General features: G+C 38.1%; 1 protein-coding gene across 1 annotated transcript; it reads left to right on the top strand.

Moving 5' to 3' along the window:
- The first annotated feature begins 3422 nt into the window (after positions 1-3422).
- On the top strand, positions 3423-48461 carry LOC145984297 (uncharacterized). The gene is made up of 2 exons (XM_083117940.1): positions 3423-3762; positions 41153-48461. Exon 2 carries the CDS (start codon positions 41163-41165, stop codon positions 43632-43634), a length of 2472 nt encoding a protein of 823 aa, XP_082974066.1. The 5' UTR covers positions 3423-3762; positions 41153-41162; the 3' UTR covers positions 43635-48461.
- Positions 48462-63336: the final 14875 nt, after the last annotated feature.

The raw sequence follows: 63336 nt of genomic DNA, 5'->3' as shown, positions 1-63336 counted from the left end.
CTTAATTTTTTATTATTATTATTATTATTATTATTATTTTACGTTTAGCTTACTGCTCCATAAGTTTATAATCATCTCATATGTATTCTCATATTGACAAGGGTTAGGTGGCAGAGCAGCCCTTGGCTGAACCTCGCCCGCTGAATAAAGAAAATTTATTATTATTATTATTATTATCTATTTATTTATTTTGTTTTACTTCGCGTTTTGTGCAGGGTTGGCATGTTTAAAACACTTTGTTTTAAACGTTTAAAACACACGGCTTTGTTTTTTTACAAATGTTTTAAACGTTTAAAACAATGTGTTTTAAACATGTTTATTTTAGAAGTGTTTAAAACACATTTTGGTACTTGATATTTTATAGTCTGTGATATATATTTGTTTGGCAACCCTGTCTTTTCATTGAATCAGTGTCAATTAATCCGTACTTTACGGGTCTAACTTATCGCACAACACTTGAGCAACCTTATGTTCTGACATCACGGGAGAGAGCTTTTTAATTTTGGCCGAGTCTGCTGCCACGCACGTGTCAGCAGTAAGAATAAGCGTCAAATTTGCTCCTGCCACGTAATACGTCTGCTAAGAGGATGTTACAAATCTTAAGAACAAATGAAGAGTGGGAATCAATGTACAGGTAATTTAGAACCTTTTTCTTAGAAAGCATTTAGTTATATTATTTTAATGCTAACAGAACCTAACCTAACTACGAGAGCATTTAGGTTTATTATTAGAAGAATGCTAAGGGACCTAATCTTAAAACATTTTTGTGTAATTAATCGCTAAAACTTCACAGTATGTGTTACGGACGTAATTGCATACATAGCATGATGAAATCACGATAAAACAGTCTGATGCCACGCGCATGTCTCTTTTGGGTTACAGCAGAAAAATAACGTGGCAGCAGACACTACCTTTAATTTTGGCTAAATGCCTACGTTGTTAGGTTAGGCAGGCTAGCTATGTATGCACAATGTAGCAAAACTGTTGTGCGACAAGAAGGGCCCGTGCTTTACTGTAGAAATCGAAACTTCTCAGTCCTTTGTTTCGTACAGTCCTGTACGTTTGAGACTGGTGGAAGTATCTGAATACAAAATGCGTGATTTTGATCATGACGTGTTTTTTTTTCTTCCTCTTGCGATATGATTCATTGGTTTGTATAACTGAATGAAGCGCAGACGCTTACTTTTGGTAACACAATTTTGTACTTTGGATAGATAAATTGATCTGGAGAATCTATTATGGCACTGCAGGTTGTTTTCTCCTATATAAACTGTTCAGGGAGCAGGAAATATTTCACCCTTATTTTTCCACGACGAAGATAGTAATTCTATAATATTTAGTTTCTTGAAATTTAGATGAATATGAATCCTAACCTACTTCAGCAGTGGCGGAAAAGGTGGCTATTATTCCCCTACTTTTGTCCCTGCAGTAGAAGAGGTGTGCGGGATCCCGAAAAGTCGGTACCGGGATCGGGGGGGGGGGGGAATCCCGTCCCGATCCCGACTTTTCGGGGTCCCAAGCAGTAGGGAAATACAGAATGGTCATTTTAAAAAGTCGTCAATTCTCGACATTTTCTTCTGTAAATGTATGTCTGGAACCTATCGGAAATTGTTAGTTTTTGTACCAGAAGTGCAAAAACAAACACCTAAGATGAAAATTACGTGTAGAATTCGAGATTTTAAGAGCTTCGGGAAATTTCGAACATATCCCGTCCCTAAAATTTCCCGACTTTGTCGTGAAATTGAGAATTTTTCCCGTCTCGAATGTCTGTATTTAAAGAATTTCCCGTCCCGACCCAAAAAATTCTGTCCCGCACACCCCTTCCCTGAAGTATGGTAAACATTATCTCCAAAGGGATATAAACTGTTCTTGCAGCCGCTGTACTTCAGTAATATAGTTTCATAAAAATTAGTATTTTTTCTAGGGGGTGTGCGAGACAGAATTTTTTTGGTCGGGACGGGAATTTTTTTAAATCCCGACATTCGGGACCGGAAATAGTCGCTATTTCCCGACAAAGTCGGGAAATTTTCTGAACGGGAAATGATCGAATTTCCCGAAGCTCTAAAAATCTCGAATTCTACACGTAATTTTCATCTTAAGTGCTTGTTTTTGCACTTCTGGTACAAAAACTAACTGCCCGGGAACCCGAAAAATCGGGAATTTTTTTTCCAGATCCCGGTCCCGACTCTTCGGGATCACGCACACCCCTATTTTTTTCTTTAACGACTTCAACTATAATTTACTGGGAAAAGGTTGACTTTCTTTTGTTTAAAAAATGTTTTTTTAACTCATGTTTAAAACTATGTTTAAAACAAAAAAAACTTTTTTTTTAAAAAAAAACAGTTTGTTTTGTTCTTTTTTAAAAAAACACAAATTTTGCCAACCCTGGTTTTGTGCCTCTTGGCTAATTTGGGAAGATGAATATGAGTGATGAAATGATGAATGGACATTCCGAGCCGGATTCGAACCCGCGTCGCAGCGCGATGTGCTAACCACTCAGTCACAGGGTTCGGCAGAAGAGCATGTGTTTGCATTATTCTAATAATAAAAATAATAACCAATAAATCTTACGAGCTGTGTAAGGAAGAGAACACAGACACAGCCACGTGTTTGCATTTGTATTTCTCTTATATTACGTCGCCCATCTGTCATTTATGGCTTATGACGACAACGAGGATGAAGATTAAACTGATGAAAGAACACAAAAGCACCCAGTCATAGGACGGGACGCGAGAATTTTTATTACAAACAGCTAAGCCATATCTTAAAATTTCGACCAATAGCTAGCCAATAAACTAGCTCGGTGGTGCAGCATTCGTTCGTCGTATTCTCGGCTGCATGACTATGGAACGATAAAAATATTGTTATTCATGTAATAAAGCATCGAAGAAGTGGAAGAGAAATTTACATGTCGAATGAACACACGTCTTTAGTTGTCGGTGATTGTTTTCAAAATATTTGTGCTTTTTGATATGCACTTAAGAAATAACCGTAAATGTTATGCAGGTGGCAGCGATTGGAGCGCGTGAGAAGCAGTTGCCCCCACTTTTTGCTACTTTTGCTTTCGCACTATGTTAAACATTATGTATTAATGGGAAAGCAAACTGTCCTTGCCTACACCCCCTCCAGTTTTGATACCTTGCTCCCGTAGTTTTAGAACCCAGCGCCACCATTGTCCTGTATTTTCCCTACAGGCACAAATTTGTATTTCATTAAGGGGTAGGTGTGAGCAAGCTTATTGAAAAGTTAATCCTGAAGAACAAATACATTTTGCTGGTTGGCGGAGGAATGTCAATTTCAGGACAAGTCAAGCATCAATACACTGTATAAAACACACCTTAAAGGCTGCCATGAGATCGACCAAACTGATATGGACATCAATTTGTCCTGCACCGTAGATAACAAAAGCCACTATACGCTGATGTAGACCTTAGAAACAAAAAGTACGAACAGTACTTTTCGAGTAAAACAAATACAACTTTTTAATTTTTCTTTTCATCTCACATAATCTTGCGCAGAATAATATCCCAGCAAAGTTAACAAACTAATACAGACTTATAATATCTGAGAGGTATGGATTAATTGCGAAATCTGAAGTTTTGAGATTTTGTTTATGGTGAAAAAAGCGGTCGACAAGTGCTGCGAATGCACAATCCAACTTGTATGTAAAGTAAAAGTATTTCGAAGAGTATAACCAAAAGTACGGGAAGAGGGCCGACTGAATGGAAGATTGTGATGCTGTTTTAGATTAAACAGTGACATGTAAGTGGTAACTTTTATTTACATTTTTTGGGGTACTAGTTTACTATCCTTCGGACAGATTCTACAGAAGAAACTATTTACCGTAATAAGTTCCTATAGTATTGTCTAACATTGGGAAGTTGTGTTTTGTGTGAAATTCAGGTAAGTTTTCCGTATCCTGGAAACGGATTTCTTCAAATTTAAAAGTTTGGGGCTCATTTGGGGCAGGTGACTCAGGCCAATTTCTAACATGCCTTTTAGCGGTTGGGGGCGGTATGTATATTACCCCAGGGGCGGAGCCCGGAATCTGTGGGAAATTTCGACTCTAAAATTTCAAACGAAAATAGTGAAGAATTGCAATTACTTTGATAAAAAAACACGTCAATACACCTTAAGGAATATTGCGCGAAGCTGATACGTACGTACGAATGTCAAAAATTGACGAAACTAAGAATTTATAGGTGTCCGAAGGATAGTTTTTACCACGAGTAATTCTTTTGGGTCCTTTCTTCCATTACGGAACATACAATATGGCGCGCACAGCTGTGGATTATCGCGCGTCGTGCTTGTGTTTTGTCGATTTGGAGTGGGTACGCAGTGTTGCAACCTTCTTAACCGAAAAATACCTACTTTTGTGTTCATTATGTCATCACAAACCATTTACGGATAGCCCCAAAACCATTCACGATAGCCCCACGAACCATTTCTGGCAAGGTTAGGTTGGGTTAGATTAGGTAAGCATATTTTTAAAAAAAATTTAAAAAATTGGTAAAAAAGGCACGCTTGGAAACACTGGCGAGACTGCATGACTTTTGACGCTCGCGCCATCTGCAGGTACATAATGGAAACAACGGCATAATGTTGTCACTTTGCACAAAATGCAAGTTTATTATATATATCAATAGTGCTTATTTCTTGTTGTGCAGCATTCTACGGTTAGAAAATACCTCCACGAACTTTCAAAATACTACAGAAACTCATTTCCGTAAGTAGTTTCTTCTGTAAGAATGAAGAAATGTGTCTTGGATATAACAGACACTTACCCAGCCATGTACTTCATGGGGTTTCTTCGATGTAATCAAGGCATCCTGGATTCGATATCCGGTGAAGGCACATAGTGGTTCAGATCCCACTTTAAACTTCAGGTCCAGTCCGGATTAGCCTATCTGTGCATAAAATGGCCTTAAAACAACAATTTAATGCTGTACTTCACATGCATGGTGTGTGATGGGGTGTTTCGTTGCTAAATGTGATGTCGTTGTTAGTTTACGCAGGTCAGGTTTAAGGCTCGTAGTACTAATAAAACATCCCTTAATCCTTTCGTAGGTATGTGTCATGGATCAAATTTAAAGCTCCTGGTATAAAAGTAATGCCCTTAAATGTTTTTAAACACCTGATCACGTAATATCTGGTTTCGTGACCCCCCTCCTGCTTTTAGGGCCTCTCATGAAACTTGTTTTTCATGTGCCACTCCAAAAACACCTCCTCATGTACTCTACATTTCGAATCTTAATTTCTTTGGTTACTTTTAACGGTGGTAATTAGTTTCTCCAGCTTCGAACTTCAGTATTCTAATGCAGTTTCTAATACTCCTATAAAACTTGCAAAACATCATGAAAGATTCGGAACTGTTACCGACGTGATTGTTACTCTAAATTACAGTGCCTTGAATAACGTAGTGTGGAAAACGACCCAAGAAACTGGTTCCCCAGACGGATGACATAGATGGCAGTGCGATCAATGTCGGTGCTAATTTTCTTATGAAAGTAATGCGGCTTTGTTAGTTTTTGGAATATATTATGTAGATTTGTTTGTCTTGAAAGACGGTTCGTGAATTGATGGAAACAGTTATATTTGTGGAGTGATTTGCAGTCACGAAATGACATTTATTTGGAAAGAAAAGTAAAATAAAATTAATAAATAAATAGCATGCGTAACACAAGAAGAAACATCGCAAAGTGATTCCGGACGTCAGGTGTTGGATTGTGTACTAGAGTTTTATTTTTCTATGTTATTAGAATATAAATAGTATCCAGAGAGATATTTCATACCGAGGCAACAAACCACAAGTGTCGCTTGGAAGCGAGCAGTCCATAATCAATGCAGCCTTTCGAACCGTAGGGACACAAGCTCTGACTGCACCGTTTCCTCAAGGAGATTTTACACCAAAGCGACACGCGACAAACGATACGAGGATTTCACATCAAAGTGACACGGGTCCTTCGGTCCAAGGCAACTTTCACACCGAAGTGACACATGTTGCTTGGAAACGAGCTAATCAAGAGCAACATTTCACATCGTAGCGGCATGACGGGAAGCACAGGCCAGCGTTCGGTTGGTGAAATCCTCAAGCGATAAGTGTCGCGTGCCCCTTGTCGCTTTGGTGCACAATCTCCCTAAAGCAAGACACTCATAGCATCGCGCATGCACGAACAACAAACCACGGCAACATGTTGCAAGCTATTGAGGAAATGGCCCAGTTTGAGCCACGCACAAGCGACAAAGCGACATGTGTGACTTACTGTGTCACCTAGATCTGTTGTTGTAATGTGCGGTTTTTCGTGTCGCCTATCTGTTGTTCGTACAATTAGCAGCGAACGCTTGCCAATAGACTGAAGGCACTATGTCGCTTGTCACTTAGTTGGGAACTCCCTCTGTAGCTCGTCGCTTCGGTCTGAGCACCCTTCCTTTAGTAACAAGTAGCACGCGAATACGCCATATGAACGTGTCGTTTGCTGTTTGGACCCTCATGTGCAATGAATGCTATTTTACAGTCTGGAAGTGTGTGTCACTAGAGTGACAGTGTGAACATCATGGGTTGTCGCTTGTCCCATTGGTTTGAAAGTTTCCTTACACTCATGTTGATGGCACTAAGAAAGTTTTGTGGTTTTCCCCTTGTCGTTTCATGCAATCATCATCGCCACGATTAGTTTAAAGCGGAAGAAAAGAGACAGTAAATATCCAAAATACAAATGCTTCATTGTGTATATCTTTAAAAGAAATGATGATGATAATAATAATGAACCTAATTCATAAACAAAAATTTAGTTGCCAAGAGCATTCCACGTGTATTTTTTCTCCCATGTTATTAACAAAACTATGACGATAACAGGATGTGGTCGACTGTCTAGAATGTTCGTTAATATCTTCGCAACCAATGTACCAAATATCATAGCAATTATCACATTCATATAAATGCTTCATGTAAAGAATCAGACGTTGCAGCGAAAACTCCATTTACTTCCATTATAAGCAGACTAATACCAAGCACCGGGTTCAACACCAGCACCTCTAGCGGATCATTTTCGAGTGTAACCAGGCAGAGCGCGCAGAACTGTGCCATTTTCCACACTACGTTATTCAAGGTGCTGTACTCTAAATAAAGAATGAAATTCAACCTTGGCGAAAGTAATTACCATAGTGTGGATTACGGTAAAGTGCATTTTAGTGGTGAAAAAAAAAGATGTAAAAATTACCTCATGCAAGCATCTGTGTTTCCCATTGACAAGGCATTCTTCATTCATAGAAGAAAGAGAAGGTATCGCAGAATTGTGGAAGTGAAAGTATTATTAAGCTATGAATGTAAATTTGAAGCTTCCTGACAGTAATTAGCAGTGTTTGTACTTTTGGAAAGTCCTATTCATCAAAAAAAAGAAGGTGTAAAAGGTACATTACACAAACATCTTCATTTCCCATCAACTAGGCATTCCTCATATTGCTGCTGCTTTTTGCACACGAAGCTTGAAGGGATGTCATACATGACACCATCACCATCATGATCAGATGTTGAAAGCATTACGGACATTATCTGAATACTCAGAGTCCTTAACATGCAAGGACACGTGTATGAGTAATAATTCCCCAGGTAATTTTGAAATTTGGTTGGAGCGATTTTACAATACCGGGAATTTCTCCATTTTGTTTGAAATTCGGCATACTCACTAAATTAGGGCTCCTAATCACGAATCTGAAGTTAAAATTTGGCGCTCACGTGTCAAACTTGCAAAATAAGAGGGTCAGTCATTGCAAGCGACAATGCACATTGCTCATTATTTATCGGAAGATTTTCCGTTTCGAATACTTAAAGAACGAAATATATATATTCCTGATATTACTAAGACCCTAAAATTTAACTATGTTCCCTAACCTAACCACACACCAATGGTTCGTGGGGCTAGCGCCAAAGGTCCGTGGGGCTAGCCATAATTCAGGAATTTCTATAAGTGAGCGCCAAATTTTAAGTGCAGATTCGTGATTAGGAGACCAAAATTAGTAAGTATCCGAAATTTCAAACAAATTGGAGAAATTCCCTGTATTGTTAAATTATACCATTTGGTTTTCTATTATTTCAATGAATTCCTGAGTCCTCCCTTGGCCCAAGTTCCTTTTGTTTTATTGTGATTCCATCACGTTACAAATGCAATTTTTAACATGGTTCAATTTCAATTTACTTCTGTTAACACATACTATGGAGTTTTAGTGATTCCTTGAAGATTTTGTTCATTACATGCTTTCGTAGTTAGGTTAGGCAGTTTGGTAACGGCTATTTTAGCGATAGGACCCCATACTATCTTGAGTATAGTTACCAGAAAATTGCACGTTGAATTGATGTAAATATAGTCGGCACTTTCCTTTGCAATTTAAGTTGGTGAAAGTTATTTTCTTGGCATGAAAAATGTCAATTACTAAAAAGAGTTGCACAGTCTGAATGGTCCTTAGACGCACATGCGCAAATCATATAAATTTTGAAATATATTATGTAACTCCTGCAGACTAGTTTCTAAAGAAAAGTTGCTCATCACTATTCCGTGAATTTTAGTGCCCATTGGAATTTAAAATCCACCAGGTTTAGTGACTTCTCACTAAAGTTTGCAATTATGTAGTGCCGACCTTTAGGAGTCCCCCTAGACATGCCTCGTATATGCTGCACTCTGGTGCTGAATGAAAGAAGTATTGTCGCTTGCATCAGGGTTCGCACCACCATGTGTTTGCACAGCGCAGTGAATAATTTTGGGGTATAGTGGCCAACAGCCCCTTAGCTGTCACTTTGATGCAACACGCACAACAATTGTGTTCAACGCAATCCGTGGAACACCAAGGGAGTCAGTATTACAAACTATCTAAAAAAAGTTACCAGACTTAAAATATGTTGTCAGAGTAAATTGTGTGTATATACTCGAACATCAAAAAAGTATTTTTTCGAAAAAAAATATATATGTGTGTGTGTGTGTGTGTGCGTGCGTGCGCGCGCACGCGTGCATTTAATATGTACATAATTTAAAACATACACATCAGTGTTCACGTGCTCATGCGAAAATTATCACGTGACGTGCCTGCTGGTGGGACCTTGAATCAGCTGTGAGACTATGCTAGTTTTGCTTGCAGAGCATAGAAACACTACCTGAGAAAATTTCACCCAATATGCTCTCATAGGTTTCAGTTTTGTATTTCAATATCGTCTTTTTCAATTGCGTAATACAATAAAAATGTTCAAACCTAATAAAATTACTTTTAATCAGTGAAGGTATTATTTGCCTTGTTATTTAATGCCTTAAAAATTATGATTTGGATTTACGAAGCAGTTTTGCTCATGGGTAAAATTTTCCCAACACATGTCCTTATGTCCTAGTGGAAAACGTGCATCCTGCTAGGTTAAACTGATCCATCTAACCTAACTACGAAAAAGCATTAGGGACTATTTGGCTATTGGAAACTACACAATAGTTCACCGTATGGTAAAGAGACCAATTCAGGAAACCCTTTCACACCCCACACATGTTACCTAAATGTCAGGAGCAGTCTGTAACTAAGTTTATGATAAACCAAAGGCTGGTTACGTGAAAAGTGCTATAGAAGAATTGAAAAACCATTCTCAAGCAAACATGCAGTAAGTAAGGACTGAAACTCTGAAGTATGTATTAAAACATAATTAGAAATTGAACCATGTAAAAGATGTGTACACACAATGATGGAACCGCAGTTAAACAAAAGGAACTTGGGCCTAATGCTGCCATATATGTTACTTTGGAATGGCAGCAGTAATGTTTGAAGATTTCAGAAACCAGTATGCTAGTTGCATATAATCTTGCATATTTGTTTGCAACTATTTTTGGTTTTGACTAAATGTGTAAAATTCAATGTAGAAGTTTTGAAGTATCAAAATGTAATAATGTGTGCTGTCATTTATTGAACTTTCTGGTAGAACATTTCTCTTGTCACTTTTGTCTTGCATGTTGTCACAAACTGGATGTTGACAATTGAATTTGCTAAATACGTTTCTTAATGCTGCCATATATGATTGTCCCTGGAATGGCAGCAGTAATCTCTGAAGATTTCACAAACGAGAATGTTCATTACAAATAATCTTGCTTTTTTTGTTTGCTGCTATTTTTTTTAATAAATGCATGGAGTATAATGTAGAAGTTATTTTTTTAATGAAGAACAAACAAGTGGCCTAGGTTCTGATTGTGTAATTGTGATATCTACGTAAATTGAACTTCACATGTGTATCTTTACATGCTAAACAGATTTTCTGATTACTTTCCTTGTTTTTTGTGCAGAATGATACTTTTCATCCTGCTCATGCATGCTTAACCCATTCCCTGTGGCGACGTTGAATGGAAGTGCGACCAAAAGAAATCATCGATTTGGTCTAGGAATTAATTCGTGCACGTGGACAAGAGATGGCGTAACGAGCGTATCGTCCCACAGTTCCATGTATCCACACATGCGTTGAAAACTCCTGTCATCGCGCATCGTTCATAGTATAGGGCAGTTGATTGACGCGTCAACAACAGCATTTTGTAGTCAACTGAACATGGCGCAGTTCGTGCCAGATAAACTGTTTTTGCGGAGTGTTCTGCTTCATTACTTTAACATGCAGAAAAGTGCTACCGAAAGTCATCGTATTTTGGTGGAAGTGTATGGTGACCATGCGCTAGCTGAGCGAACGTGTCAGAAGTGGTTTGCACGGTTTAGAAGTGGTGATTTCGGCCTGGAAGATCAAGAGCAACCTGGACAGCCAAAAAAATTTGAAGACTAAGAATTGAGAGCATGGCTCGATCAGGATTCATGTCAAACGCAGGAAGAAATTGCAGAAGCATTAGGCGTTGATCAAACAACAGTTTCCAAACGCCTCAAAGCCATGGGAATGATTCAAAAGATGTCACATTGGGTTCCACATGAATTGAAAGACGAAAAACCATTTGCGAATTGCTGCTCCAAAGACAGAAAAGAAAGGGGTTTTTGCATCGCATTGTTACTGGCGATGAGAAGTGGATCCATTACGAGAACCCGAAATGAAAAAAGGCCTGGGTGAAGCCAGGTGAACCAGGTCCATCACAACCGAAATGAGATATTCACTGTGCAAAGGTTATGCTGTGCATATGGTGGGATATGAAAGGTGTGATGTACTATGAGCTGCTGCAACCGGGTGAAACTATTAATGGAGAATGTTATCGATGACAATTAATGCATTTGAAGCAAGCTCTGGCCAGGAAACGACCAGAATGGGAGAACAGACATGATAAACTTATTTTTCAACATGATAACGCTTGCCCACATGTCGCAAAACCGGTCAAAACCTATTTAGAAAATGTCGGATGGGAAGTTTTGCCCCACCCGCCATATTCACCAGACGTTGCTCCTTCGGACTACTACTTGTTCGATTGCATGAATAATGATTTGATTGGACTGCGGTTCACTTCTTCAGAAGATATCGAAATATGGGTCTCTGACTGGATTGCTTCAAAGGATGAGGACTTCTTTTGCCACGGAATCCGTAACTTGCCTGACAGATGGGCGAAAGTGGTGGCTCGTGATAGACAATATTTTTCTTAAGGTATTTATGTATTTTGTGTTTGAACTACAGCTTCAATGTGTGCGTAACAACCTCACAAATTAATTCCTAGACCAAATATATAGATGCAACCACAAATTCGAGTCATTTTAAATAAGCAAAAAGTAAGTATAAAAAGTCTTGCCGCAAGATGAAGCTAAGGAAAACAATCTATGTATAGAATCTGCTGCAAATAAACATTCCGTATTAGGTTAGGTCAAATGTAAGGTTCTCCCTGCATGCAGCACCATGTCTTGGTCATGTGATCGGCACCATGCTCCACCTGCGTTTACCCTCCAGGGTTGCTCCCAAGTACACATTGTTTTGAGGCTGGGTGAGTCCCAAAGCCACTTTATGCAAGATCTAGGCTGGTAAAATTCCGATCTCAGAACACCCACCCCATAAATCGAACTCAGGTCTCCCGCATGGCAGTCAGACACCCTACTAACTAGACCACCTCGACTCTAATTCCATATTGCAAATAAATATTTTTCAGGAACTGACAAAGCATGAACAATGGATTTTTTGATGGCCAGTAGCTCACATAGACTATTAATAGCATGAAAAGTGGTGTCTATAAAAATTAGTTGCCACAATACAAGAACAGTTAATTTTTAAATACCGCCAAAAAGGCCAATTTTAAAGAGTCTATATATAGTTCCACCGCAGTTAGTGGGTTAAGTGAGTATCATAGGCATGTCATTTTTGTGCTCCCAGACTTTAATTACACTTGTTCATTTATATGGTGTTATTTTTTTGATACATTTGAAGTAGGTTAGGTCATTGTCTTAGTATTTCAAGAATTTCCTTCAATCTCCTTCTTGTGTTAGGCTTGATTCACATCTATCCTCAAGCAATGCTGAGATCGCCCTCCGCTCACGGTCCAGTCAAATATTGTTTGTGGCGAATACTATCATATTATTTGTTAAGCTTCAATTTTGCATATACTACTGCTACCCAATAGCAAAATTCTCAAAATACAATATTGAAGCGCACGAAGTTTTGGAAGCTGCTACCTTAATATTATTTCGCCCAGCCCAATATACTACCCTGAACTACGTGGATCCATTTTTGGTTTGCTCCAGGAGACAAAGAACTCAAATCGCCGAGTGCATGCAATCCGGGTTAACGCAATCTTTTTGAGAAGTGGGGGAATCGTCTAGTTCCCCCTCCCAAGAAAATTACGTACGCCCCAAAACAACCCAGATAAATTATCACTTTCACCCTAGATTATACTACGTCAACGGCCATTTTGCAAAACAGTAATATCTTAGTCTACTCTTTGATTGATCAAAAATTGTACTCAATTTTAACAAGGTTTTATTCATGAACAGTTTAACTTTGTAAAAAAAAATAAGAACAGCGACTTGATCAGTACAATACGTTCAGTATCTTAATTTTCCGGAATATAACAATTCAATGAAAATATACGGAGTCCATAATGTTCACACTTTAAAGTTAAGCGGACCTCAAATACTACTTTTTTTTTTTTTACTTATCCCTTACTTTGTCATTTACTTATTTTTAGTTCCCATTTAAATAACCTACAATAAACAACAACGAACTCTTCCCAAATTTAATTTACATATACACGCATTCAATCCCCTTCCCAATTCTTCATTCAAATATTAAAACAAATAAATATAAATAGATACACCCATTTGAAACACGTCCCAACAATCGTGCAAACACTACTTGAGATGGTGCCGAAACAAGTCACTGATAGAATTATTTTTATAAAAAAAAATACACGTAATAATCCAGCCGGTTTGCGGAGGGGAGAGACAAAAAAAAATATAATTTAACACTACTTAATTTATTTTTGTAATAAGGAATTCAATACAAGTTGCTCGTCAATTTAGAAGTATTAATCTCTGTTACTAAACAAGTCGTGTACCCGAGTTACAAAAATGAATTTGACAAAAGCCCCATACTGACCTCCTTCCTTCCCCGTTACGCTACATGGCAGAATCCAGATGGCTTGGAAGATATGGCAACTCAAACGTATAACGTCAGTTAAAATGCCATGCCAAATACGCAACGAAGGGGAGGTAAAAGGTCGGGCACCTGTTGCACGCACTACTTGATATACCTGTCGTCTCTCCGCTCCGGTTGGTGTCTAATCCTGGTCTGTCCTTGGTATCGAGTGTATCGGAACTGTATTCAGTCTGTGTCTCTTTTTCCCAGTTCCCAAGCTGTTCAGACGACGGGTATATTTTACGCATGCGCGAGTGACGTGCTGAGACAGCGAGCGCCCTCTACCGAGAATGCTGCGCAAGTTGATACATTACGTAACCATCAGTGACTTATTTGGCACGTGGCATATTTCACTCTTGTATGTCAAGAGAAGAGAGTGACTGTGGTGGAATGATATTTATATAATATATATATCAACCGTCACATGTTGAATGATCCTTAAATAGAAGCATTCACACCTAGCAGTCCGGTCACGGTCAAGTGGAAAGAATATTTGACTGGAGCGTGAGCTTGACTGGACCAATGCTTGATCACTGATGTGAACGTGTGCAGCACTCAACCCACAGTTCAGTAGCAGTCTTCAACCCCGTTGCAGAGGATACATAACCCAATTTTGTGCATAGAAGATGAGCTACCAGAAGTCAAAAATCTATTGGGACAGAGAGAAAGAGGAGTGTAGATAAAATTGATTGATGGGGGCAATAAGCAAACAATACCAAAATATGTTCTTCTCAATTCTGTTTGTCAAACAACAGTCAAAGTATTCGCTTTCTTGAACCTGGAAAAAAGAAACAAATGTAAGAAAAAATGTTACTGAAACAACCAAATTACAATTACATTCAATGAAAAGATTTCAATGAGGGACTAACCACAAATATGATCCATGTGTACTATTTGTTACTTGTTATGACATTTTTCCAAGCTGTCACATCAATTAAAATCCTTAAGTTAAGAAGCAAGTTTTCTCGAATATCCAAATTTTCAATTTTTGTGTGTGTACAAAGATGGAGGAGGTGTTCTTCAACCCTCTGCCAAGAGTAAAAGAACATTCTTGATATCTAGCTCTGAATCAAGATTAACAACGAACTTGTTCTTCGTTAACGAAAACGATACAACATTATTGCTTTTTTAAGTCTAGGGACACACGATGTGTGTAACAATCGGGTTTTTTAAATTAGGCTTATGACCTGAAGTACATGTGTTGTGTCTATTCTGTCAAATAAAATAAATGATGAAAATGTCGATATGAAACAATGAGTTCAAAAAATTTCATGTCAAACCTAGGCAGACAAAGTAGTGTTTACTATTGTTGACAGTTTTGCACATTGTAGCTGCAAATAAACATTTGTCACTTTCAAATAAATTTATAACATCAATAAACAGTATTATATTTATAATAGCCAACCTCCATGGCTGAGTGGTAGCACAGCGTGCTACAATGCCAGGTGTCCCGGGTTCAAATCCCAACCTTGGCATGGATGTTCTTTATCAATTTCATCATATCACCACTCGTTCTCATTCTCATGATTAGCCAAAACTGGAAGAAAATTGAAGTAAAATGAACCAAATCAATCTATCTCTGCTTTGCAATTATTTTTCTTCTTTGTTATTTTTCTTCAAATGCCAATGCTGTAACAGCCAAGTCCGCAAGATCTTTATCCCAGAAAAGTTGGGTGTACACTGTAAGAAACCAACACCAGACTGACGATGATCGTACCTTGACCGGAACGAAGCTTGATGCATAGTGTGGATACTCTCTGGCTGTGAGCAGACCGTGACCTGAGCATAGATGTGAATCAAGTCTTAAAAAGACACTGCAGGCTGAAGTGACTTACGACTGTAGTCATTTGCACATCCTACTCTTCATGACACAATATCAATAAAAAATAATAATATTTATTTTCGTAAACCTGTGATATATAGCCATGGAAAAAGTCAAGGGTATCAAGTGGAGTATTGAGAGTTTTGTCTACAAATAGTTTACAATATATGATTGTTAAAAATATGGTATGTCCTCAAAAGCAGTATTTGCAACCGCACTAAAATCTTTCTATTCCCAAGAAATGTTACCAGGATGCCTGATAACTGATTTAATTGACAAGACAGTAGATTGACCTTCTAACCTAATCTACCACAGCCATGTTTGTACCCAGTGCTGCATGCTCCTCTTTCCCCATTTCCTTCTTTCTCCCTTTCATAACAGAATTCATTAGGTTAAAATGTCTGTGCACCCCCTCTGACATATTAGTTTTTTTTTTTTTCATTAAGGCCCCCCAAATATTTTACTTGCTAAAGGTCACAGGAAACTGCACTATGCCACTATGTAAGCCTCCGACCTTTTTCCAGTTGGTGGTAGAAGCCCTACAATGTCTTGGTCACATTTTGCACCATATGATGTTTTTTCAATCAAAACCTTTTTTATTGGATTCAGTTCTTTAATAAGGAAAACAATGATCACGTAAACATTTCCTTCATGATGTGGCCCCAAATCAAATATTGAATTTTTCTAGCAATGTCTCATAAGAATTTCTTACAAGCCATCTAATAACCCTATTATCGAAATCATCAATTATAGCTTCCCTTCCAGTTATTTCCCATGAGTTGAAAATTTTCCCTGTTTTCATGAAATTCCTTTTTAGTCCTTTTGAGAGTGGCCAAGGACATTCCTGTTGCATCATCAGTTCTCTTTTGGGCTTGCTTCAAATGTATTCTTGGTTTTGAATTGATTGATTTGTTTATTTTACTTCGCTTTTCTGCCACTTTTGACTAATCATGAAGATGAGAATTAGTGATGATAGGATGATCTTGATGAAGGGGCACTCACAAAAAACTTCATGCACAGGCCGGGATTCGAATCTGGGACCCCTGACATTGTAGCGTACTCTGCTAACCACTCCACCACATAGGTGGGTGCGCATCTTTGGAAACAAGGCTTGTGCTTCTTCCTCATGAAAGATAACACATTGTGAACCACATTTTGTGACTGGCTTCACAATGTGTAACCAGTGGCGGTCCCTCCATGGTACAGAGGAAACAGGTTGTTCCCTCCTAATTATCGCCCATTGAAGCTATTTTAATTATCCATATTAACATAATAAGGACACTTCTTTCTCCCGAAATCAACACGCCGAAGAAAACTTTCACCGTGACTCGACGTTTGTTTACTTCACCTACCCTCATCGTTCCACCCTCTAGTGCCTGACGCCGAGTATTTCCGAGCACACGCATCCTCATGGTCCCACTTCCCACCTCCCCCACCATGGAAGCTGTTCCCTAGGAGAGACAGCAAATTTGTTTTCCTTTGAGTTCTTGCTATGTGCTAAAGTTTAATTGCATCGTAGTGATAGTTTTGAGTGTAGTAAGTGTATAGTTTCCTAATCTTATTGCAAAATTGCATCTGACATTCATAACGAACTGGAAAAAATCTTCTAAAGTCTAAGCGTCTGCTAAATGCCTTGGCTAAACACTGCGATATAGCTTCCAAGGGAACAGAGTGCGTCAACCTATTCCAACAGCCCCAAGACCAGGCGCATGCAGCAGCACGACGAGAAAGCGAATGTTGCGAGCATAGGGTTTCGAATGTTGTATGATCGACAGGCTGAAGACGAAAGCTTTTAGTTCATTGAACTTTACAGAAAGACAGCAATCCAAGACCTACCCTAACCGAATTAAAACCAAAAACTAAATCGTACACAAGGCATTTTCAAACAAGTTACTACAACTCTGTAAAATGATTAACTGGATACTCTTCCAGTGGCAAATTATTGTTGTCCTTGTTTGTTCCCAAGAAGGGAGTTTGGAACAGTTCTGGTTTTGTCACAATTTCTACAAATCTAGCGGACATTATGAAAAAACTCTGCCATCTGAATGCCATTATTGCACTGAGGACGTTTGAATTACAAGAATGCTCAACTCTACAAAAAAGTCAACTTAATCTACAAATAGAGAGATGAAACAGGTTTTGACAAAACATTTTTATTCTCTGATCACTCATAAATTGCTTTTATTATTCTTTTCTTTGTTGCACATCAACAATTTTGTTTTTAATGTTTTCTTTACATTATAGTATCATATTTGCTTTAACATTGTTATTGTCCAAATTTTAACGTGCTTTATGTATGTTACTTCTGACAATTTTTAACATATGTACCGTATGTTTATTTGGTCAGGAGGGGTGCCCACAGGGGGGATTATGGCGCAGGTTGGGCTATCGAGATTTTGGGGGGGATTTTTTCCCTTCAATTAATATAAAATTCAACATTTATAACTTTTTCCAAAATATATGTAAAAATTTTACACCTTAAATGCACCATATTTAATCCATTAGATAAAGAAAAGAAAGTGCTTAAGGGTATTATTTAAAGGGAGAGGGGGAGAAATATCGAACTCTTACATATTAGGCCTTAATTGACACAGGGGTTCTGGGGGGATTGTGAATTAAACCTTGGGGGGAACATTATCCAACTCTCACTGGTCTGCATATTAACATCAACATTAACATCTGCATATTAACATCAATGTGTACTCACATTATGTAACATATGACCTATTATCGGATTTTTTTTTTAAAAAAAAGAGCTTACTAAACTAAATATTAATATTTATTTTCATATGCAAACACAAAATAACCTTTAAAAACACTAGAAGTGCGTAGTCAAATGCATGAAAATAAAAAAAAAATATTATTTGTTTCATGTTTCTAGTTCTTTTTCATGCGCTTCATTCTGTAAGCTTTGGTAAGTTTCTTGTGTTCTTCATCTAACGTTTCTCTGTGTAATATCCAACAGTAATCTGCTATCATATTTACACTCCAACGTCCCTGGTATGTTTGTTCCATCTCTTTCATATCTGATAACAATTGCATCTCCAAACAACGGATTTCTTCATTAACAGATTTCTTCATTTTTACACAAGAAAGTACTTACTGAAATGACTTTTTCTAGCATTTAGATAGTTCCTGGAGGTATTTTATTTTGTCGTTGAATGTGCTTGAGGGGGGATTCATGTGTTTTTCATGAAAAATATCTCTCCGACTCACAATTGTCGTTGCTGTTCTTTCCTTCCTGTACGAGAGCCGGATGTTGCGCACGTTTGATGATGTAACCTCCTGTCAGTGTTTCCAACCACGCTGTTGTGTTACAAGAAGATGAAAAAACGAAAATATAAATTCCTGATATTACTCTGACCCAAAATTTTAACTATGTTCGCCGAACCTAACCTAATTATGCCGGAAATGGTTCATGGGGCTATTGTAAATGGTTTTTGGGGCTATCTGTGAATGGTTTTTGGGGCTGTGTGTGAAAGGTATTTGGAGCTATCCGTCAATGGTGTGTGGGGCATTTTTCAGTTAAGAAGGTTGGAAACACTGTACACCCACTGATCCACGACACTGGGCTCGCCATATTGTGTGTTACAGAAGCGAAAAAAGGACTAACAATAATTACTGTTATGGACATTATTTTCCTGAGAAAAGCAAAATGACAAACTACACAATGTTCCGCAATGCACAATCGGTAAGTACGAAAGTAAAATATGACTAAATAAGCGAGTGAGAGGTGGTGTTCGGAGATGTAATTGATACCTCATATCTTTCTGGAACCTTTCTCCTTGTTCCTCACTCACTTGTCCTAGGTTTTCTGAAAAGTAATCAAGGTGCGAATGTAAAAAGTGCAATTTCAGGTTCATGTTACAACCGAGGTTATGAAATTTTTTCAACATATTTTCAACAATTTCTTCATAGTCTGTTTCCCGGAAAATTTTCCACCGCACTCCTAAATGGTATCCAAGCTTCTTTCTTAGCTTGAGTCATTGTTGCTTCGAAGGCTCCATCCTTTATTAAATTTCTGATTTGGGGTCCTACAAAATCACCTTCCTTTATCTTTCCATTCGTTAGCGACACAAATTTACTCCATAAATTGGAAACATTGTCCCTCCATGTCAAGTGCCTTTACAAACTGTTTCATTAACCCTAATTTAATGTGAAGAGGGTGAAGTATAACCTTTTCATGATTTATTAAACTTTCGTGTGCGATATTTTGTGATCCTAGATTCCACGACTGACGTAGTGGCCACCGTCTTCTTATCCAATGTTTATTTCTTGCTCTACTGTCCCACTCACACATAAAACATGGCATTTTTGTATATCCAGATTGTTGTCCAAGTATGATGCCCAAAACCTTCAGATCACCACACACTACCCGTCCATGTTCTAAATATTTAATTTTAACCAGAATCATTTTCAAATTTTCGTATGTTTCTTTTAGTGAAACAGAATGTGCAATAGGAACAGATGGAATCTTATTTCCATTGTGCAACAAAACACATTTTAAACTTGTTTTCGACGAGTCGATGAATAGTCTTCAATCAGTTGATACGTAAGGAAAACATAACTTATTCATTAAACCAGATACATTACAACAATACACAAGGGATTCTTCTTCTTCCAAAAAGGAGGGGCCTCCCCCATGGCGCAATGGTAGCGTCATTGCCTTGTAATCAAGGGGTCCCAGGTTTGATACCCAGTGGAGGCACAAGTGGTTCGGATCCCACTTTAAACTGTAGGTCCAGTACCTACTGTGCATAAAGTAGGACTTAAAACACCAACTCTTCCAAAAAGTAGGACACAAACTGTTTTTCTCGATGTCTGTACCAGGCAAACGTTGTGCCAGAGGCTAGAAGGTTCTTTTCCTGCAGCTTAGAACCAAGTAATTTGGCAGACTTCTTAGTTAGCCTCAAATCTCAAACTAAATCATTTAGTTTGCCTTGTGTGAAACGTTTTGGGTCACAAGAGCCACTCAGGTGGCCATCTTCCGTTTCACTTACATCTATGTTGTCACTTTCTGAACTAGAGTCACTAGCAACACACTGAAGAAAGGATGACGCTGTCGGAACAGGTATGTCAGGACCGTGCAACACAGGTCTGATGGCTGACGGAATATTTGGATAAATATTTGCTTCTTACTATATGCCTTCATGGCATGGTGCTATGCACAGGGGAGCGCTTTACCTTTTTTTTCTTACTTTTAGCACTATGACCTATAACTTCACATGAGCAGAAGTAGCAAACGTCACTATGATATTTAGGTTCACTCCATACCATGGGAACTTCAAAAGACAGAGCTTCCAATTTCTTCTTGGTCCAGTTTCGTAGAGATTCCACACAGGAGCGGCATACTTTATGTGGGGCCCATGATTTATCTTGATCGCCAAGTTTGATATGAAAGTATGCGTAATCTTTCTTTACAAAATCTGTAATGTTCTGTCTCTTAGGAACAAATTCACCACAAATGTAGCAAAACACGTCTGTACTGTTACGACATCCACGAAATGCCATGTTGTTCGTCATATGGCACTACTACATTACAGCCTTTTATGAACGAAAATGGGTAATGAAAGTCTTCTAAATTAACTACAATAACATTGTTCGCTAGATTGATTGATTGAATTATTGTTTTAAGTCCACTTTATGCACTGAAAGGCTATCTTCAGGGTCATGTAAAAATTGCTGTCAATTTAAGCCGAGACATCTAGCGACCAACGTCTGAACTTCTAAAAAAAAGTACCTTAGAGTACCTAAGTTCATAAATATTGAATTGTTAGAAAATGCCATGATAGGGGAAAACCACTGTCATTTTCAGAATCATCGAGTTCAAATACATATAAAACACCCAAAATTTGAAAAACAATTTTACCCATGCAGACCAGTGGCAGGTATTTTAGTTAGAGGGGGATTGAGCCTTATATATTATATAGGGCAATTATACAATTATTGTGTATTACTATTGTCTTAGACAGACTATTGGGGAAATTCTGATGTGGAGACTGAGAATTAATTTTTTGGAGGAGGCATAATCCACTCTTCAATATCAACAGTAAGTCTAAACTTGGCATGGATACTTTCGTATCGTACCCAAGGTATTGGGTAAGAAGTATAAAGTCTTAGGATAGCAGGAAGCAGAGAAAGGAATGCAGAATAAGCAATTAGGCAAACGTGAGGTGAGTGTTGGGATTGTCAGGTAGTGTGGGCAGTTGGCGAGAATAGGAGAGAGAGTAAGGACTACGGATTGTGAGAGAGGAACAAAGTGGGGAACGACTGTTGGACGATGGCGTGTGAGAGGTACTGGGATCGGTACCCAGCATCTCCACCACGTAACGCAACTCCCATGCTGCGTTTGGGATCGAACCTAGAACCTCTAGATTTAATTGGGTGATGTAGTTATTTGTTATTCATCTCTCAGATGGTTATCACTCGCTTGGCCTAAATATGACAAATGCAAGAGGTTACCTTTTAAAGGAATGGCGATAGAAATTAACTTAGATTAGATATGGGTTTTATACTCTCCGTGACTGAACCGATATGGATTGGTTAAGGAAAGGATATTACTTGCCTTACAAATATAAACTAAAAACAAAAAGATTAAAAATCAGCAACTTACGTGTGTGAGTATGAGATTTTTCGTACTACGTTTCGGAGGTTACACTACCTCCTTCTTCAGGTTGAAATGATGTTATTCAGACACCTAACATGGTGCCTCGTCGTGAAAGTGAAGGTTAAGGATTTAGGTTAAAATGTTGTATGAAGGACACTTTCTAAAAAAGAAAAGAATGTAAATTACACATCTAAAACCGCGCAATCCCATAAAAACAAAAGAACGTCCAAGGTTGAAGTCGGTGAACTGCCGACCAATGCTCGGGGTAGGCGAATGCACGGTGTCAGCCCATAGCTGGAGAAAGAAAACTTCTCCTCCTCAGTCCTTCCGAACTGGGGCTCGGGAGTCACCAATCCAAGGTGAAATCGACTTCCACCTCGGCGGCTTTCCTAACCTCAGGAGTAACACAAATATATATGGAGATTGTTCCTAGCTTGTCCTCTCAACTATCACTTGTCTCTTGTCACACACCATCGTCCAACAGTCGTTCCCCACTTTGTTCCTCTCTCACAATCCGTAGTCCTTACTCTCTCTCCTATTCTCGCCAACTGCCCACACTACCTGACAATCCCAACACTCACCTCACGTTTGCCTAATTGCTTATTCTGCATTCCTTTCTCTGCTTCCTGCTATCCTAAGACTTTATACTTCTTACCCAATACCTTGGGTACGATACGCTTTGGTGAAATCTCAGATTGTCAAGAGATTTCTGTAGTGGAGAGAGAGTTCGAAAATTAAGTTTTGGAGACTGCATTTAGCGATATGATATCCACACGTTTTCGACCCCGAACGTGCCAAAGGGGAAGCTGGAAAAAACTAAATATCTCGGGATCTTAAGAAAGTATTGACATCCCATTAAATTAATATTCTTGAAAGCCTGCAAAGAAGTGGATGTAAAGATTTTCTTGCTCGCTTCGATCGCAATGATATGTTACCAGGATACGTGTTTGGCGTTTGAATGAGGTGAATGTGACTTTTATATACTATAGCTGCATTACAAGACAAGATATATTCTCGATTATGATGAACGATTTTAGGGCTGGACTTGAGTGATGGGCACCCCTGTTTAGGGAGGAGGGGCAGATCAAGTATAGTGTTCAGTAAAGCTATGAAAGAAGGTACTTTCGGTAGACACGCTTTCATAATTAAATACGATGTGGGGATTACGATATGGTTTAAGGCCACAAATTATATGATTTGGAGGGGATGCGCCATTGGCTTTGGGGGGGGGGGCACCCTTGTATTTAGTTCATTTCAATGAGGGTTGAATTTTACTTGGTCTACTGTATTATATTACGATGGGTATGGGAGGGGAGGGGCAAGTGCAGGTCACCTCTTCCCCTGTCTGATTTAGCACCGCATGCCACTGTGTGTAACCCTCTTTCGCTGAATTTTGCAACTCTACAACTGAACTGATTGACTAGATAATTGTTTACAACTGTAGGTGGCAACATTGGAATTTTCTGCACCAGCCTGCTTTTCTCTGGATAAAACCCATATGGCCCCATCCAATTCCCACTTTCCCCAGAGCTAAAGTTGTTGCTTGAGGCCTATAGTTTTGATCTTTCCACTTCTCAGAAAAGTGCTAATGAATGAGAAGGATGGGGGAGGGGAACTGATTGTCTTCAGATTGGACAAAGAAAGGCCAATGTGACTAAAAGGTACGGGGGCAAGGGGGGCAATTGCCCTCCCTAATCATGGACATCTGCAGATTTTTTCCGTGGAGGGACAAGCAGGGTATTTTTCCATGGGGCATATTACCCTGATAATAGTGTTGCCCTCTCAAGAAACACGACTTGAATTTGAAATTATCGCATTAATATAAATCAAATTATACGTGTGAAATATATACTTTTAGATTGACATTCAATTTCTAAGGGGGAGGTGTGGCCATCCCTGCCGCCCCCCTTTCCAGATGTCCATGTCCCTCCTACATTTCTACTTTCACATAGAAAATTAATGGAGAGGAATCTCATCGCCGTTATTAAACGATTAAGTATTTTCAAGCCAATTAAAGTTCAAAGCAACTACGGGGGAAGGGGGTCAAGCATTGCGGTAAAAGAAAGCAAAACTAGTAGAATCTAAGAGTAGCAGGACAAAAGGATTCTTAAGGTGGAATTAGTTTTCACGTCTTTCTTGCATTGTTTCTTCCAGACGACCCAAGATAACCTGCAGGGGAACACAGAGAGGCAATTGCCCCCCTCGATATCAAATGTTATACGAATAAAAATACATTGCGTAAAATTTTCTTGCTCGCTTCGCTTGCAATATCTGCTTTTCTTACAGTCTTTTCAAGTTCAGAGCCGTAACTAGGGGGCAGCAGGAGTTGGCCCTAGGTGCCGAAAGAGTAATGAAAAAATTGTAGAAGAGAATGCCATGGCACCCCATGAAATTTTTTTGTGCCATATTCAATCAATATTGTTTTCAAATTACAAAAAATTGGATCTAAAAATTTTCTGTAACTCATTGTAAATTACCAGAGAGAGAAGTTATAACTACTAAGCACTTCAGACTCTTGCTGCTAAACAGTTTTGTCTTAAATGTATGAACACAATTGTTTGGAGGAAAAAGAGAATTTCAGAGAAAATGCTGCCTACCCAACAATGCAGTGAAACTAAAACGGTGATAAAATGAGGTTTTTCTTTAAAATTTCATCAAGACATTTGCCCACCTAATCAGAGGTTCTGTGCGCACCTATGCTGACTGTGTGCTGATATTTCTACTGTCTGACAACTAAGAATTCCACATTGTGTTTGAATTTTGTTTTTTGTTTGAGGTCAGAGCTAAATGTGCTTCTAATAAAATTCATTCTTGAGAGTTGATTTTCTTTGAAGTTAGGCTTTTGTAACATTCATTGCCCAATATAAACATTCTGAAGTCCGGTGAAAGTGATGGTGATGACTCCACATGCTATAAACCAACTGGAAGGCATCAGCAGGTTGCTACCCTAACATTTACAGGCAACCACTGTGTGCCTAGCCCCATTGTAGGAGATTCCTCTCCCCGAGGCTTCTTCTGATCATACTGACATGGATTTCTACCTACAGGTGGTGGAATCCTGAAGGTATTACAACCAGAAAGTTGCAAAACATGGGACTTCTGGACAAGCTTCTCCTTTTATGATTTATGGGTCATCTTCTTCTCTATTCTTATACAAATGGGTCATACCTCCCCAATGGCACAGTGGTAGCGTCATCACCTTCTAATCAAGGGGTCCCGGTGGAGGCACATAGTGGTTCGGATCCCACTTTAAACTGTAGGTCCTGTCCCGATTAGCCTTATTGTGCATAAAGTGGACTTAAAACACCAAATCAATCAATCAATTATACAAATGGGATGTGACAGGGAAAACACGATTCATGACTACTGGCCAAGTGACACTGTTTCACACCTCTGGATATGAACAAGTTATGGAGTTGGACTGCTTTTCAACAGCCTGATCAAAATAACCCATGAGTTCATGAGCCATTTTTATCATCACAATGAAATTTTGAAAAGCAGGAAAGTGATGTGGAATGGAAAAAATGTAATGTATTCTCAGTCCGTTTCACATGCCTTTTTTTGACACCCATGAATATGTCTAGCCTTTCTTTGTTGAGAATTTTTAGCAAATGGTGTTTTTATGGTGCTAGGGTGCTGGCCTCATAGCCAACCCCCGTTCCTCGGAGGACCAGAAATTTTTATAGGATTATTTCCCATAGGAAGATTAGCAACTCCTATAGAGCTCCCCCGCCTTTTGGTTTTTCTGTTAGTTTTTCTTTCCCTTACCCTTTGGATATCCCTCTCTGCAAGGTAGCAGAGGCTGATCTTATTTAGTGGTGGCTGTACCTCACCACATCGCAGAATTTTTGTTGGAGCCTTGCAGTATTTGTTGAGATGCAGTCGTCACTCCACATCTCGCTTCCTCCTCCACAACTGTTTCCAGCTAACCAACATGTTTGCTGACTGTTTGCAACCTGCAGACCACTTGGTAACATGCAGCTCTGACTCTGGGAAGGTAACCTGGCCCAGTTTTATTTTAATGCTAAGAACTCTAAACTTAACAATGAAAGCTTTGGGGAAATGAAACCCCTTTGCACCTTACATCACATGATGTAGTAACAGCCACATTTGGTATCCAAGACAGGAGTAAACAAATTGCCCCTTGCAAAGAGATAAGCACTGTCCCCTGTGGTTAGCACATTGTGCTACGATGCCAGGGGTCCCAGGTTCAAATCCCAGCCAAGGCATGGATGTTTGTGAGTGTCCGTTCATCATGTCATCACTCATCCCCATCTTTGCAAATTAGCCAAAAGTGGCACAAGGAGTGAAGTAAAATAAAGCATATCAATCAAAGCAAAGATATAAGCATATTGGAGTGCATGGAAAGGGGGGGGGGGGGAATGCTTCCTTACCTACAGTAAGAAATCACTAGACCTCGGATTTTTAGGTTCTAAAAAGTGTGCCTTTAGGTTCTTAAAGTAGGCTCGAAAATTCCCAAAATAGGTTCGAAAATCTTAAATTAGACTAAAAAAATCCTGAAGTAGGTTCCGAGAAACTTAAAATGGTTTAGAATTCCTAAAAATACTGATTAGGTACAGTCATTAAAAACAGAATTTCAAAAGAACTGTAAGAAAATTTACCATCATTGAGTTACATGCCTTCTTTTTCACATTTGAGTGCAGCACTTTAGTCCTGCCTTTGAGGTTGTCATCTGCTTCCCAGGAGGGTACATTTCTCGTAAATCTACATGGAACTTCCTGTGTTGGACCTGGTCCCCCAAGTCACAAGGAAGGCTGAAGGGACCTTTGAAAGGGACAAATCTTTACAAATGAGTTGTTTCTCTTGGCCACTCAAGAACATTGCTATCGGAAGGTATCGGCATAGATACCTCAACCGATACTTACCGATGCCGATACATCACTATCGGCTCAGCCCTAATAACAACCAAATATTAATTTTGTAACTAGTTTTTCATTTGTATCATTTTCAGAATTATCCACAAATTGTAGCTGCAGTCGTCTTAATCGGTAGGGCATCTGACTGCCATGCAGGAGACCCGTGTTTGTTTCCCAGGGTGGGTGATCCAAGGTTGGAATTTTTCCGGCCTTGTCCCCACATAAATCAGCACTGGGCCTCACCCAACCTCAAATCAATGGGTACCTGGGGGCAACCTTGAAGGGTAAAGGCAGCCTGAGTGTGGTGCTGATCACATCACTTCCGAAATGTCCGATACTTAGAATGTATGGGGTCCTACCCCTATATCCTGTAAATGTGCTTTCATAGCACAGTGCTATATCAGGGTGGCGACAGACCTGGAAAACCGGGAAAAGTCAGGGAATTTGAGGTGTCAAAAAAAGTCAGGGAAATGTCAGGGAATTTCGTCTTCGATTTTTTTTTTTTTTTAAATTTATTTATTTAAAGATATCTTTATGGAACTCTGCACGGGAACAGGAAATCTCGTTCGTAAGTTTCGGCCTCAACTTTTAGGCCCCTTGTATGCGCAACACAACCACGGCGCCAGAAACCAGTGATGGCAGGAGGAGAGAGAGAGAGAAATTTCTCTCGCTTGGGCTTCTCGGCGGGAATTTTAAATTCTAACAATCTTTGGAGGAAAATTGTTATAACTCGGGCACTATGGGAGCAATCTACTTCGGATAACTTTTGTTTTGCAGCTAAAACATCAGCGCATGCAACCGTGTACAATTCAGAACACCGGACCAAGGAAGGGGGGCTTGGGGGGGAAGTCCTCCGAATTTCAATGCGAAAAACATAAAAATCAGGTGTTTGCCCCCTCTAATCCCGCTATTTTAGGGAGAGGGTAAAAACTTTAGTATTCATTTCAAAGAATGAACATTTATCAAGAGAATGAAACATGTTTCATGTTCTTGGGTGCCATACAAGTTGAATAATAAGCCATAATGTGATTTTATTTTTATTATTTTTTTTACGAAAAATAGGTAATTTGCATTTTTGGAGGAAAATTGTTATAACTCGGACAGTAAGTTAGCAATCTACTTCGGATCAGTTTTGTTTTGCAGTTAAAACATCAGAGCATTCAACTGTGTACAATTCAGAACGCTGAACCGAGGAAGGGCGGTTTGGGGTTCGCGACCCCCGAATTTCAATGGAAAAAAACATAAAAATCTGGAGTTTGCCCCCTCTTCTGCCACTATTTTGGGAAGGAGGCGCCAACTTTAGTATTCTTTTCAAAGAATGGACATTTATCAAGAGAACGTAACATGTTTCATGTTCTTGGGTACCATACAAGTTGAATAATAAGCCAAAATGTGATTTTTTAATTTACCTATTTTCCGTAAAAAAAAAATGCATTTTTGGAGGAAATTTGTTATAACTCGGGCACTATGGGAGCAATCTACTTCGGATAAGTTTTGTTTTGCAGCTAAAACATCATAGCCTGCAACCGTGTACAATTCAGAACTCTGAACCGAGGAAGGGGTTGTGGGGGCGTGACCACCGAATTTCAATGAAAAGAAAACATAAAAATCTGGAGTTTGCCCCCTCTTCACCCGCTATTTTGGGGAGAAGGCACAAACCTTTGTATTCTTTCCAAAGAGATTGAAACATGTTTCATGTTCCTGGGTGCCATACAAGTTGAATAATGCGCCAAAAATATGAAACTCTGTTCGGAAATGTGGCATGGCTATGTTGCGGAGAGGGGGGAAGGTTGATCATCAATATGAATTTCCCAGACTTGCTCCAGACCTGTGTCAGAGTTTCCACCCAAACATAAGAGTATGAAGGTCCAAAAAGCACATTCATTTCGTAATCAGCACCATGATACCATATGGTATCATCGGGCCAGTACGACCTTACTCTGATGATACCATATGGTATCATCAAGGGAGTAAAGGTTAAGCCTCTAAATATTACGTTGAAAATGCATTGAATTATCATTTTTTCTTGTCCGTATGGCAGTAGTAAGGGGACTTGTCAACAGATGGAGGGGATAAGAGCGGGTGGCACCGTCCGATACTTGTCGGACATCGTAGTAAGGCATTTTGTTGGGCAAATTGAAGGAACATGGAGAAAAAAAAAAAGCTTCTATTGATACATACGATTTTTTGTCGTATATCTCCACCTGACAAAGTATCTCACTACAACATGCGACAGAAATTGCATGGACTGCAACATCCAACAAAAAACGCATGCATAAACAAGAAGAGTTTCAGACATTGCAAATATGCTGCTGGAATTTCATTACTCTTCTGGCTCACTTCACCTTATTTAATGTAGCAGTGCTTGCGAAGGTTTTCATTCATCATCCTGATGTATTACTGGTTTCGCACAAGTTAACATACGTTTACAATGACATTGCACTGTTCTTAGATATCAAGAAGAATCCAACCAAACGGGATATATATTGAATACTATCACGAAAAAGTGAAACATAAAACTGCATTGGTGAACTTTATAACAGGCAAGTGCATACTCCCCACTAGTATTGCAATGAAATTAACGCCACTCTCTGTCCTGTCTGTTTAAACTCGTGAGAGATGGTCATTAATCTCTCACTGAGTAAGGTTAATGTCCAATATTATGAAAAAAATACTAATAATAAATACGTAAATATTTTACTATCATATTTACTCGAATCATTCAATCATAAAAGCAAATCACTTTCTTCAAGAATAGACTTTTCTCTGCCAGCCCTGCTAAATTTTCACTTTCCATCTACTGATTTATACGAGGGGTGGCCAGAAAGGAATTTCCGATTAGTTATGTTTAGGAATGTGCAATGATGTCTGGACACATTTCTCGCCCGTTCGAAATATCGAAATAATGCGAATTTGGCATAAAATGCGAATTATTGTCATTTTTAGCAATTTTTTTAAAAATAAATGTCCTAAAACAACGAAAAATTCCATGAAATCCAAAATTCATGTCTTTTCTAGGCCATGTTTGTGTACACAGAACATGCAAGTTTTGCAACAATTTACTCAAAAGTAAACTATAGAGTTGTACGTACATGGAATAATTCCGACAGCCCACGATTTTTTCAACTTTATCAAAAAACATTTGCATCACAGAGCAAAGTGGCAGGGTTCTAACAGGAGATAGAGTGCGTATCTACCGTCACACGGGAGCCACATCTTCGTATTTGTCACACGAGATAGGTTTTGAATTACCAAGCTAAGCGCGCACCATCGCCATTTGTCGAGCGAGTAATAATGGAGCTCAGTCGTTAAGGCGTCTGACTACTATGCGAGAGACCCGGGGTCGATCCCCTGCGGGGGAGAACCGGGATGTTTTCCACCTATTCAAACTGCTCCGGCACCCACCCAGCATCATATGAAGCTGGTACTTTGAGGAAACTTTGAGGGATAAAGGTAGCCAGGAGCATGGTGCTGATCACATCATCCCCACCTTCAGCCGTGATCAAGAAAGTGTGGGGCCTTAACTCCACACCCCTATACACCTTCATGGCAAAGTGCAGGGGAGCACTTTACTTTTACTTCCTCAAAAATCAAACATATCAAACTGTCACGAAAATACGTAGACCATGTGACCTACAATTTAAAATAATAGTTTAAAAGCACAGTGGTGTATTAAGTTTCGGTATATTTGGCAGATAAATGTTCTAAAACAGAAACGCGAATTTTGGGAAACGTAACACTAACAAGTCAAAAAAAGATAATGCCAATTTTTGGTGCCATAATATATCGGTATCTGTCACGTGAGATTGATTGATTTTAATTTTTTGGGTGCGTCGCCACTTATGGTCATTATGCACCCTTCAGTATATACGGGGAAAATTCCATTATTAAAATCCTTACCTTAAAATTAAAAAAGGGGTATGGAAAATAACGTTCCCAAATAACTTTCAAGATATCAAACTCTCACGAAGAGGCATAAGCCATGTGACTTACAATTTGAAACAGTAGTTTAAAAATACCATGAAGGTATAATTTCAGATACTTGCCAGAAAATGCGCTAAAATGAAAATGTGAATTTTGGGAAAAATAACACCGTATAGTAAAAAATAAAAAAAATAAGAAAATACACCAATTTGAAAAAAATAACAAAATATCAAGGTCCCTACCGATTAGATATAAATAAAACATGAATATCAGTTATAATTTATTGCATTAGTAATTTTCGGCATAATCACCACCGTTGTTCTGACATTTGTCGTAGCATGGCACTAAATATTGTATGATCATGGTATATGTGTCTGACAGCAAAGACTGGAACTATCTCTACCGCAGTGTAGCTGTCAAATCCTTGCCCTGCCAGAAACCTCTTCAGTTAAACAAAGAGATGAAAGTGTGTACATTCAAGGCCATGCCTGTACAGGGAGTGTTCCAAGATCTCTCACCTGAAGTGATGCAAAGGGCCCATGTGTACTCAGCTGTATGGGGTTGTGCACATTCGATTGGCCTTCCGTGAATTGTCTGCATCATCGTCTGACCATACTATCACTCACGACGTCCGGTCTGCACATCTCACACGATTGCTGGTGGCTCTGTGTCAAATTCTGAGCATGCAATGTAGGCTACATCGCAGTCGGTGGGAGACTGTATGAGAGCTGTAATGTTTAACCTAGAACTGTCCTGAAACGGCTGCGTTGCAACTGTACCAGAATACAGCTACATGCCACTTCTTTCTGCCTGCATGTGGGTGTGTCGCTCTCCGACCACTAGTGCAGCGTATAGGCACCATTGAAGCTTTTTTCAGGATGCCCCTCGTATGTGAACTTTCAGAAGCTTTTATTATTAGAGTGTTCCTGTTTTAATGTGTGGTTAGCTAAATCAGGTACCTATACAATGCAATTCTATAAATTCCTTGCGTTAAATTTCTAATACCTACATACCCTTTTCGTCAGCATTAATGGTATAACTGCATGTTGTCAGTTTCACAGTACTTCACTTGGATATACTGTACTGAAGCAGAAATCCCATTGATAATGTAAGGAAATATGACACTTTACTTTGTTCGATTCAATTGTTTCACTTATATGCAAGAGTTAAGTTGTTTGCTTTACAGAGAAGAGAGAAGTAGCTTTATGCATTGAAAAATGAGTCCGCACTCATGGTTCTTGCAAGCAGAGGGTTCCAAACCTCAGTGGAAATATCAACATATAATACCGAGAATGTACGTCGTATAAGGAGACTGATAAATTACAAATTGTATTTCTTAATCAATCACTCTTCACTCTTATCTCATTTAGTCGTAACTTTAAAAAGAATCAAGTATTTTATTTTAAACTTACTGCATATGACAAAATTCCGTAATCCTTCCCTAGCTTGTGAATTGTAATAATTTTCCAAATTCACTATTTTGCAGTTTGAATTCAAATTATAGAGAATAGAGAAATTAAGTCAATTTCATAGAAGATAATATTGGTACTTAACAAAACCATAAGTGGATCTGTATGAGTTTATTATTTCTATTTGAAAAACATCGATTTAGTTTAGTTTGTAATTGTCAGGGAAAAATGTAAATTTTGTCCTGGAAAACCTGGAAAAGTCAGGGAATTTCATTTCTGCTTGTTTGTAGCCACCCTGTATATGCACGGGGAACTTTACCTTTACATATTTCAATACTATACGTATGCTGTTAGCCAAAGTTAGTTATGAATTGAGCCCAGAAGTTCAAGAATTTTATTTTCGTTAAAATAGGCAGGCAAAAAGGCATTTATAATGTAGAAAATAGGCACTAAAATGAAAAAAAGGCAAAATAAACCGAAAAAAGGCACATTTGGAAGTCACTTACTTTTATCTATAATTTCTGGCAAAATGTTAAAATCTACATTGGGAAGAGCATTTCAATATTCTCCATCTTGATTGCACATAACTACAAGGTGATTTTTTAAGTTCTCAACATTCATTGATAGTCGTCTGTCAGAGAGAATGTTTTTCATAATAGAAAATGATCTTTCTACTTAGACAGAAGTTATTGGAGCATACATAAAACAAGCTAATGTAGCTGGACTCATTTCGGTAACAGCATTTTCACCTTTTAGAATATCACAAATTGTTTTCAATTGTTTCAAGTCCTCATTTGCACTCACTAACCGTTTGCACTTTTCCGCAATAGCTGGCCCCTTTTCTCTTGGCACTTCCATCATCTGCTGCATAGATTCCTCGAAGATTTTCATGGATGTCTCTGGCAATGCACCATAATGTGCAAAAATAAACGACAGTTCATTCTTCAGTTCTGAATAGCACAGGAGTTTTTTCACTTCACGAATTGAAGCCGCTTCATTTTCTGGAAGAGCATCGATCACCTCACTGATTTTTTCAAGGTTAGCATAATATATAGCTGCTGATATCCAGGTTCCCCATCTCGTCAAGACTGGTTGTGGAGGTAAACTAAGCTCAGGAGCAACTTCCTGAAATTTTCGGGTTCGAGAGAGATTTCAGAAATATCTTCTTTGTGTTCGAAATCAACCTGTCCAACATGTGATATGAAGCATGTTCGGGAAGAGAATTTTCAATGCTATGGCAGCCTTCTTCAGATAGGGAGCTGCATCACTGATAAAAAGTAACACGTCATCATGATGTACACCATCTGGCCAGAGCAGAAGTAGGGAATTTGAGAATAACTGAGCTATTGACGAACCATTGGCTCTCTCTAGTTGTTCTGACGTGAGAAGAAATGACTAGGATTCTCCGCATGTTGGTTCCATAGTTCCTATGATGACGTTGGCTATGTAGCTTCCCATACCATCAGTACTTTCATCTATTGAAATCCAGATCTTCTTTCCACCAACTTCAGCACGAATTCTTTGCAGAGCTTCTTCGTAGCAGACGCTTACATATGTTTTCCGCATCATAGATTTCGACAGCACCGTTTCTTTAGTGTATTTCTCCAGGAATTTCCTCAGTGACTTGTTTTCCACTTTCCAGAAAGGTATTCCTGCTTCCATGAAAGCTTTGCACAGTTCAAGAGAAAATTGAGATTGCCTGTTGGATGAAGTGCCCACTGTTCAAATTAGGGATATCTTCTTCTGTCCGATCATTTTAGCAGCTGCAGATTTATTCTTTGCTGTTGACACATGCTGAGATATAAAGTATTTTTTCTCATGGTTGATTGTTTTTTCACATATGTTGCAGAGAAGAATAGTACAGTCTGTTGAAAATGTGCTTTCACCAAATTCACGCACGTAACCATGTAACTTACCACTTAATGGCACACTAAATTTCGGCATGATGACAACTACACAATCCTTTCCCTCCAAAGTGCAGAACTGAACTAAAGATAAAGAACTTGATTTTGGAAACCATGCAAAGGCCCTTGGGCATTAGTGCTGTTTCTTGTCAATAACCTCCTGACATGGATGTTGGACGTAAAAAAAAGGTAAAGTGCTCCCCTGTGCTTAGCACCATGCCATGAAGGTGTATAGGGGGTGTGGGGGTAACGCCCCACACTTTCTTGATCCGGTCATGAGTGGGGGTGATGTGATCTGCATCACGCCCCTGACCGCCTTTACCCCCCAGGGTTTCCCCCAGGTACCTACCCATGTCATTCGACGCTGGGTGGGCACCGGGGCCACTTCCATCGTTAGAAAAGTTCCCGGATTTGAACCGGCCGTGGATCGAACCCGGGACCTTGAGCATGGTAGTCAGACGTGTTACCGACTGAGCCACCGTGTCCACCATGGGTGTTGGACGTGATGACGTAATTGTGCAGGGGTTCTACAAAAGGTTTTCAGCAGTCAATCATGCACAAGGAAATGTTAACCAAAACGCAATATCCTAACTCAGCATGAAATACTTTTTTCTCACACTTTTCTCCTTCAGCAATGTTGAAACATGCGCGAGTTCAATATTACTTAAATAAGGCGAAAATTATTCACATAATAAATGGAAGAAAAATAAATGCCAACAACGTTTTTTGGGAGAAAAATAATTTATATACATATTTTTTTTAAAAAAATGATCAAATTTCATTGAAAAAGACAAAAAAAGGCATTATAATTAAAAATAGGCAGTGGGGTCCCAAATAGGCAAAATGAAAAGTCTTCTAAAATATTCAAAACAACATAAAAAATGTATATCCGGAAAAATTTTCTCAATATATGCAGTAGATAAAAAGAGGCATTTTGCCAAACTTCCGGGCTCTACTTATGAAGAATGAATTATGTATGTGTAATTTGCTGTACAATATCAGGGTGGCTACTCACTGGTAATTTTGCCTGAGTTATTGACATGAGAAATTTCAATTTTTATTAATCCAAATCCCATTGAATTTATACATATTTACAAATGCCAAAAAATAACTTTTATTTTTATCGACAAAGGAAAATTAAACTGAATTCTCTCAGAACTAATTCTTGAAACTTTCCTGGTGATGAATGATGAATAAATTCTCTATGCCTATTGACCAGGTCAATCCTGAAACAGTTTCCAACCTTTTGAGTGCTTACATCACATTAGCTCTCGAGAGCTCAAGAACTGTTTCCAGAATTGACCTGGTCGATAGCCCGAGAGAAATTATTCATCAGAATTGTCTGGATCTGTTTACTTTGTTAGTGTCCTTTGTAGAACAATGTATCTGACAGATGGAAGATTATTGCAAGATATCTTGAAGTTGAGTAGTAAAATTTGAGTTTGAAATTATTAATCAAGTCTGCATATGTGAAATTGCAAATGTAAACCCAGCAGTTTAGATTAATTATTTTATATATGTATACTGTTTAATTTAATTGAATTATAATTTTTGGATATGTTGAAATCACACAGACACAGACCATTTATTAAAACATTAAAATACTGACCAAGGCAGAATTTATAGTATAAAATATATATACAGGGTGTTTGAAAAAGAACTCCCTAGTTTTAAGTATAAATTTAATACGGAAAGTAATGAAAACTTACATCAATGAGTACATATCATGAAAGAGGATTCCTTCAGGTTTTGTTCAATGTTAGTACACCTCAACGTGGGATCCATTTGTTGCCCTGCACATGTCGAGACGATATTCCACTTCTCGCCACGTATTCACCACCATTTCAGGTGTAACTGTCCCAACCGCAGCGACGATTCTTTCCCGTAAATGATTGATGTCTCTGATCCTAGCACTGCACACAACATTTTTTATGAGGCCCCAAAAGAAAAAGTCCAGTGGGGTTAAGTATGGGCTTCGTTGTGGCCAAGGTATTGGGCCAGCCCTGCCTATCGACCTTCCTGGAAAGCAAGTGTTAAGAACTGCACGCACATGTTTACTGTAATGAGGTGGGGCGCCATCTTGTTGGAAAAACACAAGCCCCTTTTCCGCCTCAATATCGTCGATTTGGGGAAAGACGTACTCAGTTAACATGTCATGGTAAACGTCCCCGTTTATTGTTTTTTTCTACAAAAATGAAAGGACCAACCACACGATCTTCCATCAAACCGCACCAGACATTAAGTTTGGGAGAGTCACGTTGATGCTGAATAACTTCATGTGGATGCTCTGCCCCCCAAATTCTACAATTATGATGATTAACTGTTCCACTGACATGAAATGTAGCCTCGTCAGAAAAGAGAATGTTTGGTAAAAAATTGTCATCATCATCAATTCTGTGTAGAAAGTCAACAGCAAACTCATACCTTTGGATTTTATCAGTAGGTTTCACTTCATGTAACAGTTGCAATTTGTAGGCACGCAACTTTAGTCTTTTACGAACAACATCATACACTGTACCTTTAGGCACTCCTAATTGTATACTACGTCTGGCCAATGACTTCTTCGGGCTCCGAACACACGAAACACGGATCTGTTCAACAACATCTTCGGAAGTTCTCGGTCTACCTGGTGATTTACCTTTTAAAACACTACCGGTTTCCTTGAAAGACTTTAGCCAATGACGGATAGTTTTTGCTGTAGGTGGTTCACCACCATACTGACGTCTAAAATTACGTTGCACTGTTATAACTGACTCAGTTTTCACAAACCAAATAACACACTGCGCTTTCTGTTGCGGAGTACACATTGTTGCTGAGTTGCTCTGCACTACACGAACGCCGGAACTGAACTGAGGGAACAAAGGAAAAAGACAGCACTGGTGCCATCTCAAGGTCAAGCAGACCTACCAACTGCAAGGGTGCCAAACTTGGAGAGTTGATGAATCAAACACCACAAACTAGAATACTGTATGTCACTTTGTACAGATTGTAGGACACATTAAAACTAGGGAGTTCTTTTTCAAACACGCTGTATATATACACTAAAAGGTAACATCAGTCATATGAAGAAGATCCTGGTAGAGGGTGGAAACCTTACCTTTTTAGTGTATATATATTTTTTATACAGTGCTCAAAAAAAGTTTTGCATATTCAGGGTTTGTGATCATTTTATTGTACTAGATACATGGAATCATATTCAAGAGTACAGGGGAGACATACAAACAGACAGAAAACAGTGCGCTCATGCAGAAGAAACAAAATCACACCAGAAGCACAAGATTGAAAATGTGGGGTGCGAAACACAAAATAAAGGCAGTGCAATACCGTGTACCTATGGCTTGCAGGCATGATCGGGATCAACAGATGGGAGTTCAGTACCTCGAGCCCGAAGGCATGCTTGAACACGATGGGGCATGCTAAGGATAAGAGCATTCAACTTCTCCTGAGGAAGACTGTCCCACTCTTGAATGGCAGCCTCTCGCAATTGCATCTTGTTCACAGGAGGGTTTTCATGGCTGACAATTGCTCGCATCAGGTTTCCCAATGCATGCATGTTCCACACAGTTCATGTCTGTAGAATACGCCAGCCACACCATGCATATCAAGGAACTCTTGAACCACTCTGGCTCGATGTGGTCGAGCGTTATCATTAGGGCTAGGATTTTGATGACCTAAAAATTCGTAAAAAATGCCCTTAAAAAGATGCATTTATGACCTAAAAACTGTTAAAAATTCCAAAGTAAAATTTTATTTGCCCTTCAAATTACAGCAACTCTAGTATGCAACTTTTGACAAATTATGAGAGGTTACTGTTCAGTTTTGAGTTGCAGTGTGTAACGAATATTTTCTGTAAATTTTCAAAAAGAAATGAATGACGATTGTCAGCTAGCACACTTTTATACATAGAAAAGCTCCTTTCAACATCAACAGAGGTAATAGGGGCATATTTAAAACATACAATGTCACTTGGTTCTAATTCGGTTTCAGAGTCTTGCAATGAAAACGTTTTCCCACACAATACGTCACGATTATTGTGTATCCTGCATTTTTCCCTAGCACTTTCTGCATCTTTTCTCTCACTTGTATTCCAACAGTACCTGGAACTGCTTCCAAATTATCCTGAACTTTGTTAAGGACATTAACTTGATAAACCAATGTAGCTCCAGATGTCTCGAGTGAAGTTATGGCAGAAGGTAGGAAGCCGAAGTTGGACTTTATATAGCATAATTTTCCCTCCATTTCGGGATAAGCCAAGAGTTCCTGTGCTTGTCTTATACACAATGCTTCACTGCTGTCGAACGAGTTTACAACTTCTTTCACAACTTTATAATTTTCACAATAGTAACCACAAGCCTCTAACCATGTAGTAAGAATAGGAGCTGGTGGCAAAGGCACATCAGGTGCATGAGACCTAAATGCTAACACTCGTGATGGGGACTTGAGGAAAATCTTCTTAATGTTTGCAATCAGTTGGTCTACATCAGGAAAGTGACTTCGCAGTTCTTCAGCAATACGGTGACACGCATGTGCAAGACATGTTACATGTACCATTTTCGAGTACAGACCTTTCAGAGAATTCCCTGCTTTAACCATGTACGGTGCCGCATCTGTTACGAAAAGCAACACCTTGTCATATTGAATGCCGTCGGGCCACAATAACTGCATCGCGTTATTGAAAACTTTGCTGATCGTTGAATAATTCACTTTTTCTAGACATTCACAATTTATTAGAAACACTTAAGTAGACTCGGATTCCTGCATCGTACCAATCACTACATTTGCAATGTACCGTCCGAGTGAGTCGGTACTTTCGTCAATTGACACCCAAATTTTTTTACCATGAATTTTCTGCCGAATTTGATTCATTGTTTGGTTGTAGCATTTCTTGACATAATTTTTCCTTAGCGTGGAAGAATCTGGTATCGATTTCCCAGTATGTTTTTCCAAAAATGCTCGAAGTTTAGGATTATTTAGTTTACTTAGAGGAATGTCAGCAGAAATAAAAGCGTCGCCCAGAAATAACAGAGGATTTGGAGAAACACTCACCCATTAACAATTGCACCGTCCTCTTCTGATCTTGAATTTGCTTCAGAGCTGCCTTGTGTTTCTCGCGGTTGACATGTTGCTCCACCGTGAATTTCTTTTCCGCAGCAACTCTTACACCACAAAGCTGACAGAATAATACTGATCCGTCCATACTGAATGTATTTTCACCATACTGGGACACAAACTGTTTTAATTTGTACTGTGTACTTTGCTTGGTTTTTGGCATCTTGTCCAATGCTTTGAAAACCTGCTCTACTGAACACTGCACCAAAGTAAATTCTCGCAATAAACAGGAACTTTGACAATGGCCAGATCACACGTTCCATCCATTCACTTTCAAGGAACACAACAATTGGTCTGAGCAGATTATAAGATAAGATTAGGCAGGGCAACGACTTTCTTCTCCTGGGGCAAAATTGAGAGCTGTTTTGAACTTCTAACAATTGAATTTCATTGTAAGGAAATCGTTATATTCGTGTTGTTTATTTTCTTCTGAGACGGATGGAAGGTAGCTGCGGTTTCATATATTTTAAATTGTCTAGGGAAGATATGAAAAAACAGGATATTTATTCATCTTAATCCTTTCACATTAATGCTGCCCATGCACTCGCAGCGTACAAGTGCTCTGGAAAACTAAGAAAATAAAAAAAATGACTTAAAATGACAATAAATGACTTATACAACCCATAATGGCAAAAAATGCAAAAAAATGCCCCAACAAATAGTGCTTAAAAGTTTCAGCACGACATGAAACATATAAATATTAAAAGATTTGGGTTTCTTATTCACCAGAAAAAAAGATGCAATTTCATCAAAATCCTAGCCCTGGTTATCATCCACCAGCGTAAAGCCACCCCCCACAGTTGTAGAGAAACCTACTACCACAGGTTCAAGAATAGCGTTTTTGTACATCAGACTAGTCATGTGACCCTGGAGGGGAATTAGGGGCGTATGTCGACCAAACATGATTCCACCCCAAAAATGATGGAGCCCCCCTGCTGCTGGTGACGTTCCTGGATGAAGGGTTCGTTCAATCTCTCCTCTGATCATCTCCAAACCCTTATGCTTTTGCTTAACGGGTGCAAACTGATGGTGACCTCGTCTGTAAAGAGGGTGTGCTCCCACTGTTCCTGACTCCATTCACTGTGCATTGCTGCCCACCTTACACGGTCTCTCTTATGGTGTGGTTTCAGAGGAACCTTGGGTATGGGTCTTCCTAACATCAATCCTTCCTCATGAAGTCGATTCATTATTCATTGTCAAAATATTGTTCCCAACACAAAAACTGTAAAAAACCTCGAAATCAACATTCGTAAGCAAAGCTGCCAATGGAGCGTTCCGCTCTTCCTGCCGTACATGGATACGCGCATGAGTGGCTTCACCCGTGACCGTTGGGGAGAGGCGTAGTTAGCTATCTAGCCTTATGTATATTATTGGTAGAGAGGCTATGGAGATCATGGGGAAGCAAATGCTGATGAAAAAGAAATAGTTCCAATTTTCATCACCAGGTTGAAATATGTTGCTGAAATCTTTTGCACAGTGAACAACATTCTGGGAAATGCTTTGTGAGACCATTGATAATTTTGCCTTATGCTTCCAAAGCTTCATTCACATTTACAGGTCACATACACATGACTATGCCGACATAAACTCAAATTATGGGTTGTTTAAAGTGGAATCCGAATCACTATGTGCCTCCACCGGGTATTGAACCCGGGACCCCTTTCTGTTGCTTTGAATGGGCTCCAGAAGGCTCCAAGTATGGCAACTTTAATTGTGGCTACCCAGTATTTGCTGCTATAGCATTGCCTTTGTACAGTTAATGTACATTTTGATTTGCATGGTTAATGTTATAGTAAACTATTTGCTTGTTAACTAAATATTTTTTTTCCAGATGCATTGGTACATTATGGATCGACTTTGTCACATTTAGACAAAAAGTCATAACTTATTTGTTATGTTTGTGATGGATAACATTTAACTTAAAATTACTTATTTTTTATTTCAGATTTTATTGCATGGTGAGAATGCACATGATGAACACACTCAAGATGCATCATCATCTTGTGAATTGCAGAGTTGTTTTAAAAAGACTCAGGGATGATGAAATACAATTGTACAACACAGACAGATGGAAGAAGCCAATTCATGAAGCTAAGAAAATGAAGAGACAGTGTGGAAGTCAAGACAAGAATGTATGCAAAAAGGGAAATATTGAAACATACATGGACAAGAATGGTAGAATGGAAGGAAACGGTTCTCAGGGAAAGATGGTAATGAATAAGGAGAACAATGATCCATCAGGCTTATGTGTTGAAGATGTGGTGAGTGATTCAGTCGTCGATGAAGAGTTGTCAGTTCCTTCAACCTCTTCGGTCTCTTATGCTGACTCTACTATGGCGAAGGAAGGTGGAGTTAGGTTGAAAATGCAAAAGGCTAAAAAGCAAGATGTAGATCCATTTAAGGATGTAGACTTGATTTGTCCATGTGATCCCCAAGAGACAAGACCAAGAAGGGCATGTCATGATGTTGCTGTTGTTGAGCCATGTGTATCTAGGAGAAACCGGTGGTCCAGCATTGAAAGGAGAAACTTGAGTTATGAAGAGCTTTCTCCAGTGACAGTTCATGCCATGACACAAGTGGAAGATAAAAGTGAAAGTGTGCAGACATATGCAAACACAAATGCCTATCCCCATGAAGCAAATAATTCTAACAGAAATTTGTTGAATGAAGAACGTGTGGGTCCATCAAGTTCAAGTTCGACAAGTAACTTACATCATGCTCGTTTGTCTAGTGATGAAGCCGTTGTTCCCACTAGTATATTAACAGAGAGGGGAAGAAACTCATCTCATGTGTCAAACATATCTTCCAGCGATGATGAGCTATATGATGAATTGTGGCCTACTAAATGCAGTGAATATGCCTCAAATTTTGAGAAATCTGATGATGATGATGATGGAGAGCCATTTCTTGGTTTTCCAGATCAGACACTTAATGAACGAGTAGAGAATTCCAGAATCCCATTACAGACATTAATGATTAATCCTCTGAAGAATTGCACAGTTATTTCCAAAAGACTCACTAATGATGAAGTACAACTGTACAGCACTGAGATACAGAACAAACCACTTCCTAAATCTGAAAAAGTGAAGAGACTGTGTAGAAATCAAGACAAGAATGTATGCAAAGAGGGATGTGTTGAAACATACATGGACTTGAATGGTGGTATCGAAGGAAATAGTGTTCAGAGAAAGATCATGTTGAATGAGGAGAACAATGACCTATCAGGCCAGGCAGTTAAAGATACGGTTATGAATGAACAGTTGTCCATTCCATCAACCTCTTCAGCCTCTGCTGTGATGAAGGAAGGTGGAGTTAGGAGGAAAATGCAGAAAGCTAAAAAGCCAAAGATAGATGAGTGTAGGGATGAAAACTTGATTGAGACAATTGATCTAACTGGACAGGATTCTATGCCTAAAAGCAATAACAATGAAGAGAATGTGGTTCCATCAAGTATGAATGTTTCAAGTAGGGCAAGTGATTTAGTGTCAGTTCCCACAGCCTCTTCTGCAAACACTGCTGTGATGAAGAAAGGTGGAGTTAGGAGGAAAAAGCAAAAGATAGACCCATTTAAGGATATCGACTTGATTCTTCCATATGATCCCCCAGTGGAAAGACCTAAAAGGGCACGTCGTTATGTTCCCGTAGTCAAGCCACGTGTACCTAGGAGAAATTGGCAGCCCAGCATTAAAATGAGATATCTGAGTGATGACGAAAGTTCTCCAAGGACAGTTCATGCCATGGTACACGTGGAAAGTGAAAGTGTGGAGTCAGATGTAATCATAAATTCCGTTCCCCATGAATCAAGTTCTAACAGAAATTTGTTGAATGAAGGGCATGTGGGTACATGCAATTCATCTAGTGACTTACATCATGCTCATTTGTCTAGTGATGATGCTGCCATTGCTTCTACTAATAGATTAACAGAGGGGGAAAGAAACTCATCTCCTCTGTTAGACATATCTTTCAGTGATGATGAGCTAGATGAGGAATTATGGCCTACTAAATGCACTGAGTCTGCCTTAAATTGTTGGAATTTAGATTATGAAGACGATGATGATGGAGAGCCATTTCTTGGTTTTCCAGATTCAACACTTAATGAAACAGCAGAGGATTCCAGAATGCCATTGCAGACATTTAATAATCATCTTCATCTGAAGAATTGCACGGTTGTTTTAAAAAGACTCAGTGATGATGAAATACAACTGTACAACACTGATAGACTGACAGGCTTGGGAAGAAGATCATATCCAATGGTAACAATATCATGTTCAAATGATGTTGACACATGGCCTAACTCTACCTCAGTTTGTTCTTATTCAGATGATGATGAAGAACCATTTCTTGGTTTCCCAGATCAAACACATGATGAAACAATGAAAGATTCTACACTTGAAAGCAACGATAATGATGAGAACATCGATTCATAAAGTTTCAGTGCCCAAACACTCAGATCAAACCCTTGATAAATGAGAGGATACAGCATAATGTGATATTATTTTATCCTGCAATACAGAGAGAAAAAATAGGTTCTCTGTGTGGAATTATTTTCATGATTTCGGTGATAAATGCCAAAGTTAAATAGTGTAATAATTGTGTTGGTGAACTTCACCATTCTGAAAGTAAAAAATATTGTGTATGATAACTTTTATCAAGACAAAATTATGAGTGAAAATTAGTTATTAGTAGGTGGTTATATGAACATTGTTTATATTTTTATACAAAGGTATATATTGATATCTTCCTTGTGCCAAGTCTGCAAAATATTTCTTGCATTTTTACATAATGTTATATGTTTTTGGCATTAGAATTTTAACTTTTATATAGAGGTTATTACATTGTAATCCCATTAGTCTCAAATTAAAATGGGACTTACATTTTGAAGCTTTTAATGTAATCGAGAATTTATTGAATATTTTCCTGAAAGATATTACAAAAGTGCATACTACTTAAATTGCGAAAGTTTTGTTGTGTTTTAAATTGGCTAGTCAGACACATGCCAATTTTAGCCTCATGATGAGGTACTTGAGTGTAGAATAGAAATTTAGAATAAGTGCCACTTCATTGTAGATTTGTTTAATGTGTAGTTAATATTGAGTTTCTAAACAACCTAGTCAAGGAAAGATACTCATGCAAATGTGTGTTGTAAGTTGTTTTACATAAGGCAGGATTTAGAATACATTAGGATGGCATTTTTTTTTAGTTGTGATCTCCTTAATCGAAATTCCACTGAGATTTTGAAACAAAGTATATGTTCCTTTTTACTTTAATATTTTTATTTTGTTTGTATGGTTCAGTAGTACTAATTGAATCCTATTTTTTTATATAAATTCCATGTTTTTAGTTCTGGTTTTCATTGTGTTTATGTAGTAATTTAAGTACTCCACAACATTGAACAAACAGCTAACTTAGGGTTTCCATATTTCACAAATGACACTCCAGGATGCCACTGACCATAAGCCTGTTGAAGAACCAGGGGGTGGGGGAGGGAGACTGGACTCGACTAAGTGGTATGATAATTATTATGACATGAATTTCAAGGATGTTGAGAATATTAAAACATTGCCTTGTAGTCTAATTTTAGAAGAGACGATTTTCCAACAAAACAAATTCAAAAAAATTCAAAACTTAAAAATAATTTTAGGTAAACTGTTTTTTACCTTTTATAATAGTTTCATGTATGGGAGTGTAACTAATAAATAATGAAAACTTACATTAAGTATGCATAGATGGTCTTTTTCGGCTGGATCATCTTGTTTTCCTGCATAGCTATACTTCTCGTTGCTGTGGATTTTTTTCAAGAAATTTGAAATCATTTTTATTAAACTAGGCACACGATAATTTAGAAAACTGAGGCTTAAGAATGACACATGCTTAGATGGTATCTATTTCCAGTTATTTCGCTCAATACTTGATTTGAAAATTTTAGACTGAATAGGTAAGACAGCTGAGTACTGACTGGTTACAGTCACTATATACAATGTAAGATAACCTTTACTGAAATTCAGCACTGCAAACAGAGGGAAATAGAAGTACCATTATTATTACAGTAATTTTTGTTGGCAAGTGCATTGGGCGGTGTCATTGTGAAGTCAAAGAACTCTGCATCACATTTTGTAATTCAATAACTCTTGTATTATTGAGAGGGAGCAGTTCAAATGTACAGTTAGATTGTTTTGTAAACTGAGCATTTTAAAATTAGTACCATGTATTTAAATAGAAATAATATTCCTAACGGTATAGTCTTCTAGTCTTTTAATCATTTCTGCTGTCCCATCCGATTCCGAGACATTAGTGAATCCCAGAGAAATTTTTTGGGAGTCTGTCCTGGAAAATCCAGAACATATAGTAAACCTGAACTAACGTCTCCCCCCTAAGTATTCATTGGTCAGTATGCCGGTTGTCCTGATTTTTATCTCTTGACTGTGTCACATTTTGTTCAAGGGAATGATTTCAAACTAGGCTGTTTGAGTATTTCTTCCAAGGAGGTTGAAATGTTGGCTGATCTTGTGATTATAATTCAATAGTAGTAAGCTGCACCAGTTTGCCCATTCTGTTCCCTTAACCTTCAGTATGAAGAGCTAAAATAAATGCACTGTATATTGCAGTATTTATGAATTTCTGGAAAATTGCTTGAAACATGGGTGTATCAGTTTTATGGAATGCATTTTGTATAAAAATTTCATTATCAGTATTCCAATGAGAGGGAACAAGGAGGGTACCTGTTCTTATGTGTATGAACGGTTTTCATAATTTTCATTTCATTATTCATAATTAGTTATTATGAAGTCTACATTCTTATTTCCATGTATTAAAAGATGTGAAAGTTCCTTATTATTTTATGTTTGTGTGTGTGGAAATATACTGTCTACCACTTATACAGTGCCTTTTATGGTTGAGGGGTCCATGGAGCGACGGCTAGCACAGTGGGAAATATGATTGTGTCTGCCAGCAAACTGGATGCAACATCTGCGTAACTGGAACCACTAGCTATGTAATGAAATAATCTCGTACAATCACATGAGCACTTACCTTGTTACAAGAGGTATTGGAAATGATGTCCTCCTGCATCCACACATTTATGGCATATTAATAGGAAATTTTCACTAACACATAACAGTTCCTCTTCCGAAATTGCTTCAATTTCTCTCCTGATATTTTCTTTCAATTCTTCTAATGTAGGGTTTAAATGCTTGGTGGCTTGCCACACAGATGTCATGAAAATGTCTGTTTCTTGTGCAAGGTGCTGGATGGATTTTGATCGTACTTCAATATCAGCTAGTTTCTCTTCATTAAGCACACAGTTTTACCCTTTGCTTCTTATCAAGAACAGACCCTGATTACCTAAATTTGTTCACAAGTATTCAAAAACTGTATTTGTGTGAAACAGGAAATCTTGGAAATCTGCTGCAAGATGTATTCTAACTTCCTTACAAGAATTCGTAATGACGTAAAAGTTGTACATAAAAATGCTTTGTTTCAGAAAAGCACAAGTAATATGTAAACTAAAACAATCTAAAACATGTGTTAACACCTTAACACTTCACAAAAACATGTAAACTGTACACCAGTTATCTGGATAATGAAGCACTGACACGTACAGTGCCAAGGTCAGCGTACAACTGTGGGTATGAATGCTGGCAGACATGATCCCACTTCCTGCCACTCCATGGACGCCTCGGCACTGTAGTATCACGGAAGTGAGTGTTTTTAATCCATATTTTATGGAATGGTGCCACACATTTAGTTTTTCAACTTGACACACAAAAAAATTTGGTTCTTTTGACTTTCATACTGCCATTATTGGCATAGCTTTGCATAAAATTTTCAAAAAAACAATAATCTTCACTCTGGTTTCTTTTCTGTCCAAAGAGTATTAATATTAAATACTGAAACCAATTTTTACAAATGTGTGTTGTACGATCATGTTTAAAATGTTTCATTTACTATTACATGTGTATGGAGTCAGTGTTTCATAATAGTATAGATATAATTCCTTACCCTTTCAATTATAATTTGTCCTTAATTGTCAGATCTTCATATTTTCCAGGATTAGGGGAAAGTCTTGCAGTACCGACCACTTAAAGTATTTTGATTATAACTTTTGTTAAAGTGAAAGAACTATGAATTTCAAAGCAATTTTCTATTCTTCCAGAATTCCTTTGCTATAAGAAAGATATTATATGTTTTATATTTACTTATAAATAGCTACATATTGAGAAAAATAAAAATGTATTAATTTATACAGACTGAAAAATGTTGCCCAGTACCGACCACCAAATATGGATGACAGTGAAATACAAAACAATTATTAAAATCAATAAAACAAGAAACTGTTTACATTATTTTGTTTGCCCAATTCTAAAAACTATATTTTGTAATACTGTGATATGCAATAACTATATATTTGTACACCAAAAGCAGATGCAGCCTGTCATTGTGTCACACGCTTGGAAAGTATTTCATCTACAGTCGCCTTCATATCTGCTTCGGCCCATTTTCCTTTTTTTCTCTCCTTCGGTGTTGCCATTTTCCTCTGTAATGATAGAAAAGGATCTGACCAGTATCTTCAAAATTAGACCACATTTTCTTCTATAGTTAATATTGGTCAGTACTGGACAACGATGTGGTTGTTGGTACTGGATGACACACTTGTTGTTACCTTGCAGGTGATGACACTATGTAGTGAATATATTACATAACTTTTACCATAAACATTAACCTAACACATGTACCTTTCACAGGCATTGCAAACACATGATGGACTTACCTTAGAAAGAATCAATGGTGTCCTAAATATAACTTTTCTCACTCAAAATATTGTGGAACTTATTCAACGCCTCGCAAACTTTTCTCACTCAAAATATTGTGAAACTTATTCAACGCCTCGCAGTTCCCTCTTTACTGAACAAAAAGACACCGTGCCAGAACTATGTGAGGTATGTCTACAGGATCCTTCCACATGTCACTGTAGTACCCTGCCATCAATCAGCGGAAGTGAGAACTGTAAGCCGGTCGGTACTGTAAGACTTTCCCCTACAAATTATGCAAAATTGTGTGCCGCTTAAATGTTGGGATGTTACTTGTTTCAAAATATAAATTGTGTACGACACTGGACATATTTAATTAATCATTTGTTTACGATTTATGGAAGCTATTATTTGTAATAATTTCAGAGAGAAAAGATTGAATATTTTGACTGTCTATATTTTTAGTACGAACTTTCATTATGAATGTTAAGCTAAACTATATCTAGTTGCGTGAAAAATCTCTTGTTCGTTATTAATTAATATGTTAGAATTTTGTACAATGTAATTTTGTACTTTGTCAATTTCAAATCATTTCATTTTTCAATTTCAGTTTATTAAATTGCTCATTAAAGAAGAAATCTTCATTACATGGTGTTGTTTGTTCTTGCATTTTCTGACATGTATACCAGTGTAAGAGTTGAGCAGAGACTAGATCCATTATCATTCCCTTAGAGATACGTGAAAAACTAAAATGAAAATTGTTCATGGTATTTCAAAGATTTTCTTTTTCCTGTGAAAGTAGGCCTGTAATCTGATGCAGTTTAATTCAAAGCTTCATTGTTTTACAGTTCATGGATTGTGGTAGCATCAGTTTCAATAGTGAAGAACAAAAGAAAGAACTAAATAGCTGAGCACAACAGGAAAGTAGAGTAGTGATGTGACTATTTTACCATTGAACCAAGCTGAACTCCATTGTGTAAGAGCATGCTGAAGACCAGGGCCTACCAAGTGGCTTTTTCATTAGGTGACATGTAATCATTGTATTCAATCCTATTGCCACTGTTTTGTTGCTTTCAGTGGAGGCGCATAGTGGTTCAGATCCCACTTTAAACTGTAGGTCCAGTCCCGATTAGCCTTTTTGTGCATAAAGTGGACTTAAAACAACAATTCAGTTAAATTGTGGCTTTCAGGATTAGAACCCACTATTTCTTATCAAATAACTCCCCAGTTCTCCTCACCAAAATTTTGGAGATTTCCATTGGGAATCAAAGCTAGGACCATTCACTCCAAAGGTGAGATTAGTGACCATTTGGCTATCCTATTTCAGATATTCCATCCCCAAATGTTTCTTTATATAAACCTTGTATTTTATTTGTGGTGCATTTCCAAGAAAAAAGGTCCTGATTTCACACTGAGTATATGATAGCCCTATTTATGAATCATGTTACAGGATTTGAGCAGAACATGAAATCTGTCACATTCAAGTAAGATCCAGGAGAACATCTATGTTTTTACTCCCTCATGTAACCTCATCAGCTGGCACGACTTTAGCTGAACAACATATCTAAACATCAAAGCCCTGTCATCTAAATTGCACTAAGCAGATCAAATTCATACACTGCAAACAACCCATATTTTACTCCACTCCACCAAGAGTAAGCAGAACATTTCACCTCTATTAAAGTTTAACTAAGAAAGTATAAGCCAGAATAAAACTTTAACTTAAATTAAAAAGAGACTGTCTCAGTCCATGTATAGTAAATTTGAAAATAACTTGGATGTGCATTTATGTATGTGTGTGTATGTTATCAAAGGCTGCTGATGTATCAGCTCCTCCAAAAGAGATGGCTAGGTATTGTGAAAGGTGATCATTTTGTTGCATACCAATAGCCCAAGAAGTAAATTGAGCACAAATAAGCCAATTGGTAGCATTGACATTAAATGTGCTTCCATGGTTGTTGTTTTTTTTTTTTTTTACAAATTTAAAAAAAAGAGAGAGAGAAAGCATTTTCTATGAACCAGCTTCCTGGTTGTCATTAGTATTTATTTTCTCTGCTAGATTTAACCATGATAGAACACTATGTAAATCCTACCATTTTATCAGGGATGCTGTCAGGGTGGTGTATGATCTTACTCCTATCCTTGAAATCATTGAATTGAATTGAATTGAATTGAAAAGTCTTTTTATTTACTACAGAGCGAGATTCAACCTTGGGCTGCTCTACCACCTAACTCTGGTGAATAAAAGTTACAATACATACATTTATAATACTGAATAATACTGAAATCAAATAACAAAACATGAATGAATTTGACATAAATGAAAAATAATAAAATTATAAGAGAATACAATGACAGATACATTAACACACACACACACACATACACACGTGTACATACGCAATTTCCAAATCGATACTAAAATAGCATGCATACAGGATGAAATAAATATTCGTTGTGTCAGATAAGTGTTTGCAAAATACATGGTTTTACTTTACTTGATTCCTGTTGCTTAGTCGTACGAGCTAATGCTCAATTGTTGTCTTTGCAATAAAAATAGTACGACTTGTTCTTTGAAGTTTTTGGGTGTTGTAGCAAAAGAAACATAATCGGGAAGAGCATTCCAAACCTTTGCAGACCAGAGGGAGAAGGAGCCTTCGAAACTGACAGCAGAGTGGCGGGGAATGTCGATTTTTCGCCAACCTCTAGTATTGTATGGATGTATGGAATTTCTAAATGCCAGTTTCTCGTGGAGATAGCTAGGTTTTTGCAATTTTAATACTTTATATATTGTAGAACACTGATGCAGAAGGCGTCGCCTAGACATGTTAAGGATTTTGTATGTATTGAGCAAGGGTAGGATGTGCTGATTTCTCCTGATCGAGAGAACGTAACGAATGCAAGAATTCTGTATTTTTTGTATTCTGTTCGATATTTTACGTTGTAAATTCGTGCCGTACACCACATCACAGTAATCGAAAATAGGATATATTAGAGTTTCGATGAGATATAATTTAGTTTCTTTAGTGAAAAAGTCTCTCCTCCTGTAGAGTGATCTCATTATTGTTAGCGCTTTTGTGCATTGAGCTGAAATATGCCCTGCCCAGGAAAGTTTGGGATCAAAAGTAAGGCCTAGATTTTTAACGGTTGGTGCATAAATTATGTTTTGGTTTTTAATTTTGATGTTAATTGTATCATAATTTACTTTTTCAAGATAATAGTTAGAGCCTAAAATTGTGTATACGCATTTATTCTGGTTAATTGCGAGCCTATTTGCAGTGAGCCACTTGTTAAGGGTATGCATGCAATTATCATCATAGATACAAATACTGCATATCATATTTGATGTGTTTGCATCTAAGACAGAATTCATAAGTTTTGCACGGCACACTCCAGAGGATGAACCTTGCCTAATCTACCCACATTGTACTAGACTTTTTCTTCATTTTTGATAGAAATAATAAATGCTAGTGTTAACTGTGAATCTGTCACGTGTTTGCTTTCATACAACATACAAAATGTCAGTTTTAGTCGAGGATTTTGTAGCATCAAACAAGGCTTAAACAAGTAAGACATCATTACGAAAAATGGTTCGGCGTGATGTTCTCTAGAAGCTGTGAGTCTTCTCAGTTATGTACGGCCACACCTTCTATGGTGCATTCGTTTTGGTTCTGGGCTGAGATTACACGTGAACAACTTTGAACAACTCTTATAACACAGGTTAGTACTCATTATGCAATACGACGTTAGGAGTCCCGTGTTCGAATCCCAGCCTGGGTATGGATGTTTGTGAGTGTCCATTCATCAATTTCATCATATCATCACTCATCCACATCTTCGCAAATTAGCCAAAAGTGGCACAAAAGCGAAGTAAAATAAGGCAAATCAATCAATCAAATCATTTTGCAATATAAATATAATTGTTTACATGCTAAAGACATGTGCGCAAATAAGCGAGATATTACGGGACGTTGATGTCGGCATCTTCACCATCCAACATGCGCTATATTGACCCAGACCCAAAACAAATGCACTGTATAACCCTATCCATGTGCATATAAATGCACACACATGTTAATGTATGTGTGCATATGTACAACCAATGCTGTACCCCTCCTTTCACCCTTCCAGAAAAAAAAAAAATCTGGATCCACCTGTGTGTAATAATATACTGTGATGAATGGTTGTAACAATAGCTCAGCAGATGCACCAGGAAACCAAGAGAGTTACGAAACTTTATTTTGAAAGTATTGCCAAGGATTAACCCTTTATGTGGGTATGATGGATATATCCATCATGCCCACTTGTTACCTGCAGAGGTTTGACGGATATATCTGTCCTCGGCATTTTCTGGTTCAATCATCCTCCGTATGAGGAGCAACAGACCTGCTTCTTTTTACATTGAGTTAGTTAACATTTCCGCAATGACATGTCACTCTTCTGAAGCTTCAGAGTATTTAACTTGCCATAACCACATTGGGATGGAGACAGTGCTTCAACACTTGTATACAATACTAGCTGATTCCCTGGGTATTTATTTATCCCAAAATAATGAATTCTAACTATAGTGTAAAATGTAACTAATTTTATTTACAGGTATTTAAAAGTATAAGTACAGTATATGAATGTCACCAATTAGCTTAGCGACTCCTAAAACTATGGATTTGACACTAATGTAATGTAGGTCATTTTTGACATTTTAGTTTTCACCCCCTCTCCCCTCCATGCCAATAGTAATGAACTTGGAGTTGAATGGCATTGGGAGCAGGGTTGGCCTGGGTGGGCCCAGCCCAGTTTTCCCCACGCAGGTTTTTTTCCGAGAAACCCACTTATAATGTTTTTTTTTCAGAAAATGTTGTAAATTATTGTTTTAAATAATTTTGAAGTTCTAGAATTGTCGACAGTTTGAGAAAACTTGTAAAATAAAGGCTTAGCCAAGCTTATAATATTCAAAATAATTAATGTGTTAAAAGTCAGTGATATTTTTCTCAAATCATACTAGAAATGGACTTTTAACAAGAAATAATATGAACATATATCCAAGAAACAAAAAGATGAAAAGGGTCTGAAATATTTAGATCAAACATTGAACGAACAAAGCTTATGTAATTTGAAATGTGGTAGCACTTTACATATCAATCACTTCCGTATGTGGGCTAGCCACATAGTTTCACCTGTGACGATCAACTTTTACAATATTTTTTTCCATGTATAAAACATTACAAAAGAGAACTGAGTACATTTTATTGAAATGTCGTGAAAGTAGAATAAAGTTAACTGTGGTATAATTAAATCAAAAACTTTTCAAATGATTCATTTCATTTCTCAAAATTTAGTATGTGTGCAAATGTTCTGTTTTCTTTCCAATGCCTTGCACCGAGACAGTGACCCCTCCCTCCCTCCAGTTCAGTGCATTGATTGAACGTAATGGGTTGCTTGCCTATGTAGGATAAATATTATTTGTGGTTAGGAGCTCTATGCCCAAGAAGTCTAGCACACTCATAATCTACCACAATTTATATTTTTTTTTCGTAAAAGTAGGGGTCTGGGGTACTCAAGTGAATACAATGCATACATATACTTTCATATTTTGACCGTTTTTGACATTTTCAAACCTTTTTATAAACTATAATTTCGAGCTTTAAAACTTTCAGGAGCATTGTGACAATACTTGCACTGTAAATTCACAATAAAATTATTGAAACCTAATGCATGAATTGAGGAGCATGGGTGGGGTTGATAGGCAAAGAAAGACAAGTCATCTATTTAGTAACCATGATAACATGTTTCTGCAGCTAGAAAACTTGACAGACTGCAATGGTATTACATGTGAATGAAATTGAACAATGTGTTTCAAGATGGTGAATGAAAAACTGATTTTACTCATGTTGCACGCACACTATATACCATGCTCTCCTTTTCCCCAAAACTGTCTGTCTACAATGTATTTTTGGAGTACAAGGAACTAAACTCAGTCATTGTAGATAATCCGCCGGTCTTCAATTTTGCAGTAAAACTTAAAATTTTCATAGTTTAGGAGAAGAGTGGTGGTAAAATCGCAAACATACATTTTGCCATAAATGTAAAGCATTTGAGTTGCAATTTTTAGAGTTACAAGATAACTTACTTAAAGGATTGGTGTCATATTGTATTTGAGAAAAATTTGTCACTATGTTTAAAGATGGTGGACAATTTGACATGCCTTGAGAGAACTTTAAGTTATGCAAATATTTGAGGTTAGATTTTCGTAGATCAAGAAAACCAAGTCTCAGCTATGTTAGGACATTACTTGAGCTAGTTTTTAATAAAAACTCTGTGGTTTAGGAAAGGTGGGGGAAAGTTACCAATTTTGAGACCACGATATCTGTAGCAAATTTAGAGTTTTTAAGCTAAAATTTATGTCGCAAATAGGTACACCCAGGGAATGATTTTATTTTGCATTTGTTCAAAGCATTTAAAGATGGTGGATGAAGAATTGATTTTTCATATTCTGAGGTAGCTCCAAATTCTGATGCCACTTTCAAATATCTGCCTAAACTACATTTTTGGACAATATGAAAAGAGACTTAAATATTTTAGGGCATTCCTTAAGCTATGGTGTAACAAATAATTTTTTAACAATATAATGAATATGTATGTTGGGATCCAAATGAGGGGCACTAATGTTTTGTCCATGGGAACTGTTAGTTTCATAGCAACCAGATATTTTGGAGGATCGATATGGTATTCCATTTGGATGAATTCAGTCAAGAAAAATGTGTCAGACTTATAATTTTGGCATGGTTAATACATGGAGGAGATATTTAAACTTGAAACACCGACAAAAATGATGGGAAATCAAAATTGTGAACAAACTGCATTGAAGCAGATTTAAAAGTGTGTGTGCAGCTACCATATGTTGTATAGTAGGTAAAGGTAAAGTTCCCCATGCATGTAGAACCACGCCATGAATGCACATTCAGGGGATATGGGGGTAGGGCCCGACATACACTTGATCTTGGCCATTTTGGAGGTGATGTGATCACAACCAAACTCTGGCTGCTTTTATCACCAAGGACTCATTGATTTGAGGCTGGGCGAGTTCCAGAGTTGCTTTATGCAGGGACAAGACCAGAAAAATTCCGACTTTAGATCACCCACCCAAAGATTCTAACCCGGGTCTTCTGCATGGCAGTCAGCCAGCCTGTCTACTTTTTTTTACAATACCCCTAAGCAGTAGTATCCCTCTTTTTCTCTCTATTTTCTCAATTTTCTCTGTATTATCATTGGGACAAACACCAACATGCACGTCCGAACCAGTATTCAAACCCGGGACCCCTGGCATTGCAGCATGCTGTGCTAATCACTCCACCACAGAGGTCGACTAAACCACCACAGCCATCAAGTATTAGTATAGTCTTGCAATGCGCAACCCTGGGAACTGATCATAGATCTATTAACTGTTACGCCATCCAGCATGAGTAGAATCAAACTATTGGTCAAATTTTTCAGGACATAGTTATTTAGATAATTTAATCATTTGTCCCGCACTGTGGCTGTGAGGTCATGCTTTGGGCTCTGGCTATGGGACGTGTGCAGGTTTGTTTCCTGAGATTTCGGCCTGTGTATGAGACTGGTGAACACTTACCATCATTGATTAAATTGGGGAGCTACGAACGAGTAGCGAAACCCCATCATGAAAACCTACGACGACGACTGGGGGTTCGTCGTGCTCAGGGCTGTATCAAGGTTTGTGGTGTCCACTGGGCAAAATGTTTTGTGGGGGCTCCCCATTTTTTTATTACTTTTTACTAGGAGCTTTATTAGCTCAATATGTTAACCACAAATTTTCAGTAGTTGAAATGGTAGACCTGATTTTTGAATCAGTAGTCATTCACAATCAAACATATTGCAGATAGGTTTGCAGGGAGAATAGTGCAGTAAAATTCTGTGTCTAAATGTCTGCAGTATATTATGAAGAGTGAACACCGTAACTAAAATATATAGTAAATACTAAAATGGGTTCAGGCGGAAATAGAGAACTGAGCAGTAGACTGTACTTACATACATAATTTATTATAAATGATATTACTTACAATTAAGAGTAAATATGCACAGTCCATCTATTGGACAATTACCGACAGGTTTCTTGTGGAAATTGTAGTAACTACACTTTCTTCAAGAAAATTCCCAAAGGCTTAACACTTATAGTAGACATACTTTTCATGCCTCTTTCGCCGAAAATTCATCTACTATATCATCAAAGTCCAATTCATGAAGAAGTTTATGTTCAATGCTTAATAAACAAAGATTGAATAAGCAATCCTGTCCCATGGCAGCGCGAAGCCTGTTTTTCACTAATTTCATTTTTGAGAAAAATCTTTCTTCGCTGCAGTTTGTTACCATTAAGACCAAATACATTCTAAAGAGAATTTCGACATTGGGAAATGTACTGCGGAATGGGTCCTTACATACAATATTATACATAGACTGTTCCATTGGGATGTATTCCTGATGTTTGACATTGCTACTGCTTACTAGGTGTGCAAACTGTATCAGCTCATTTTCTAGCGAGGGTTCCAGATCCTCCTCATAGATGCTCACAAGCTGGCAAGCTGCAGGTGTCATTTGTGATGAGTTGTCACTGCCAGTTCATTTAGAATACTGAACCTCTTTGCGACAGTTTCATAGGGACAAATTCTGTCTACGAGTGATGAGGTGATTTGAGGTTCATTTTCATAGTCAAGAGGATTCAGTCGGTATTGTACTCTTCTGTGCCACTTCTTCTTCTGGCTATCTCCTCATATTCAGAAAACTAGTTCTTTTTGATTCTACGAACTTATTTAAAGATCTCAAAATATCAATGGCAGACTGAAGAACTAACCATGGATCTTGGAGTGTTTTGCTCGTAGCATCAAATCTCTCTAAAATGTCATTCCAGAAGACTGCTAACAATGCGATTTCCAGGGACAACATCTGCCGTGAGAACCCATTCGCTTCACTTCTTACAATATCCTTCTCAATATCCTTCTCTTCTTTGTCATTGCCTATTTCGACAAGAGCTTCCTTAAAGTTTTCGTAACCTTGGACTATGGCTTTTGTGGCATCTGCTCTACATGCCCACCGAGTCTCACACTTAAACTCTTGGGAACATAGTATTTCCCTTCTGCTTGTCTTAACTTATCCACCAAGGTTTGATAATGGTGAGGTGATTCTGTGAAGAACACATAAAGCAAATGGAAGAAATGAACAGCTGCAGGACATGCATTAGCCGCTGCTTTCCCTACCAGATTCAAAGAGTGGGCACCCAGGCAGGTATCTAGAAATATGTTTCGTGGGGAAAGGGGGGGGGGCGATCCAAGTGTCTCAGGAATAATAATAATTATTATAATGGTGATAATAATGTTTAAATCAAATAATTATATTAAATTAATACTAATTACAATACATAAATTAATATTATTATTATTACACAATTAGGTAAAAAAAAATACTGTAGCTATAAAAAATAGAGAAGAAACAGTGCATATTCAATACGTAGCTTACCTTTAGTTAAGATCGGAATAATTTACACAAAACAAGTGCTCTGGCAATGAAATTAATGTCAAATAGATGAATAAATGAATATTTATCGAATAACAAAAATGATGTCACATGAAGTTGGAGAAAATTAAGTTTCTGATTAAAACAAGTTCAGAGGAAATTAATAACCATCGATTATGCAACAAATGCTAATATTTTCATTACTTAATTTTAGTACTTGCTAAGTCTTTCGGGGAGTCCCGACCCCTGGACACCTCCTAAATACGTCCTTCCTGTCCCTCAAAGCCGTATGATCCCAATATAATCCTTGTTTTCCAATAAGTTCAGAGAAAATTATACAGTAACGGCTAACAAATATATTTTTCATTATTTAATTTTAGTACTTGATAAATCTTTTGGGAGGGGTCGGACCCCCCTAAATACGTCCTTGGCCACAACATGGTACTAGCTCTGCTAGTTTATTTTTCTTTGACGAGAGCTTGCATGCCTTTATACTTTCCACACATATTCACAGCATTATCATACGATTGGCCACGACAGTCATGTATATCAATCTTATGATGGTCTAGAAACTCCAATAACACATTAGAAATAGGAGACCCAGTGTGACCACAATTTGGTAAAAAGGTCAGAAACCTTTCTTTTGGAGATAACCCTTCCATATAAAATACAACTTATGTAATTTTTCACAAGCATAGCCAGCCGGTTAAAATATTTTTTTGGTGTAAGTCCTTCACAGCTTCCTTTTGGTGGGGGCCCCGGGGCAATTGCCCCAGTTGCCCATAGGTTATTCCAGCCCTGGTCATGCTTACCACACGTCACCCCGTAACTGGTTGGATGATATCCCACCTCAGAGTAGGATCAGTTGGGAGTCTGGCCAGCAGTCTGTAGGTAGGCCTGGACTCTCAATGGTCTGTTGTGGCATGGGTTATGTACAACATTTTTATTTAATAATTTCAAGGTGTGAGACCTTGATCGTCAATTCTTAACTATGTTAACAGAAAATATTAAATAGTTTTTGACTCAGTGAAATAAAACAATACAAATTGAATGTTCCAATATATTACTATCAGGAAAAAATGTTTTTCATTTTTAAAGTATATATATATTTATAAACATAACCTAAAAAAAAACAGTTTTGCCCAGGTTTTAAAGGGCTTTATCTGAAAAATACCAAAAAAACCCACCTGGGTTGGTTTTTTTTCGAAAAAACCTGGGCAAAATGCCAACCCTGATTGGGAGTGTCACTATTCTTCTTAGCGACCCCAAAAACTATAGATTCCATGCTAATATCAGTCTTTTTACATGTCATCCCTACCCTAGGGGTTCCAGGTGTGTCTTCTAGTTGAACGGCATTCAGAGTGTCACTATTCTTCTTAGTGACTCCGAAAACTATGGATTCCACACTAATATCGGTCATTTTCGATTATTTTTACTTGTCACTCCAACCCCTATGGGTGCCAGGGGTGTCTTACCCCCACAGTATTTCTTTCCAGATTGTAAGTTATATTTGTACCAAGTTTGGTTGATATTGCTCCAGGCGTATGAGAGTTATCCCGGAAAAAATACACATGCACACACATCCATTTTTATATATATATATAGAACAAGATATACTCTATGTGATCAGAAGTATCCGGACACCCACCTGAAAATAAAGTACAAGTTTGGGCAACCCTCCATCGGGAACAGTGGCAGTCAGTACAGTGTTGGCCCACCCTTAACCTTGATGACAGCGTTCACTCTCACAGGCATACTTTCAATCAGGTGCCGGAAGGTTTCCTGAGGAATGGCAGCCCATTCCTCACAGAGTGCCAAAATGAGAAAAGGTATTGATGTGGATCGATGTGGTCTAGCATGAAGTTGGCATTCCAAAACATCTCAGAGATGTTCTATGGGATTCAAATCAGGACTCTACGCAGGAAAGTCCTTAGTGGGACATTGTTGTCGTTATACCACTCCCCCACAAGCCCTGCAGTATGGACGGGTGCTTGAAAGACACAATGGTCATCCCCGAACTGGTCTTCGACGGTAGGCAGCATGAAAGCTGTTAAAATGTCAACGTAAGCTTGTGCCGTGACATTGCCATGTAAAGCAACAAGGGGGCCAAGCCCCCTCCAGGAAAAACATGACCACACTGTAACCCCGCCACCTCAGAATTTCACTGTCTGCACTACACAGGCTGGTAGATGTCGTTCACCAGGCATTCAAACCAACCTCCAAAATAGCTGACCAACTAAACAAACATAAATTGTACTTTCTCTCCCCCTCAACAATCCAGGCATCTATGATGCTGAATGCAAGTGCAAAGCTCATTACATCGGCAGATCCATCAGGCCCATCAGTGAAAGAATTCAGCAGCACCTATCAAATGCAAAAACTGCCCAATTCAGCACCGGACTTGCCAAGCATATCAAATTCCACAACCATAAAATTGAGAAAGTACGTGTCAAATACAAAGCACACTCTCTCATAAGACACAAAAATCAAAGAAACACACGCCATCATGCACTACAACCATGAAGTGAACATAAATAGTGGTCAGGCACACCATGCCTTGGCTTCCGTTACTGCAGCAATTAACACCGGACAACAGCAACGACATACAGGCGACAGCAGCACACCTAGCGGCGATTTAGGAAAAAACAACAGAAACGTGCCAAGCATGGACGTCCGCAGGATTTTTTCCAGGGAGGGGCAAGGAAGGTATTTTTTTCCAGGGGGGGCAAACAAGGCACATTTTCTCCAAAAATAGTGTTGTTCCCTAAAAAAACATTGCTTGATGTTCATGCAATAATTAACACATATTATTGTGGCTAAAATGAAATTATGTGTGTGAAATACATAATTTTTGGTTGACTTCCATTTTCCAGGAGGGGGGCCATGGCCCCACCTTGCCCCCCCTTCCGGACGCCCATGGTACCAAGCAACAACACAACAAATTCCAACGAGGATGGTGGCAGTGACTACCAAAATTAATACATAATAATGTAAAACATAGGAAACAATGTAATTTATTATTTTCAAACAGTTCAAAAATCTAAAAAAATATAGGTGGTGGGCCTGTGAAGCCCCTCCGCCCAACTTTCCAGTTAGCTAGGGTTAAAATTGTATCTGAACCACTATGCAATATGTGTCCATTGGGATTGGCCAATATCTGTCTCTTTGTTGCTACATGATGTATTTTTTTTTTTAGCTAGTTCTAAAATATGTCACTACAAACCTGTAAACTCATAACAGTAACTTCAAGTGAAATAGGTTAGCTGTAATTGGTAAAAAGCCAAAATTTACGTTTTCCCCCCCAAAAATCCAGCTTTTTATCGGAAGAAAAAACGTCCATTCAAAAAACCTGGCTTTTTTGCAACTCTAGTAAAGATGGATGAAGCGTAGTGCTGATCATATCACCTCCAGTATGGCCGAGATCGATAATGTATGAAACTCTATCCTCCACACCTGTATTCCTGAATGGCATGGTGCAATCGACAGTTACCGGCAATAAGAATGGAACACCTAGATCCTGAAATACTCCATTTTTCTACAAGGTGTGTGTGTTGCATAAATCTACGGGGCTGGTAGAACTTGCCATTGAAAATTAGCTATTAAAATCCACTTATCGCAGTAGAGTTAGGCAACACACACAGCACCTCCTAGGGAAGCGAGTATTTCAGGATCTATATGTCCAATTTTTATTGTCAGTGACAGTACAGGGAAAGCATTTCCTTTACAATATTTCTTGTTAGAAGGAAACAATAGGGGCAAAAGCACTAAAACACACAATATAGATAAATGGCATTGTATTTCTAAAATCTTACGTCGTTCAATAAACACAATTCAGAATCATATGTTTTGGAGTCAATTTTTTGGAATATATGTACCAAAAAAAATAGGTTCATCTAAAATTTAATATGGACCCTATTGCATGCTAGTACTGAACAGCGTGAAATAAACCCACATTGCTGTTTCTATCCTAAAGAAATATAAATGGTCTCTGATATTGTACTCTTACATAAATGTTCAGTTTTAGAAATGAAACACTGTTCGTAAAAATTAGTTTGAAACCAATGATATTTAGCAAGGCAAGCTAAAAATAAGAAAAGACTGCACGAGAAGTTCAAATAAAAATCTATATGTATTCCATTACTGCACTGTACTTTCCTCTGGGGTCTTTTTTCGCATTTAGCAACTATCCTAGCCTACCAATGTTATACATTTGTCCTACCACAAGTTCAGAGTAGAATTGTGCTTTATTATATTTTCCAATGCAGCTTTCTTTTACTTCATCGACAAACATAAAAACTAAACTGTGAAAAGCATGCCTCACAACATTTATGAATAGCAGCAACTTCTCTGGACTTGGCCCTGTTCCTTATTTGGGGGGGGGGGGTTATAGCAAAGTTTCTTCCTGTCCGTTGGCTTACCAGTGACCCTTTCAAAGTCATTTCGATCTCAGTGGCTCTTTGTACATAAGTCCATTTCCTCAATAGCTCATGATGGGTAATCACCAGATTCCCATATTTAGTCCTAGAACAATTATCCATATTTGGAAATCATGAGATCACGGTTTTCCTTGTTTCAGAGAACCTTGAAGTTGTTTACTAATAGTTCACCCTTTTATGGGTTAGCCACTCCCCCTTATTCCAACCATGGCTTTTGGGCCAATGAATTGGACTTATGCTCTTCACCTTTTGGCACCCTCATAATTCAACTGGGATGTCATTGTAATTTATGTGTTCGAAAGTCCTGTTTTCAAGCCCAATTTCCTTGTATCCTACCCAATCCAACGAAAGCACAAACATCTTAATTCTGTCCATACATTGGATAGATTATACACTGGTGAATCGCTAAAACTTTGTATGCAACTCTGAACTTCATGAAGATTCCACATGCAAAATTAACCTTCACTCAGTTAATACAGAAATAAAGGATAACAATCCCAACCTTTATCTCATAATCTGGCTACTATTCCTCTTGGGAATCACAATTACCTTCATATCATGGATCCTATATCGCATCTATTTCAGAAAACAACCTTCGCGACACTCAGTAAATAAACCGGTTGCCATGAGGAAAACTCAACTAGAACTACCTACATATGAAGCTCCGAAGGCACCGCACATATATGAATGTATCCTAGGCTAGGATTGACATATCGATGAACTCTAATAGTTTTTTTTGTTCCAGATCCCAAATATTTCTCTACATTGAACCACCACCGTACTCATTTCTTCAGAACTCCAGTCCAAGGGTTGAAGATGATGATAACCTAAGATTGTTCACTCACCAAGTCAATCCGGACCAGATCCCCATCTATCTCTAATTTGAACTTCAACACACCTGTTTGATAACATCAGGACAAATCACCTCAACGTTTGAAACCTCTCAACAAGTGATAGGAACTTCCCCAAGCGAAACACCCTAGATGTGCGACGTTAAAATTGTAAAGCAAGAACCTCCTCGATTGATGGATAGAAATAACGATTTGTCTTGTGACAACAGAACTAACCCTATGTTTATGTTGAATCATGGTTAACCAATGAATTGTAATCTACACCTATGAAACAAATATTATATACAGCATATAGTTAGGAGTAGGAATTTATTTTATTTTTTTTTCTTTCAATTTTTGGTTTTAGATTTTACTAAATTTTTTATTTTTGTAATTTTAATTTACTCTCAATCTTTTGTACAGGGAACACCCATGTCTATGTAACAGTCGCGTACGCATATTATGGTGTACCATGGGCTTGTTCCAATTTTATTGTTTTCATATTTTAATCTACTTACATATATACGAGGGTACCTCATTTAAACATTAGCTTATATAGATGGAGACCATCTAAGATCAGGTGAGGCGAGTTGT

Source organism: Lepisma saccharinum, chromosome 2 (genome assembly GCF_977018435.1).
Source record: "Lepisma saccharinum chromosome 2, izLepSacc3.1, whole genome shotgun sequence".
Taxonomy (NCBI): Eukaryota; Metazoa; Arthropoda; class Insecta; order Zygentoma; family Lepismatidae; genus Lepisma; species Lepisma saccharinum.
Note: the sequence above shows the minus strand (reverse complement) of the source record. Positions and strands in the feature narration are given on the sequence as shown.

Bases quoted from the DNA above. Each gene is read 5' to 3' on its own strand.
- LOC145984297 (XM_083117940.1), top strand. From the start codon at position 41,163: ATGGTGAGAATGCACATGATGAACACACTCAAGATGCATCATCATCTT.